The sequence below is a fragment of the Mus musculus genome, chromosome 3, assembly GCF_000001635.26.
Source record: "Mus musculus strain C57BL/6J chromosome 3, GRCm38.p6 C57BL/6J".
Taxonomy (NCBI): Eukaryota; Metazoa; Chordata; class Mammalia; order Rodentia; family Muridae; genus Mus; species Mus musculus.
In genome coordinates this window covers 143,446,470-143,518,558 of record NC_000069.6, presented here as the reverse complement: position 1 = coordinate 143,518,558, position 72,089 = coordinate 143,446,470, and the positions used below count along the sequence as shown (strand labels likewise).

General features: G+C 39.5%; 1 long non-coding RNA gene across 1 annotated transcript; it reads left to right on the top strand.

Annotated features, from left to right (window-relative positions):
* The first annotated feature begins 22,597 nt into the window (after positions 1-22,597).
* On the top strand, positions 22,598-39,534 carry Gm33604. Its single transcript, XR_376147.2, has 4 exons — positions 22,598-22,678; positions 23,147-23,244; positions 23,833-24,183; positions 39,078-39,534. It is a non-coding gene; the product is annotated as a predicted gene, 33604 (long non-coding RNA).
* The last annotated feature ends 32,555 nt before the right edge of the window (positions 39,535-72,089 follow it).

Here is a 72,089-nt window from a genome sequence, read left to right as displayed (position 1 = left end):
TACAAGACCATGTGCCATCTTTATAGATGAGTACTTGGCATTTTAGAACTAGATTTGCTTTTTATGAGTTGAGCACTTTTTCATACAGATTTTGCTTCCATGTTCTATTGTGAATTGTCTAGCCTTGGTCCATTTTTTCCATAGGAGTATGAAATAACACATACTTTTACCAGCAGGTTTCAACACACATGGGAAAAAGCTATATTCATGGACTATGCCTTTGAACCTGTATTCAAAAGAACTCAGGCAGAGGTTAGTGGTGAATAAAGCAGAGTGGCTTTTGCTTAATGGCACAGGTGGGGTAAAAATTTGTAGAATATGGTTTTTCTTGAAAATAAAATATCTGTGGCTCTCCATGAGGGCTCAGGAACAAATCTACAAATGGGCTCAGAAGTGCCTTCCGAGGCAGGGCCACCGAATGCACGGTATAAATATCTGCCTTTTGTATCACAATATCCCTCCAGAAGGGAAGAAAGAACAGCGTTTTCAAGACTAAATTTAGGAACTGATAATTCACAGGGCAGAGAAGCTAGAAACTTCAGAGACACCCTTGGCCTGCCTGGTTGCTAATAGGTTCCTGGTCATTTTTCTTGACTTCCAATGCAATAGAGCCTTCTGGATTCATCCTCTTGACACTGTATTAGGCAGAGTTATGATGCCTCACCAAGCTCTCCGCAGGATCTTCCCAGGGCCTGACATTACTCCCAATTAGTAGCTTCTCCTTGAAGTAAAGAAGACATATACTTACTAAATATAATTGTTTGCCCACCAAAGAAAATGGGCAACAAATAGGGAAGATAGGGATGATAGAAAATGCAAAAGTACTATTCAGAGTCCCTGAAAGAAAAGCTAAAACATTGCTTTATTTGCTCTCAACCTTTGCACTTAAATAAACATGCAAACCCACCCTGCTTCTGTGCAGAATCTCGGCTAATGTTTTTATTACAGATGTCTTTGTGTGTGGTCTTGTAGATCTGTTCTTGAAAATTACGAGTGCCAATCTGCCATGTAAATCACTTTGTTATTACATTTTGTTATTAAAGCAATGCCCCAGAAAACATCATTATAATTAATTTTTTTCCAAAGTTACTTTTTTCCTTTACTACTTAACATTATGTTTTTGTTTTCTTCCAAAGCAACCATGACGGAATCTGCTGCCCATCCCAGCCTCTCTCTGATGACAAGGGAGTGGCTCTTCTTGTCTTGTGGGGAGTAGAATGTACTTTTTGTCTGAATTATTTACTCCCCACGTAAGGTTTTCTTTATCTCTCTTGTTTGATTTTCTATAATTACTCATGTTGTGTCTTCCACTTTTAAAAACAGATGGGACATTTCTCCTCATTGTTTCTCAATAGTTCTTTGTACTTTTTTCTTTTCTCCTGGGACTTTAGATAATAACAGGTCTGTCCTCCACTTCACTTTGCTTTTCTGAGTAGCACTTCATCATTCTTTCCTTTGCCATCAGGGTCAGTCTGATCTTCTAATTCATTAACCATTTCATTGGCTGTGTCTGTAGAACTCTACCTTATGATCATCACTCCTTGCTACTCTTTCCTCATTACAGGTACTTTACCCACACCTGTTTCAGATAACTCATCTCTCTGTTCTAAATATATGTTCACAGAGGTATTTGCTGCCCACCGTAGTGGGTGTGTTCCATGAAGTTGATGAGTGCAACAGATGGGGGACATGTATCCTTGTCTGAGTATCTGTGTGACTGCTTGTATTCTTGTGTTAACTGTGTCCCCAAAACTGTTTTCATGAGATCATGTGTGCACATAGCTTCTGGGAGCCCACTCTCAGTTGGTCTGATTGGTAAATAAAGATGCCAGCAGACAATGGCTAGGCAGGACAGACTGAGGCAGGGCTTTTAGGGCTCCCAGGTTAGAGACAGAAATGAAGGAGGGCAAGAAGATCCACCATGCAGGGAAAGAGGGAGGAGAGGAGGCGCCAAGTTTGAGGAGGTGCAAGCCAGAGAGCATAGCCGCCATGTAGGAACTGGGAGGGCAGCCCAAGAAGACTGCCTGACTGGGTCCAGGGCAGCCAAGTTGGAAGATAGGATTTAGTAAATAGTAACTTGGGGTTATGAGTAGGAATGACAAGTGGAGGTTAGGAAGTGGCACAACTATTGAGCTAATTGATTAAAGCATATCAAAGTATAAAGGCTGTGTGTGTGTCTTTTATTCAGGAACCTGAAACATTGGATTGGGTAGCCAGGAACAGCCCCCCCCTGATTTATTTTAATAATTTAATTCTTCATATCCACCATTATGTGCTGTTGTCTGTGTAGACTAAAATCTTATTTCAGCTACACTAGTTAAGTCTAAGAAAGGAAGTATGAGCCTAGACCAGAGCTTCAAATACATATGTGATCATGGTCATGCATTATATTTTACTGCAACATCATGAAGAAAGTCCTTTCATAAAGTTTTGTCTTAGCAGCCAAGATTCCAGCATCGTAGTCGACCACTCATGGAAATGCAAATGCACAAGACTGGGTAAAATCTGCTGTGCAGGAATTTGTTCCCCTACTATTCTTTATTCCTTGAGAAATTTTACTATCTCACTTTGATCTGAGACCTCAGATCCAGATACCCAAAGTTTGTGCCAACAACTAAATGATAGGCATTTATGATTCCTACACAATGATAAAAAGAATAATGGGAATGTTCACCCAAGGTTCACGTATTCACATCCACAGCCAATCACTTCTGGTGATATCTCTTACTCTTTTTGTATCTATCCAATCATGGCCTCAGACTCCAATGTAAGACCTCCTGCGTACTTCCAGACTGCTGTGCCACCGAATTGTGATACTTTTTTGCTCCTGGAACCTGTATCCTTATTATTATCTTTTTTTTCATATTATCTCTTGGACTGATTTTGAGCAGACTGTCCAGTAGTCCTTCTTGTTTTCCATCTTGTAGAATGTGAAAACTGGAAACGTAATATGGATTTATACCCAGGCCAGATTCTCTTGAATAAATCCTTAGGTAGAGTAAGGCTGGGAAGCATCATGCCCAAGTCACTAGGTCTTGCCAAGTGGCCAGAATTATACGTTGAAATACAGATAGCGATCAGTCTTTTATACCTAATCTTGTTTGTCCAATGTGATATCTACATAAAGAGAGTGTTGTAAAAATTGAGTATGTTATTACCCAATCATACTGGAAATTTCTCAAACACAGAAACTACCTCTTTCCTATCTCTGCCTTGCTGTTTAGGATAATGTTGCTTTGGTCTTCCCAGGTTTCCTTTCAATATCTTACATATTATAGATGCCTCTCCTAATCTCTCATTCAGTCTCCCTCATATTTTGTGATTAGAGACTCTGTCTCTGTCATTGTTTTTGGCCAGGACCTTGAGACTGCACATCAATGATGGCAGAGCAAGCAAATACATTAGCAAATGCTCAACAGAGCCAAAATGAAGTCTTCAACAACAATTTTAAATGCTTCCATTCAACGTTCAGCAGCACTTGGATTACCATCTCTGTTTTCTAGAAGAGACAGCTAACATTCTAGAGGGGAGCATGCAACTTTCCCAGGGCAATGTTAGGTTATGAACACCTGTGTAGTTCCAGGGTTGAGATTTGATTACTAGGACCTAGAGTTCTGTGGGAAGACAATCTTGAGACTATTAGTAAATAAAAAGATTGTTCTTTGGAAGCTTCTATTTCTAATAGTTGAGAAATACTACCTTCGATATTCAGCTACTCAAACTAAGCCCAAAAAGCATTGAATTATACTCATTAAAAGAACTGTTTTGGAAATATTCATTTTTCTACATGTGATGTGACTTTGTGTTTATTTACCAGTCACACCTTCAACTGGCCTTTAGCTTGTATAGCTTTTTCTGTTATTTCCTGGTAAGGGACAGGATGGAGAGCTGGTACTGAAAGAAAAATAATTCTAATAAAATGTCACTTGAGGTAATGAGCTAAGTCCTGAATATGTGTTCTTTAATCTCTACTACTGCCCTAGCAAATTCTAAGTATCTAAGTAAATACCATGGTCACCAAAAATGTCTATAGTTGTATCCTGAAAGCAAATGTTGATCTGATGCTCACGTGCTCGTAGATACTTAGAAGATGCCAAACAGTATTTCAAGGTCAAGTTTACAACAGTCTCTATCATCTCTTGCATGTCGGTCCAGCTGACCAAGGAGACAGAGTAGATGACCTGTGCCACCTGATCTGTCCTGCCACCCTCCTGGTTTTACAGGCATGGAGACACAGTCCAAGGTAAATGTCACTGGTATGTATTCCTCTAAAGCTGAATAAAAACAAAGGCAGAGTTTATTGATTTTTTAAAATTAATTTCTTTCTGCCAGACTTCATTTAGGCCCATTGCCTACTTACTTTGAGACCACCTGGGCAAGCAGAAATTTCCATAGCAGATTCAGAACATGGAAAAGAAAGCAATGAAGATTTTGAAAGGGGACATGTTGATAGATCGAATGGCGAAGGGGAGAACTTAGCTACTAAAATGTCCTGAGGATACAGGGATCATGACTATACTCGGCTATCACTCTCCTGCCTGAAGCTAGAGATTCTTGGTCTAGAAGATTCTTGGTCTGATCAACAAATTTCCACCCCTATTTATGCAGTCTAATTATCCACTTCATTAAAGACATGACATTCAGGGCAGGTTGGCAAGATATATGCCGGGATTACTAAACACAAATGTTAAAATCCCATCATCTTGAAGTTTTTTGTCAAAAAAAAAGGCAATTTTAAAGAATAAATGAAATGTAATGCCCCCAAACATAGTCTTCAAAGGCTACCCAAGGTTGTAGTCCTTATAATTTTATGCAAGCATTTACTCAAGGGGTTTTGACTTCAAATAACCAAGTTTTCAGATCCAGTATGCTCTGGATCCTGAGTGTGACTCCATTTGAAAGGCAAATGTGAAGGGCTTCTCCCAGAAGAATACAGTTGTACTGGTGGGGTCACCATCTAGTCTGCTTCCTTCAGTAAACATTATAAAATTAACCTTTGAAGCCCTTCTTCTTTGCTGCAATGGACAGGATCACACACCCCCTCATTAGACACAGTGAAAACAGCTTGCAATAGGTCCAAATTGTAGGCACTTTGGGAGATGAGAAGTTGTGATTTATGTATGCTCAGGAAGGAATGACCCTGTGGATGTTCCAAGCCTTCGGACTGCTTGACCTGACCCTGAGAGCAGAGATAAACCAAATCAGATGCAACCTGATGTTCAGGACCTGGTGCTTAGGCCATGCACACTGCAGAAGTGCATGGTTTCCTTTATTCGAGCCATAGGATTTTACTTAACTGCAGCCTCTGTCTCTGTCTCTGTCTCTGTCTCTGTCTCTGTCTCTGTCTCTCTCTCTCTTTCTCTCTCTCTCAACACACACAGACACACACATATGTACACACACACACACACACACACACAGAGTTTCTAATAACTTAGAAACAAAATGCAAACTTCAAACTCATGTCACAATATGCTAAAGATGGCCCAGGTCTGGTTGCTAGGCAGACATCCCTGTTGCCTGTGCAAATGTATGGTAAGCCACAATTGTTTTGTGCAAGGGAACAGATAAATGACATGGATTGAAATTATGGTAAATTTAAATTGATGGCCTAATTAGTATTATCTCTTTTTGTATTCGTTGTAAGAAAAATTATCCAGGAGGAACTCATCTTGCATTAATGTTGATATAAAGTGTAATTCTCCGGGATTTTCATTGTAATTTGGCATTAATTAATGCGTCATTATTTTAAAGTGTTAATTAAATTGTTACAGAAAGGGACATCTGCAGTGGCTCAGAAAGGAAATCACATGAACAATTAGTTTTGTGGCGGTTGGTCTGGGGTGCAGCATCTGAGATCACATGCAGAGCTGCAGCAGAAAGGCCAGGGGATCCTTGGATGGGAAGAGCCATTCCCGGTGTGGCACAGTGAGATCTGGACATGCTGTCACCACTTCTCCTTGTTCTTTATGTCCATGCGAAGTGAGGGCAGTCTCCAGTTCATTGAATACCCACTCTGTTCTTCAGACCTGATGCATATTAGTAATACAGCTCTTGATATGACATATTTTCTCCTGGGGACTTGGCAGAAGTCAGTCACAATTCTCTGTGTCAATAAAAAAGGAATACATGAGTCCTTTTGGGTATGTGGTTAAGGTCTCATGCAGTGGCTGCTACAGACAGGCAGGTTAATATTTCTACTGGTCATAAATTCCATACAAAATGACGACAAATCAAAGAGGAGATCATCTGTGGTGAGTACTGACGCTGTGGACCATCATTATCAAAGCATCTGGAAGTCATTGAGTGCTATCATGGCTTAAGATATATAATTCCAAGGAAATTCCACCCGATTTCATAAGTCAAGGACTCAGGGCAATTAGACAGCAATGCAGACTCGTGACTCAATGGATCCTGAAATTCAGAGGCACTGGAAAAGTGGGCCCCAAATGCCCTGTCATCACAGTCCTACAGGACACAGACAGTTTGAGGATCTTATTCTGGGAGCACTATTATACTAAATCTGGCCCTGTGGTGCTCTGCTCCCCTTAATAAGGAGTCTTTGTTAATTGTCTCAAACCAAGACATCTACAGGAAGACTACAGAAAGATCCTTTTGTTCACAAACAACATCTTTCTTTTGTAGACACAAAGGGACTCTTGAATTTTTCAGGTTCTCACAGATAACTCTGTTCTCTGACTATATAAGGGAAAATTTCAAACACCAATGAGCAAATAGAAGTCCAGCCTTTCATGAGATGATAAGGTAAGTGGGAGGGAGCAGCATCTCTCTCTCTCTCTCTCTCTCTCTCTCTCTCTCTCTCTCTCTCTCTCTCTCTCTCTCTCTCTCTCTCCCTCCTCTTTTCTGGCTTTTGAGTTTCCCATATCAAAATGCAAACAACCCATCCCTGTGTTCTTGCAGCCAACTCTAAGTTTAGGGCTAGATTGACTCGGTTAATGGTTCAAAGATCTGTGAAGCTCGTAGGCAATGGCCCTCCTAAGCAAAGCTGGTCACAGAATAGTCCTAGCTTCACAATGCCATAGTATTTAGAGATGATTGACTTTCAAGACCAGTTACATTTAAAAGAATACTGACATTGAGCAACCCAGGATGCTAGCATCCATGGCTCTACAGCTCCACATAGGATGCAGCTGTAGAAACTGAGGCTCTATACCTGCCAGCCTTGGAACTGAGTCTCAAGGACATGAAAGGAGGAAGGTGTGGCGTGTGCAAAAAGTCTCTAGATCTCTATTGACAGAGATAGAAATATCTTCACAACAAAACAAGCAGAAAGGAAGATGGGGTTGGAGGAGAAAAGAAGTTAGGTAGGATGAAAACTTAGTTTATTCTGTGGCATTGTCACGTATCTCAAAGGTGCCATGAGTGAGAAGTTCTGGAAGGAAGCTGTATCTACGAAGGCGAATTGACTGACTAAAACCTTAGCGACTGCTGAGAGGCTGGGATGCTGCAGGTACCAAACTTAACTGCAGTTTCTTGGGGCTATCTTTAGCTTCCTAAACAGCCATTCCTTGACACCTCTGTGTCAGAGCTTATAGTCTGACAAACACAAGAATAACTGAACAAAACCCTATTCTCCACAAATGAAAGGACAAGATATACTCCTAGGAAACATCCGAGGCCTATAAGCTGAAGTTTCTCGGCCTGGCTGTAACCGGCCTGTGGTGGTTTGAATAGGAATGGCTGCCATAGACTCTTGTGTTTGTATGCTTGTCCATAAAGAGTGGCCTATTAGGGGGTGTGGCCTTGATGGAGTAGGTGTGGTCTTGTTAGCGGAAGTGTGTCACTGTGGGGGTGGGTTTTATGGTCATTTATGTTCAAGCTGTGCCCACTGTGGTATAGGCGCATAGTCCTCTGCTGCCTGCAGATTAGGATGTAGAACTCTCAGCTCCTCCAGCACAATATCTGCCTACACGCTACCATGCTTCCTGCCGTGATGATACTTAACTAAACCTCTCAAACTGTAAGCCAACCCCCATTAAGTGTCTGCTTTTATAAGAGTTGCCATGGTTCATGCTATCTCTTCACAGAAATAAAGCCCTAACTAGGACACTGCCTCTCTGATTACACCTTTGTTGTTTTGTTTTTGTTTTTTAATGCCTTGATTTTATTTTATTTTTTGTTTTTGTTTTTGATCTGGAACTTTGTTCTGTCCCAATAAAAGCACCACAAAACCTCTTCCTTGTTGGAACGGAACTTTGAGTAGCCTCAATATGCATCCCCACAGGCCATCATCACTCAGATTTGGCTCCAGAATAAATAATTTCTTATTCCCTTTGAGGTGAGAATGTCTGTGCACCAACAATGTTGATGGTGATGTTATTCACTCTCTTCCCTGTTTATTTACGAGTGAGGCCCAGCCTTGTATGAAAGACCTCTCTCGCTCGCTCAGCTATAAAAGGTCAGTGAGAACATGGATTGAGCAGTGCTACTCTCTTATGCCCCTGCATTCCTGATTCAACAGTAATACTGTAGTTTGTTGACACAAATGACTTATTTTGCTAAAACTGTTTATTTCAGTTTGGACTCTCAATTTGTAAAACACTTGGGGAATATGGCCAGAAGGGTGACTTTAAAAGACAGGAGAACATTATCAAGTGAGTTTAACATGGGCATGCAATTCAAGGTCACAACCCCCAGGCTGTCCCAGCGCTATCTCTGCTCCCTTCAGACATCCGGAACTTTTCTCTCTCTTCTTTTCCAAGGATGGCAATCCCCAGCCCCGGTCAGCTCCTTCACAGAACACAGTAACTGCCTCTTTGTTTTGCTTCAGCCTTCCTATCTTGCCCCAGGCCTCACACTCCGAACCACAGTGTGTCTGTCAAGTTAATTTTGCCCAACAAAAGGCTATTTAGGGTTTAGTAGGAAACAGAAGTAGCATTCAACTGTGAGTTTTAAGTAAGTTTCTATTTTCCCCCCCTCTTCCTGTTGGACTTTGTCATCTTACAGTTTCAAAGGCGATCTTGGGCTTTTTAGTGATTTTTTTTTTCTTTTTTGTTAACAGTGTTTCTGCTACTCTGCAGACGTTGTCAATTCCTTGCTGCAAATAGCATGTGTCTGGTTCCCTTTGTCAATGTTTGTGCAAGCCAAGAGTAGCTCTTCTGCCCACTTTGGGCACTAGGTAAATGCTGCTGAGAGCTAAGGCTCACAGAAATTCAGAGTCGACACGGAAGCGTTTCCAGGCCTCAGGTCTCCGTGTGGGAAAACAAATGAGCACAAGATCGGCTGCTGCCTTCCCATAAATGAGGGGACTCCTGGAACCCCAAGAAACCCGTTTTAATTTTTAAGCATCAGCTGCTCCACATCTCTTGCTCTAAATTTAGTGCTGTGATACTCAGTTTAAACCACCTTGTGTCCAATAATATACTTTCTGGCCTGCCCCGAGGCCCTCAGGAAGCATTTTATCTTTGATATAATTGCCAGGGTGAATCCCTAGTTATAACATACTCTATAGCATATAAAATAATTGTTGCAACTGAACCCATCTCATAAATATTAGTGATTGAAGAGACTGGTTGGGATAAATCAATGTGGGTGACACATTTAATAAACTTTGTATAAACATTGTTTGCAACAGCTATAAATAAAAATTGTCTTGGGGAATTTTACATATTGCACATCTCTCTATCCACAGAGAGGGCACTGGCTTGATTCTGCTGCAGGAATTGGCAAGCAAAGGGTTTTAAAAGCTGCCCAGATGAAGCAGCTGTGCCAAGACAGGGTAGGTGAGTACTGAGACCGGCACTCTCTTTTGACACTCTGTCTTTTGCCATGTGAACCAGGCTAGGTCCCATCTCTTTCTCTCTCTCTCTCCCTCTCTCTCTCTCTCTCTCTCTCTCTCTCCCACTCCCTCTCTCCTTTTTAAGAGAAAAGCCACACCATAAATAAAGCATGATAGAGTTGGCATTTTACATTCACACAGATTTTGGCATAAATAAATAAAAGAGATTTTGTTCAAATTCTGTCATCTTTATATGCCATTTTAAAATTATCTTTCCCTACTGGTTGATCATATTCAGTTATACTGTATGAGTCCTGCTGGCTCCCTCCAGTGGCTGACTGAGTTTTATGAAAGACAGGGGTATCTCTCAAGGCTAGGAGGCCTAGTGGTTCGACATAGAATCACTTACTGAGGAGAAAATAAGGTCAAATCTCTTCAGGAATTGAGCCTCACTTTTAACATGCCTCACCATTTAGGGGAAAATTTGATGTGTGTCTTGATTTGAATTAAGCAGCTTAGTCATAGTCTTTGATTCAAATTGGTCCATTCCACTGTCCCCATTTTATGGATGCAAAGCAAACCGCTTGGAGGCAGTAGAATAAGGGAGGATGCTGGGATGCCATGTGGTGCCTCGCATCTGACCCCTGTCTGGAATACTTCCACGATCGTCTCTCAGCCTGCAGCAGACCATTCCACGGTCTCTGACTTATTGTTCTTATACTCCAAAGGATGGCAAATCCTGGAATTACTTAGGCTCCCTTTCTAAAGAGGTCACACATAATACATTGTGTTTTCAACTTTAATCTTAACGAAATGCCACATACTCACTTAAAAATCCAGGTACGGGCTCTGTATCTTCCATTGTTTGAAATTTACAACCTTCACATTTATTTTTATTAGTAATATTTTAGTCCCTCAATATATTTCTCTGACATTAATGGAAAAAACATGGTATCTTCGGGCAGCAAAAGAATCTTTCTAAATTCCCATTGAGTTTAATCAAAGGCTCTGAGATTTAATGGCTAGAGTTCTGGCTATGTATTTCCGGTGTACTGGGTTCAAATTCCATTACATTGGGCTCTAATTAAAATTCATCTGAACTATTTTTTCATTGTGTAATTGTTTTTTAATTCTTAATGGCTCACATTAACCTCTCTTTTACCCAAGGGGGGAAAATAAGGAATTGAAATAAAAAGAACAGTTGAATTAGAGGCTGATACGATGCTTTTTAAGAAAATACCCTGAGAATTGGGTCTGCCATGCAAATGATCAAGAGGAGACTTAATTAGGGCTCAACTGCTCAGTTCATAGTTCTTGGGTTTTTATAAAAGCTAAAAGCAAAGCTAAATCGTGTGTAATTTGCCATTATTTTCCCAGATATCTCTTGCTGAAACGTTATTTTTTTCACTTTTTCTTTCTTTCTTTTTTTTTTTCCCCCTCTGATCCTGAGAGTGTGGTATCAGGCCTTGTATATACGGCTTGCCACTTGCCTGCTGTCAGAGAGAGAAGTGACAACACTTGTCACTACCAATCTCTTCATGTCTGGTCTCATCTGAGCGACACACACAGCCTGATTTCCAGGTGTTTGTTGAAATCCCGAGTTATGTAACATGTCGTCTCTGGCTCAGAATTGAAAATGGCAGTGACACAAGGGAAATGCATTTTTAACTTTCCCGGAAGTAAGTGTGTGTGTGAATGTATATGTGTGTGTGTGTGTGTGTGTGTGTGTGTGTGTGTGTGTATGCATTCGGAGCACCAGGTTAACCCATTCTGGATTACTTAAGGACAATTTTGGGATTGAACCCTGAGCCATCACAAACTTGCGGTGGAGTCTAACAGAAAGAGGTGGCCAAGCAGCACTGATGAACTTTTTTTTTTAAACAACCTTTTAAAAAGCAAGGCAACATGACTGCAGAGTTTGAGGAGGGAAGCAGTTGTAAAATGACCCTGTGAGAAAATAAGCAGAAAGCCTTGTCTCCTGTCTGTGCTTGCTGGTTTACAGAGCAAGGGAAGGCATCTGTTGCCACCCAACTGAACTGTGACATACCAGGTTTAAGCACCATGGATCTCTGACAAGAGTAGACTAAAAGCTTGCTCTTTACACACATAGGTGCACACACACAATCTTGGTCTCTTCCTGCAATTCTTTATACATTTTATGGTTTACCAATTTAGGATGGAGGTCATGCCTGTAATGTTGTTGCTAGACATAGGCCTGTTCTCTACAAGTAACCCATTGACTCTGCTTACATTTATTTTCTTTCAGTGTGTGTGATGAATATATGTATACATATTCCTTACTGTGTACATGTGTATGCTGTATGTGCATGTGTGCATGTGTACGGGCAACACACATACACACACACACACACACACACACACAGAAGCAGAAGTTGATATGTAGTTTCTTCCCCAGTCTCTCTGCACCTCATTATTTGAAGCAGGATCCCTTACTGAACCTACCACTCACTGAGTTGTTAGACTAGATGGACAACCAGCTTCAGGGGTCTTCTTACTTCTACCCTCCCCATCACTGGGGTCATTGGTGTGTGTCATCTGTACCCATGTTTTTATGTCTGTGTGGAGGACCAAATTCAGATCCTTGTGCCCACATGTTAACCATGCCCTAAGTGAGCCACATCCCTAAGTTCTACATCTTTTTCTAATACAACTTATTTTCTTAGTACAGCATAGAATGTCTTTTGCTTCCTTTAGTATCTAATCACTGACCCTTGTCATGAAGCACAGCTTCTCCCACTCTAGAGTGATTCTCAGACCACAATAGTCAGAATTTGTCTAAAAATCAAACAAGTAATGAATCAGGGATTTCTGGTAGTGCTCACCTGTGGGGGGTCATGAAAGTCCACCGCAGCCTTGCTTGCACATGCACTGTACCATGTGGTACACTCTGCACTGTTTATGTTGCTATGCCACAGACTGGTTACGAAGCATATTGGTTCACACCAAAGACTATTGTATGTTACAAATTATAATTATTTAACTGTACATGGCTCTTATAGAAACATAATGACTTAATTACAGAAAACAAAGACAGTATTTTTCTCCCATAATTCCTCAGCACTCAAATGATAAGTTAGTTCATATTTTGATTGTATAGTGTTGGGGCTTTTGACTCTTAAAAATTATCAATTTCCAGGGATTGGCTGCATACCTTTAATCCCAGCATTTGTGAATCAGGGACACATGGGTTGCTATGAGTTCTAGCCCAGCCTAATCTATGCAGTGAACTTCAGGTCCGCCAGGGCTACAACAGTGAGGTCATGTCAAAAATTACTGATTGAGATGTCATCTTACGTTTTATTAAAACAAATTATTATTGAATTTTGGTTTAGATTATGACAGGATTTTCAATGGTCTAATATGACCATTTTGTAATAATACATATTTATGCCAAGTGATGGTCTCATCACTGAAGATCATAAAATCAAAATATCAATCTACTCTGAAATGTGTTGAAGGAACTCTGTGCCCACAAATATTAACTATTATGCCAAGATTTAACTCTTTATCCAAAAAAAAAAAAAACCAAAAAAAAAACCAAAAAAAAAAAAAAAACAAGCACATCCAACTCACTAGTGTGAAATTTCATTCTACTTTTAACAAATGATAAGATTAAATGTATACTGAAAGATGGCCTAGTCAGCCATCACTGGAAAGAGAGGCCCATTGGACACTCAAACTTTATATGCCCCAGTACAGGGGAACGCCAGGGCCAAAAAAATGAGAATGGGTGGGTAGGGAAGTGGGGGGGAGGGTATGGGGGACTTTTGGGATAGCATTGGAAATGTCATTGAGAAAAATACGTAATAAATAAAAAAATGTATACTGAATAGAGTTATAAATCAAATTTATGACCAGTGACTCTGTAATTTGTATATAGTTTACATACCTAAAAAGAGATTACACGATTACACACACAAACACACACACACACACACACACACACACACACATCCTAAGGGATCATGAGTGGGAAAACTTTAAAATATCCGTACTCCAAAATGTTGCTCTAACTAAGTTTCCCACCCTGAGTTTCTGCCATTTTGAATGATCTCAGTAGCATAAAAGGTGACCAGCGATGTGTTCGCCATACCACCCGACTATTGTTACCTGCAGGTACTATAGTTATTTAACAAATGAACGATGGTCCTCAAACATCCATTTTCTGCCAACATCTAGAGTTAAGTACAGAAATTAGGCTAGTGTCGGATTGAAAGAGGTCGCCTCCATCTTCATATTCCTAACAACCACCTTTACGTGAAAAATTTACAGTCCCTGCCCTCTTAGTGAACCTAGGAGTTCACTCGATCATATTTGACTCACAATCACATAAGTCAAAACAATCAAATTGGCAAATCAAACAAGATCTTCAGTAACAAATCGCTGGCTGTAACATTAGCCTTGCACATAATGTTCCTTTACATTGATTTTGGTTTAGAGAAAATGCCATTACTGTTTTAGGACAGATATTACCACATGTAGAACTAGTGTGGAAAAAGCTATCAGCCACACCAGCCTATATCTAAGCCTTAATGAGTTCCAGGTCATTTTACACACCCAACTTTGTATGTGCTTGTTTGGTCTCCTTTCCTCTCACACTTTGTGTAGATGCAGAACAGGGAGTGGAGAGATTGTTAAATTCTGCGTTTATATCTTAGTGCAGTTCAGACCCTGGGATACGGAAGTAGAGAGGGATGTATTTGAACTCAATCCCTGTGATTGTCAATTTTACTGTATTTCTTTTCTTTTGTTTTTTCTTTTCTTTTCCTTTCTTTTCTATTCGTTTATTTTATTTTATTTACATTTCAAATGTTATACCCTTTCCCGGTTTCCCTCCTGCAAGCCCCCTATCATATCCCCCTTTACCCTGCTTCTATGAGGGTGCTCCCCCACCCAACTTCCCACTACTACCTCACTGCCCTAGCATTCCTCTACACTGGGGTATCGAGCCCTCACAGGACCAAGGGCCTCCCTTCCCATTGATGCCAGATAAGGCCCCTTCAGCTCCTGCAGTCTTTTCCATAACTCCTCCACTGGGGACCTTAAGCTCAGTTCGATGGTTGGCTGTTAGCCTTCCCATTTGTATTGGTCAGGATCTGGCAGAGCTTCTCAGGATACAGCTGTATCAGGCTCCTGTTAGCAAGCACTTCTTGGTGTCCACAATAGCATCTGGATTTGGTGTCTGCATGTGGGATGGATCCCCAGGTGGGGCACTCACTGGATGGCCTTTCCTTCAGTCTCTGCTCCACTCTTTGTCCCTGTATTTCCTTTAGTCAGGAGCAATTCTGGGTTAAAATTTTGGACATGGGTGGGTGGCCCCATCTCTCAACCAAGGGGCCATGCCTAAACTATGGATATGGTCTGGAAAGGTTCTCCCTCCCCTTTGTGGGGTATATCAGCTAATGTCATCCCCATGGGGTCCTGGGAGGCTCTTGCTTTCCTGGCATCTGGGACTTTCTGGTTGCTACACCCAGTTCCCCATCCCCTTATTGCTACACAGCTCTGTTCAATTTCGTGAACCTCTGTACTTCTCCTCTACCTCCTCCCATATATGATTCTTCCCTTCTTTTTCCTCCTTCCCCTATTCTCTTCCTCCCAAATCCCTTCCACCCTCTACTTCCCTTGATTACTTTGTTCTCCCTTCTAAGTAGGACTGAAGCATCCACTCCTTGGTTTTCCTCTTGAGCTTCATGTGGTCTGTGAGTTGTATCATGGGTATTCCAGATTCTTTGACTAATACCCACTTATCAGTGAGTACATATCATGTCTGTTCTTTTGTGACTGAGTTACCTCACTCTGGGTGATATTTTCTAGATCTTGCCATTTGCCTGCAAATTTCAGGAAGTCATTTTTTTTTTAAATAGCTGAGTAGTACTCCACTGTGTAAATATACCACGTTTTCTGTATCCATTTCTCTGTTGAGGGACATCTGGGTTGTTTCCAGCTTTGGCTATTATAAAAATGGCTGCTATGAACATAGTGGAGCATGTGTCCTTATTACATGTTGGAGCATCTTCTGGGTATATGCTTAGGAGTGGTATAGCTGGGTCCTCAGGTAATGCTATGTCCAATTTTCTGAGGAACTGCCAGATTGATTTCCAGAGTGGTTGTACCAGCTTGCAATCCCACCAGCAATGGAGGAGTGCTCCTCTTTCTCCATACCCTTGAAATGCTCTCATTATTAAAGAAAGTTAACTTGTCTGAGATTTGGTGTAACCGTCAACAATGAGATAAATGTTATCTTAACACATAACTAATAAATGCATGGTGGCGTGTAATTTATATTGCACATGTATTTAAAAAAATCTCAATAGGTACTTTTTTTCCCAAGTAGGATCAAAATGAACAAACAAAAACTAAACCTAAAGCAAATGTTACCAAACAAGATTACAGGGGCACCTCAGGGTTGGGGATGCAAAGTCTTTCTATCATTCTCCCCTAACCTTTAGAAATAAAGCGATCAGTAATATTGCCATCACTTAGGTCCTAGAAAGATAAAATGCATGCTAAGTGTCTGTATACAAAAGCATGACAACATTTCCTCCCCCATACAAAGTCTGACAATATGGGATGTTCATCAAAATGCATGAATAATGCACCCACCCAAAACCTGCTATCATATTTTGACTCAAGATTTCATAGATTCAAAACAATCAACTTGGCAATTTAAACAAGATCTTCAGCAGCAAATCTGTGGCTATTACAACGTAGGATCACTGTCCTGGGTCTAACCTCCTCTCCCTCAACTTCATGGTTTTGGCACAAATGTCTTTGTTCTTGTGGTATCCTCCTTCTATGATTTTTGGCAGGCATATTACATCCCTTCTAAGGCAAAATTATATAACACAAGGATTTAAAATAGTTCACTTTTCCTACTAAGTCTTTAATATTTTTTTCTGGAATTCTATATTCAGATTCTTCTAAATAAATGGCAAGTGAATAAACAGTACATTAAGGAATCTGCTAGGAAAACCTCAGATGATTTTTTTAGTTTTGCTGATTGTCCTGGAAATTTTTATTTCCCAGCATCGTTCTAGAATGTACAAGAGCCACTTAATTCATTAATGTGCTCCAATCCTTCATTGTTCTCTATGTAAATTGCTAAAAGCAACATTTTGTACGTGACATACGAATGTGTTGATTCATAACAGCATATCGCCCCTGTCACACCAGGGATGATTTATTCCCTCATAATCCAACCAAAGAGAGCAGAGCCAAACAATCTGCAAAGTCCAAGTTTATTTATACTGTAGAGCCGTCAATTTCCTGTTGGGTTTGGTATTCTTTTCTCTGAATGATGGGCAGAGAGTGAAATGTGCTATATATATATATGGAAGAGAGTCATCAGTTTGGGAATGAGTTTCCTTTGAAATTATGCCCAAATGAATCATGACCTTAGTCCATTTGGTCTTCTGAAGTTTCCTGTTGAGCATCAGTGGCCATAAAAATCTTTCACTGTCAATAGGATTCGTCACTTGCCAATGGAGCCCCTGTTCTTAAAATACAAAAATCTAAGAAAGATTCACATTGGGTGGCAAGCAAGGTCAGCTGAGTCATCAGTAAAGTGCCACAAAGGGCCACGTGTTTCAGCTCCTTTATGAATCTCTCCACTTCTCCCTAGGATAACAATGGAGCCCTTTGAATAGGTGTCATGCTGAGTAGAGGAATCCTCCTGAATTCACAGAAAATGCCAGGTCTTTGCTTCCCAACTCCTCACCTAATACAAGGATTCATTTTATGATTTTTGGAGTCAATAAATGACTGACTATTATCCCAAGTCAGGGATCTGTATTCTCCTTTTTAGCATGCCACTATGACAATAGCAACTTCGAACCTGACTATCTGTCTATCCTGGACATTGTACACGTTCCCTTTCATAGGATGCTAAATGTAACATCTTTCATTTCTGTGGTTTTAACTTTCCATTCTTTGTCAACAGTTACTACAGAATTAGCAGACAATAGGTCTGAAATTGAGCTGGAGTAAAAGAGCTTAACTTAAACAACTACATCTAGAAAAATTCATTATTTATTCACAAATTTTTCAACAGGGAAGCCCATTAGAGAACTACCTCTCCTTGTTCTATGACTCACAGAAAGCTACGGGAAAGTGACAGTAGTTGTAATTTATTGTGAACTGTTTATAGATTAAGTTTGCCAGTGACCTATCACTAGAGTCAGGCAACCTTCACTGAACTTACTGGATTTCTTTGTCTCTTTCTTGAACCAGACTGAGAGCATCATCACAATAGATGCAGAAGAGCCTACAGAATCATCATGGTTTAGAAGAAAGAATGTGTACTCTCACTTTCTGTACAAACTGAGAGGAACTAAGATTGGTCTACAAAGGGGCACTGGGAGGGACAGAAAATTAGAAAGTCCAGTAACCAATTTGATTGTAGACTTGTTTGTCCAAAGGATGTAGAGTGCTGATCCAGGAGCTGCTGGGTGGCTTCCACAGTGGATAACAGCAAGACAGGCCATGAGAATGAGAAAATGGCTTCTAGGAGAAAGAGGGCTGAGAAACTGGAGGGGTAATGAGGTAATGAGGTAATTTGTGTATTGAGAGATCTCTACCTGTTGTTATTTGGAGCAAGATCATTCCTATGTATTTAGAGAGTAAGTAGTGGGGTTCTCTCCAGTTAGTATCTTTCAGTAGGAAGGAAAAAAAATACAACTTGCTACTTAGCACTCAATCTCCAGACTTGCCTCTACTTTGACGATAATAGGATCTTTAGGAGGTAGGGAAGTAAGTGACTAGAGCCTGGCTAGCCACTTCCAGATCTACCAGTCCTATGAAGAGTTATCATGCATTTTCTCTCTGAACTCTATTATGCCTTCCTAGTCATGACTGACAGAGCCATCAGAAAGCATGGACTCAAATCAACCCTTTGTACCCTTAAGTTCTCCTGTCAGATATTTTGGTCACAAATATGCAAAAGAAATTAATATACCCTCAACTGGTGGCCTCTGCCCACCTGAGTTGTTTAAGTTCTATGAAACCATCAGTATTGCCCAGGAGGCTCTGTTTGCAGACAGCTTCTATTCTATAATTAGGGTCTGTGCACAGGTAGAACAAACCTAAAGAGCGATACCTAGCACTATCTATTAGAACAATGACAAAACTGACAGCTTGTTTCACTGCAGAATCTCTACTATGTCAGCAGTGACAGGCTTGTCTTAGGTAGCCTTGGGAGAGGGCGACATAGGGGTGGTGAGGGGGCAGAAAGAGGCTTCTGGGCAACTCAAAGGGACAGCCAGACATGTAAGCATAAAAGAAGCTCTCATTAGGGTTTTGGAATTTTGGTGGCATCGTTTTAAACAAAATGTGTAAATACTAGAGTCTGACCTCTCTTGTTCTGTTAGTCAATTCCTGCACTCTAATTGGTGTACTGCAGCCTCCCTAATCTCTGAATTCAAGTTTCCGCAGAGTGCTGTAGGCATAATGTTTTGCTGGAATAGATAAGAGGGGTAAGCAAAGCCATACAGAATCCTATATTCAGTTTAGGATAGATGGTATTTAGCAAATGGGATTCCTTTCCTCTATTCTTGGACATGTTCCCACAGGGAAACCAAAGGGTCTTGGCTCAAATTCAAAGCATGCTTTTGTATAGCCTCACCATGTTCAGGTACAGTTTCAGAAAACAGATTTCCCAGCCCTCAGGCACAGCAAAGATTCTTTGTGGAGATGGCACCTGACTAGTAAGGTGTTGAGCATCATGCAGAAGTTCTGGAATTGAAAGCATGCCTGGCCTTGTGAGAGGAGACAGAGAATTCTCTCTCTCAATAGCCTGTCAAGTTGGATATCAGTGCCTCTTAGTGTTGCTTACTCTCTTCATGCTGAACAAGGCCATCTCATGGTGTCAGGGTATCTTCCAGGCAATGGTGACCCAGTGTGTGCTGAGACTATGGGTCCAGGGAGTCAGGATGGGCCTTGCTAGGGACATGAGCTTCCTTCCTAAGGATAACTCTCTTGAGCAATAACAGACGTTGCTGCAAGAACAAAACAAAAACAACTTTAAATAAAGTGTTTGCTCACATACCAATAATTTTCTTAAATCTACACGGAAAATTAGCACCAATTTGGAGACAGATGAAAGATCTAAAATAATAACTTCTCAAGGAATGTTTCTCCCTCATTTCCTCTAATTTCAAAATTTAAAATGATTACCATTTTAAAATCTTGTTCTGTGTGTACATATGCAAGCGAGTGTGCTTCAGGGTGTCTGTATGTGTGTATGTGTTGCCTATAGTGTGTGTATCAGCAGGTCTCTCCAAAGGAAAACAGATTGGAGAGACAAAATTCTCGGCTGACAATATATAGTTTTGTAGATACAACATGGAACAATACAAGCATTTACCAACAGGCGTTAGCTGCAACAATATGAATTCCGCGGCTGAGCATTATAAAACATATTTATAGCGCTGCTTTACAGTCTGCTTCTCATATCACAGGGTCATGTTTATTGACATGTACACAGCAAAACCCAAGGAGCCGATCCTGTGTGAAAGAGGCTTCTAAATTGACTTCTCCAAATTTTCAATGCTTTTATGTAATAAAAACCTAACACTCTGGACTCTACACCAAATCTCTATCAAAATGGATTGTTAGCCTGAGATCTAGTCAAAAACATCAGCCTGGGAAAAGAATTCAACAGTTCTGTTTTTTTTTTTTTTTTGTTCTGGTGATAGGTTCTTTTTCTCTCCCCCCACCCTTTCTTATTTTCTGTAGAGTTCTGTTTGTTTTCTGTTCTCCTTGCTATTGATACATCAGGCATCCAATCATGGAAAACAATGTCCATGTCACTAAAATGGCCTCCAGGCATCCAGTATATGTACATCGGGGTTAACCATCTGTGTGGGGATGTGACAGCACACCCTATAAAAGGTATTATTGAGTAATATAGACTTTCTGTAATAACCAAACAGTAAAGAATATAGCTTTTTAAAGGTCTCCCTGTGGCTGATCTCATGACTCAAAGATAAGACACTGTGCTGCAAGCTAAGTAATAAAATCTGGTGGGTACTCGAGGCTAGCTTGTGACAAATCATATCAAAGTATTATTAAAGAAAGAACTTGAGACCCAAGACTATTATTGATTCTTGACAGAATTTCTTATAAATAAAGTGTTGCAATCAGGCCCTGGACTTGCCAAGGTCCTGGTAGAATTCTTCCTATTATAGGGGAGACTTCAAAATAGTAACGCTCCATTAGCGTGAGCCAAAAAGCTTCTGTGCACAGCGCTACAAGGATGGGTCATGGTCAACAGGCAGCCAATAAGAACACAATTTCCAAAGGCCTTTAAAGATGCTCCTTGCCAATCCTCTTTTGAAATGGGTAAAGCTGTGTGCTAGCTTCCTCGAGGTCTGATGTGTGTCCTGGCTGTGTTCAAGAATGAATCTGTGTCCCTCCAGGGCACTGAGGACACACCTCCATTAGTGTCCAGAATCTTCCAGTGAAGAGCCTGATACAGTCAACTGAAATGACAGGGTGATAAATATAAAACCACTCTCATCAATAAGAGTGGGATGTAAAAGCACTTAGTTTCAGCCTGAGTAACTCATGGAAAGTTGGGTTTCAAGAACCAGCGTGTCATCCATCACAACTCTAGCTTCTGTTGACAAAGTAATTGTAAGATATCTAGAATGGAGGCTCAATGTGAGCTGACATTTCTGAAAGGGGGAATTGTGTGCCGTACTTACTCATTAAATGTATTTTTCCTCTACTAAAGATGTTTCCTTTTTTAGTTTATGTATGAATAACTTTAACTAAAGTTCCCTTGACATGCTGACTTTGCTCTGAATAGCACCTATGTTCATTAACATAAAACCTGAAAGAAAATAATTTTAATGTAGTTTTTTTTAACACTTCAAAAGCCTCTAACGAATTGATCGAGCACAATTATGCATTCTGAGGGGAATTATAAAGAGATCACAGAAGGTTGAAAAGTTCTAGTTAAAAAAAAAAGAAAACTTTGGTGTAAAAAAGAAAATAGGCAGTTAATGTGAAACTTTGATAGACACTGAATAAAAGTAAACTTCTAATGTTGAGTTGTTGTTGTTTTGTTTTTTGTTTTTTGGTTTGTTTGATTTTTCGATGAATTCACTATTCACAGAGAAGAACAGGAATGTGCAATATCAGGAGGCTTGGCCATTTCTCAAATGAGACACACTTTACACAAAGTATTAACTTTAGAATCAACTCACAATTTGAATTTCTGCCCCCACCCCCTGCTACCACCTTCACAGTGATGGCCATGATACTTTTTCTGAGACTCAGTTTCCCCTTTTCTTTCAGTGTCATTAATAGTCAATATGAGGGTTACAGAATACAATAGCTTTTATATTGAAACAGGTCACCTTAATGTTGTCCACACTGGCTTCTGAAGTCACAATCTTCTTCCCTGGCCCCGAGTGTAGGCAATGCAGATGGAAGTTACCACCCAGGTACCATATGCAATTTTTGAAACCACAAACTACACTCCATCTCATATTATGAGAGCCTCTGCCCTGCATTTCTTAAATTCCTCAGAGATATTTTAGGGGTGGGGTGAACTGCCCCATTAATGTTTCTGGGTTGAAATTAGAGTGCTTTCTCCTAAGGTGGCTGGATCAACTCAGGATTGATTTGGTTCACCAGCAAATGAAGAATTCTTGCACTGTCTTGGCTTCATGTGTTCTCCCAGGGGCCACTGAACAGACTTCTGTTTGGAGTACCACTCTTTGCTGCTATATCATTTGCCTTCATTTCCATCAACTGTGAATTTCTACAAGGTAACAGCCGTCTCCTGTTTGCCCTCTTAGCACCCAGCGCTTCCTGGTCTTGACTGATGAAGAATGTTCAAGAAACAACAAAAACAAACAAACAAATAATCTCCAGAAAACATCTGTCAGCTTGATGTCATAAAACCAAGTTAAGGTACAGAGTCCAAAGACTTAAAGTAAAATTCCACAGCATCTGAATCATGACCTCAATCCCTTCTACATTTTTGCAAATTTAGTCATTGTGATTGTCCTGCAGAGTCTCTGTAATTCAGGCAGTCAATCAAAGCCATTTACTGAGCCCCAAAGAGTTGTAAGCAGAAGTGCAAGCAAAGTAAAAAGCCTGAACACCAACCTCTGAGAGACTCGCTGTCTCACTAAGAAAATATACATGAGGGGGACTGCGAAAACCATACCACCACCATATGTAGGTTATAAATCTCAGACTACCAGGCAATAAACCTCAGCGGATGTGTTCCCAGTTGCCCTAAGCCATTGTATTTAAGTTATAGCACAAAGCGTGTATCAGTAAAACTATATTGGACCTGTTGCTCCACATGAGGCTAGATTTATACTCATGTAGCAAGAACAAGAGGCCAGAACAAATGTCCTTTCTTTGTTTCAGGTTCAGCCTTTCCTAGTGAAGGATGTTGTGACTTCTGAAGACTTCAGCCTGCCTCAGCCCATCAGTGGTCGGTGTTCATCTACCTGTTAGAATCTTAGGTGAGTCATTTGCAACTTTTCACATCTTACTCATCTCTAAAGTGGGGGTAAACAAAATATCTTTCCTCATAGCATTTTGAGAGATGAGCAATTAAAAGAGGAATCAAGCCTTTAGAACAATGCCCAGGGTGCAGTGGGTACTGAATCTGCACTGGTCATCATCATGGTGGCTTGCAACTAGCCCATCTGATGAAACATCAATTATTGTAACTTTTAACTCCATGACAAAATTAATCTGCTCAAAGTGATTCATTCACTCCTTCCTTCTCAGCAGGGAGGATGGGCCACAGTGTGGGCAACCGCAGACCTCCAGCTTATAAAGCCTATCTAATATTTCCCACCCAAATTCTCATGCAGGCATACTTCCAAAACTTTTGCCATAGGTTTTAGAAGCTCAGGTTGGTATTCAGAAAATGGAGGCTGAGTGGTTGTAAGAGAGATTGTACAGGATGAGAGCTTCAGTATTAGATTTGACTTCACTCTCAACTTCTTTGAAGACCACCTTCTAATTAGAAGAGTCCTCAAAAGAAGGAGAATACTGCCTTGCCAAGAGTCAGATATACAGCCTGCTTTTCTCTCTGCACACAGATTTGAGCCACCAGGGAACTAGGGAGCAACTGGATTTATCCAGATCCAGCCTATACCAACAAGAAAACCTCTGACAACTCGCCTTGAAACTTTCTCTGCTCCAGTGCAAACTCTAAGAGACAAAAATCAAACATTCCTTTGCTGCTGAGATGCCCTGCTGCTGAGATGCCCCGCTGCTGGCCGGCCTTCTACAGTGGTACTTGTTTCCCTGGAGCACCTGAACCCATTTATTCTCCATCTGTTTCTTGCCTTCCTAAAGCAATTTTATTGCACCCCAGAAGGTTTCGCTTCTCTCAATTAGAGAGGGGAGAAGCACTCAAAGACATCCAGAAGACACCAGAGACTTTGCAGGTAGGTGGGGAGGATAAACAGGTTCATGAACCCTGCAACACGATATCTGATCCTTCGGCACTTAGACACGCATTGGCCTGGTTGATATTAGCCTGGGAGATTACAATTCAAGGAGACCTGTGTCAAGGAGCCTGCTCTGGGAGGGAGGAGGAGTCGGACTGAGTTTGCTCAGTGTGAGCACAGGTGAGGCTGCTATGATGGGGAGAGCAAACATTGAAGGATGTTGGAAGGCCATGCTTTGATATGTGCCAAGCAGGATTTGGACCACAGGTTGCTCAGAGTCCTTGGCAACCCCCCTGTCTCTCTAAAAATGTTCTCAGGTTTGCCTCTATGAAGTAAGCGCATTTGAAAATCCGTGGTTTTATGTCAACAACATAGATGTTGGCTGCTTCTGGGGAGAGACTCCCCTGTAAGAAGGAAAAAGGCCTCGGAGGTATGCCAGGCTCCTTTTGGGAAGTAATTAGGACAGGTTGGGGAAATCAAAATTGGAAAGCATGGACTCCGCAGGGGCAGAGATGCCGCAGAGGGCAGAAGGGACTCGGTTCATAGCTTTTCAGGTATTTGGAAACGGTACCCACTTATAGAATCCTTTCACCCCTCTAGGTAAGAGTTCCAATTACTCTACCTATTAAGGTTTTAATGTGAGACCAATAAGTCAAAACCAGTTTAACAACTACAAATTATAGTTGATATAAAATGTTTGATTTGGGGCTAGTAACATATACTAAGTTATAGACAGATGAGATTTCAAATGACTAAGGTAAGAAATTGGGTTCATAATGGACACATTAATAGGATACTAAACTGACTTTAAAGACTCTGGCAGACACAGTCAAGAAACCAAATATATATAACAACTCCATCCATCTTGCACTTCCTAATCATGTCACATAATAGCACTGTTAACACTCTGATAAATGGTTATTATATATTACCCATGCATGTTCCTTTGCAATTAGAAGAAAGAGCAAGCATCTGCTGCTCTGTTGTATTGGGTCAACTCTCTCCTTTTTGATGCTGAACCACTGAGTTCCATGCCCACAGACTGGTTGAACAGCCATGTTCACCATGTTCCTAACTCTCGTTGGTGTTGGAGATAACCTTTCCCAGGGAACGTATTCAAAAGAGCCTGACCTCTGAATGCTATTTGCAGCAGCTTCTCTGGGGTAAAACTGGCCAATATCCTAGAGGACAAGATATATTCTGCATTGCCACGTCTGTTAAGCCAAGAACAAGGTTGCTATTTTGATGGAAGGTTTTTCTTTGTTTATTGTTGTAGTGTGTGTGTGTGTGTGTGTGTGTGTGTGTGTGTGTGTGTGTATGTGTCTGATTGTTTATTGTCAACATGTATTGGATCACCAAATACTCTTTGAAGCAACTCCTCTAACTCAGGCTAATTATCAAGAGTATAGTAGGTAACAACAACAATAAAAATTCATGACTTTTTGGACTCTTAGGACTTCATGGCCTGTGTAAGATATGCCTATTATGGTGAATTGAATGAGAATATCCTCCATAGGATCATATATTTGAATGCTTGATTCATAGTTAGGGGAACTGTTTGGGAAGAATTAGTAGGTGTGGTCTTGTTGGAGCAGGTGTGGTACTGGGTGGGGACTTTAAAAGAATAGTCCCATATAACAGGCCCTGTCTGTCTGTCTCTCTCTCTGTGTCTCTCTGTCTCTCTGTCTCTCTGTCTCTGTCTCTGTCTCTGTCTCTCTGTGTTACTCTCTATACAAGATACTAAGATAGGTAGCAAACAAAAAAGCAAAGAAAAATATAATTACAAATATATTTACCATATGAGATTTATAGCTCAGTCAATAAACTGACATACAAACATGAGGGCCTATGTTCAGTCCCCAGAATCCACATGAAAAAGCCAGTCTTGGGGCATGTACTTGTAATTACAGCTCTAACTTGCCTAGCTTAACTGGTGAGTTCCAGGCAATAAAAGACTCTGTGACAAGAAACAAACTAACTAAGGCGTAAGACACCCGAGGAGCAACACCCGAGATTGACCTCTGGTTTCTACATGGCCAACCAGTACACACACACACACACACACACACACACACACACACACACACACACGACACAAAAACATTTAAAGAAAAATCCTCCATCAAAATAGTATACCTGTTCCTCCCTTAAACATGACGGTCTTTATTTTATCTTTCAGCACTTACAAAGCCATAAAATAGTGAAATTAACTGTGCAGAAACAAGTGACTCCTCAGAAGAGGCAGGACTTCTCCATCAGAATGTAGAAAAGAAATGAGAATTTATCATTCACAATGTGCAAAATCCCATGTGGAAAATGATGACTTTCTAGTATCTGGACCAGATTTGTCTAAAAAGGATGGTCACCTTGATATTCTTTCTGTGCTCTGACCTATTAGTGAAAGTTTCTATCACTGCTTTGATTTTTGTCGTCTTTTTTTTTTTATTCCTTTTTGGGGCATACCTTCCCTACCTTGTGTGTTATTTGGCTACTTATTATTAATAATAAATTAGAGTTTCAGAAGTTGCAATTATATATGTGAGAAATGGCACCCTCAAGTTAGGGGAGAATTTCTCAAAGGTCAGTAAATAGGCATCCTGATTGGATTGTTGAAAACTGATTTCTAAAGAAAGCCCTATATTTATATCAGACGGTCCTTAAGGAGACTTTGGGACTGGGGAGAAGAGGCCAGATGTAAAGACAGGGCTAAACTCACATGAGAGTAAGCATGGAATAGGTTCAGGTGACACAGGAACAGACAGCTGTAGGCTGGCACAACAATGAGACAATATGACACTAAAGACAGAGTAAATGCCCATTGATGGGTTGTGATGGAAGTTCTGAACCTGCCTGCCTGTTCCCTACCTACTCACTTAATAGAGACGGATGGGTGAGTATTGGAAGCATAACCTACAATAAGAGAGGGGTCCTTTGGTAAATCAAGTGCAGGATTGATGATGAAGCCTTGTTACCAACAAGGCTCCCCATGTTTCCATGGGAGAGGGAAATAGAATAGATTTTGAGGTGGAAGGCAGGCTGGTGTAGATGGGAGTGAGAAGGATCAGGTGTACAGAGAGATGGGGTGGAAGGAGAAAGTGCAAGGAGAGATGACTGGAATTGGGAGGCCTTCCTACGACAGTGTGGAAATATAAGGCAACGGGGGATAAGTCTTAGCTGTTCATCTACTGGAGACATAATGCTTTAAATGGGTTCCACATGGGTCACAGTTCAATGAGTTGGCTGAGGTAGGTCCTATGGAGATCTCAGACAACCCAGATTGATGCTAGGAGAGAGGGTTATTCTCTGCAAACTGACCTTGAAGCCCAGTTTCGAAGGACACAGCTTATTGAATGAAAAAGTTAAGCTAGTGTATGAATGGAGCCTTCATCCTATGTTCAAGCTTCTTTGGTATGCAAAAGAACTTTGCAGGCTACCAAAAGGCAAAATGGATACCAACCCAGCCACAAAACCTTCGACCTACCTTCGAGGTGCTCAAGGGCAGTGGTGGAACAGAACATGTGCCAGTGGCCAACCAATGTGTCCGACTTAGCTTGAGGCCTTCTCCCGGAGAGGGAGACCATGCCCAACACTGCTTGGATGACCAAGAACCAGAGTCTAGATAATCTGAAGACCTAGATTAGAAAGAGACCCAACTGGTAAAAACAAAAACAAAAAACAATGAAATGATTCCCAATGATATGCTGCTCTACTCAAAGATCAAAGCCTTGACCAGTCATCAGCAGAGAAGCTCATTCTACAGCAGATGGGAGGAAGTGCAGAGACAGTCAGACATTATGAGGAGAGAGGGTCTAATTTGAAAATTTCCATTGCGTCCCTTCCCTCAGAGCTTAGAAGAGAATGCAGAAGGCATCTAAGAGTCTGATGGAGGACACCAGAGGAACATGGTTCACTGAATCACCTAAGCAGGTCCCAAATGGGCTCCTAGACAGAAGCAGCAAACCCAGAGGCCTGCTTGGTTCTGTACCAGGGCTTGTGAGCCTCTGTCGTAGCTGTTAGTTTGGTGTTTTTGTGGGACTCTTAGCTGTGGGAGTTGGTGTGTCTCTGACTCTTTGCCTGCTACTGGAATTCTTTTCCTCCTATTACATTGTCTTCTCCAGCTTTGGTGTGAGGATTCTTGCCTTATTGTATTTTGATTTGTTCTATTTCGTTGTTGCCTCTTTGAAGCCTGCTCTTTTCATGTGGGAGACAGAAGGTAGGTGGCAGGGAGCTCTGAAGAGTGGAGGAAGGAAAAGTGTGGCTGGGATGTATGAGAAATAATCTATTTTCAATAATATATAAACAATTAAATGTATACACAGATACAATTATATATGTATGTCTATCTATATCTAAATCTTTATTTATTTATCTGCCTACCTACCTACCTATCTACCTACCTACCTACCTACCTACCTACCTACCTACCTACCTACCTACCTATCTATCCAGAGAGAGAGACAGAGAATGCTTATGTAAGATCACCAGCAGAAATAGTTGCTTGACTACAGGTTTAGCAGTGCCTGCTGTTTTTGCTCCTGATTTAAGAAAAGATGAAGCTACACTGATTTTTGATTCGTAGTAGATGATTTCTTTCCAGGATTTCTGCTTTCTTATTGCTCCTAAATTGAAGATATGTCTAGTCTATCAGTTTCTATAATCAGTTATGCTTTTACACTAAATAAATTTTCTTCCTTTGTTTCTTTGGTCCTATTTCGCAACTTTCCTAAAGAACCGTAATGGACTCTAATGGACTATTTTAGCTGATTGTAGACGATACGTTAATGAAGACTTGTCAGATCGTTCAAGCTCATTTGCAGCTTCACTCATTTACTCCTCAGTTCTTTTCTTCATCATGTTTTCCTTTAAGAAACCTTGATTTCAGAAAATATCTGCCTGATTTTCTGATTACTCCTCTTTTAGAGAGAGATCTAATTGTGTTTAGAGGTGTTACATATTATTTTTGAATCTCTCCTGGATAGAGTTAGAGTTTCTGGGTTTAGGTTCTCCTTTGCCACATCCTTACTCCATTGTCCTGGAGCTCTGTTTGGATATTTTCATGCTGCTGGCTAGGTAACAATTAACATAAGCCAACGAAGACCCTATGATTAGCATACGTAGATTGGTTATCATTTACTTAATGGCTAATATCAATTTATATGTGAATACATAACATATTTGTCTTTCTAAGTCTGGGTTACCTCACTCATTATTATTTTTTTTCTAGTTTTATCCATTTGCCTGGAAATTTCATGATAACTTTGTTTTTAATATCTGAATAGTATTCCATTGTATATATGTATCACATTTTGTTTATTAATTCTTGTGTTCAGGGACATTGAGGTTGTACCCAATTTCTGGCTGTTATGAATAAGGCCATCATGAACATAGTTAAGCAAATGGCCTTGTGGTAGGATGGAGTGTCCTTTGGGTGTAACTGTATCTTGAAGTCCATTCATTCCCAATTTTGTAGGAACGGCCATGTTGTGTTCCATAGTAGCTGTACAAGTTTGTATTTCCACCAGCAATGAAAGAGTGTTTTCTTGCTCCAATTCCTTGCCACCATGAGCTGTCACATGTGTTATTGATATTAGACATTGTGACAGGTGTAAGATGGAATCTCAGAGTAGTTTTGATTTGCATTTCCCTGAAGGCTAAGTATGTTGAACATTTTTTTAAGTGTTTCTCAGACATTTGAGATTCCTTTGTTGAAAATTCTCTGTTTAGATCAGTACCCCATTTTTTAATTGGATTGTTTGGTTCAATGATGTCTGGTTTCTTCAGTTCTTTATACATTTTGTATATTAGCACTCACATATGAAATTATAAAATCTTTTCCCATTCTGTAGGCTACCACTTTGACCTATTGATGGTGTCCTTTGCCTTATAGAAGCTTTTAAATTTCATGAGGGTCATTTATTAATTGTTGATCTTTGCTCCTGCTCTATCAGTGTTCTGTTCAGGAAGTTGTCTCTTGTGCTGATGTATTCAAGGCTATTCCCCAATTTCCCTTCTGTCAGATTCAGTGTGTCTAGTATTATGTTGAAGTCTGTGATACATGTAGACTTAAGTTTTGTACAAATTAACAAGTATATACCTATTCACATTATTCTTCATACAGACATCTGGTTTGACAAGAAAAATTTTTGCTGTTATCTTTGAGGGTGTATTTCTGGCTTCTTTATCAAAAAATTAGGTGTCCATAGGTGTGTGAATATATGTCTGGGTCTTCAATTTAATTCCATTTATCAGTGTATCTGTTTTTATGCCAATACCATGTGGTTTTATTACTGTAGCTTTGTAGGAAAATCTGGAATCAAGAATGATGAGACCTCCAGAAGTTCTTTTAATGTACAAGATTATTTTAGCTCTCCTGTGTTTTATGTTCTTCCATATGAAGTTGAGAACTGTCCTTTCAAGGTGTTTAAAGATCTGTGTTAGAATTTTGATGGGAATTGCATTGAATATGAAAATTGCTTTTGGTAGGAAGGCCATTTTTACTCTGTTAATCCTACCAATCCATGAGCATGGGAGATCTTTCTATATTCTCATATCTTCTTTAATCTCTTCCTTTGAAGAGTTTACCATTTCATTATATAAATGTTATACCTGCTTGATTATAGATACCCCCAAGATACTTTATATTATTTGAGGCTATTGTGAAGAGTGTTGTTTCCCTGATATATTTCTCAGTTTGGTTGGCTTTTGTATGTAGGAGGAATACTGATTTTGTTTTAGTTTTTAAGTTATTTTTGTATTCAGCCACTTTGCTAAACGTGTTTATCAGCTATAGGAGTTTCCTTGTGGAAAATTTCAGGTCACTCTTCCTTTCCAATTTGTATCCCCTTGATCTCCTTTAGTTGTTTTACTGCTATGGCTAAAAGTTCAAGAACTATATTGAATAGCTATGGAGACAGTAGAATGCCTTGCCTTGTTGCTGATTTTAATGGATTTACTTTCTGTTTCTATTTATTAAGCTTGAGCTTGACTCCAGGCTTGCTGTAAACTGCTTTTATTAAGTTTAGGTATGTTCCTTGTATCCCTAATCTTTCCAAAAGATTTATCATGAAGGGGGTGGGGTGTAAGTTTTTTTTTTTAAGGTCTTTCATGAATCTAATGAAATGATCATGTGATCATAGTATTTGACTTTCTTTCTTTCTTTCTTTCTTTCTTTCTTTCTTTCTTTCTTTCTTCCTTCCTTCCTTCCTTCCTTCCTTCCTTTCTTTCTTCCTTTCTTTCTTTCTTCTATCTGTTTATAAGATGGAATATATTCACTAATTTTCATATATTGAACCATCCCTGAAACTCTGGGATGAAGCTTACTTGATCATGGTGGATCATCTTTTTGATGTATTTTTTAATCCTATTTGCAAGTATTTTATTGATTATTTTTGCATCTATGTTCATAAGGGAAATTGGTCTGTAAATTATCTTTCACTGTTCACTCTTTTTTATTGGATATTTTCTTTATTTACTTTTCAAATGTTATTCCTTTTCCTGGTTTCCCTCCCTTCCTCCCAGAAACACCCTATCATATCCTTCCTCCACCTGCTTCTATGAGGGTGTTCCTCCACCCACCCACCTACTACCATCTCCCCACGCTCAATTACCCTATACTGGGGCATCTATCAAGCCTTCATAGGACCAAGGATCTCTCCTCCCGTTGATGCCAAGACTATCCTCTGCTACATATGCAGCTGGAACCATGTGCACTCCTTTGTTGATGGCTCAGTGCCTGGGAGTTCTGGGGGGGTCTGGTTGGTTGATATTGTTGTTCTTCCTATGGGGTTGCAAATCCCTTCAATTCCTTCAGTCCTTTCTCTAACTCCTCTACTGGGGACCCCACACTCAGTCCAATGGCTGGCTGCAAACATCCGCCTCTATATTTCTAAGGTTCTGGCAAGGCCTCTCGAGTGGCAGCCATATCAGGCTCCTTTCAGCATGCACTTCTTGGCATCCAGAATAGTGTCTGGGTTTGGTAACTGTATATGGGATGAATCCCCAGGTGGGACAGTCTCTGTGTGACTTTTCCTTCAGTCTCTGCTCAACACTTTATCTCAATATTTGCTCCTGTGAATATTTTGTTCTCCTTCTAAGAATGACTGAAACACTAACAGTTTGGTCTTCCATCTTATTGAGTTTCATGTGGTCTGTGAATTGTATCCTGGTTCTTTGGAGTTTTGGGGCTAATATCCACTTATCAGTGAGTGCTCACTATTCATTCTTTATGTAGTTTTGGTATCAGGGTGACTGTCATCATGAATTTGGCAATGTTTCTTCTGTTCCTATTTTGTGAAATAATTTAAGGAATATTAAATTATCATTAGTTCTTCTTTGAAAGACTTGTATAATTCTGTGCCAATACTCTATTTCCCTGTGTTTTTGTTTGTTTGTTTTGTTTTGTTTTTATTTGTTTTGTTTTTTATTTTGGGGGGTGAGAGACTTATTAACTGCTTCTCTGTCCCTGTCTCCTTTGGCATTATAGGTCTAATTAAATTGTCTGATCTAGCCTTAACTCTTTTAAGTGGTACCTATCAAGAAAATTATCCATTTCTTTTAGAATTTCAATTGGTAGAGTATACGTGATTTCCTCAGTGTCTGTAGTATGTCCTCCTTTTTAATCTCTGGTTTTGTTAATTGGGATCTTCTCTCTGTGTTTTTTTAGTTAGTTTGGATAAGGGCTTTCCATCTTGTTCATTTTATCAAGAACTGAGTCTTTGTTTTATTGACTATTTGTATTGTTCTATTTTTTTTTTTATTTCAGCACTCAATTTGATTATTTCTTGCCATCTACTTCTCTTGGGTGTCATTAGTTCTTTTAGTTCTTTAATGTATTATGTTAAGTTGCTAGTATGAGACCTTTCTTTTTTAAATGTGGGCATCTAGTGCTATGAATTTCCCTCTTTGCACCACTTTCATAAGTTTGGGTATTCTATATATTCATTTTCACTGAATTGTAGAAGGTCTTTAATTTCTTTCTGTCTTGACACATTCTTCATTCAGTAGAGACTTATTCAGTTTCTATGAGTTTGTAACCTTTCCGTTGTTTCTGATGTTGTTCATGTCCAGCTTTAATCCATGGTGGGTCTGATAGGACACAGGGAGTTATTTCACTTTTCCTAGAATTAACTGTTGAGACTTGTAGTACGTCCTGGTATGTGGTCAGTTCCATGAGGTACTGACCTCATACTAGAATAGAAGGTATAGTCTTTGAATTTAGAAAAATATTCTGTAAACATCTGCTCAGTTGTTTTGTTTATAATGTCTGTTGGGCCCAGTATTTCTCTTTTTAGTTGTTAGTTTTTTCTGGATTCCCTGGCCATTTAAGAGAGTGGGCCATTAAAGTCTCCTGCTATCAGTGTATGAGGGTCAATACATGATTTAAGCTGTGATACTGTTTATTTTACAAAAGTACATGCCCTTGTGTTAAGAAATTAAAGAACTTCTACAATTCAGTGAAAATGAATATATAGAATACCCAAACTTATGAAAGTGGTGCAAAGAGGGAAATTCATAGCACTAGATGCCCACATTTAAAAAAGAAAGGTCTCATACTAGCAACTTAACATAATACATTAAAGAACTAAAAGAACTAATGACACCCAAGAGAAGTAGATGGCAAGAAATAATCAAATTGAGTGCTGAAATCAATAAAATAGATGGTAAGAAGTTGAAATGTCATCTTGGTAGATATTTCCTTTGGTGAGTATATAGTGTCCTTCCACATCTCTTTTGATCAGTTTTATTTTGAAGTCTATTTTGTTAGATTTTAAAATAGCTACACTAGCTTGCTTCTTAGCTTCATTTTCTTGGGATATCTTTTCTCCAACCTTTTCCCCTGAGATAATGTCTATCCTTGATGTTGAGGTGGGTTTTTTAGATTCAGCAAAATGAACCCTGTGTTTGCATCCATTGTGTTAATCTGTGACTTTTTATTAGGAAATTGGACCACTGATAAGGAGAGATATAAATAACCAATTATTGTTCATTCCTGTTATTTTCTTCTTATTGTTGTTGGTGGTGGAGGCAGTGGTGATAGTGATAATAGTTGTAATAGTGGTGGTGGTTGTGGTAGTGGTGGAGATGCTGGTGGTAGTGGTGGTGGTAACACGTCCCTTTGTAGTTCCTGTTCACATTCCTAAATTTTTCAGTTTTGAAATTCCCTCAGTTTGTGTGTGTGTGTGTGTTTCATTGCTTCTATTTCCATTCTCAGGTCTTGAAGAGTTTTTTATATTCACTCTTTCCACTGTTTGTATTTTCCTTAAGAGATTCTTCATTTTCTCTTTAAGGACCTCTATCATCATTATATAGCTAGTTTTAAGGTTGATTTCTTGTGTTTTGGCTATGTTATACTATCCAGGGCATGCTACAGTAGGATAGTTGGGTTGTGGTGGAGGCAAGTTTTCCTGGCTGTTTGATCCTGTTATTATTGTGGCATCTAGACATCTTGGTTTGTGCTGATAACAGGTCTAGGTGTTAAATTTCGGGTTTGACTTTGGTGTGCGTGTGTTTTGATCCTGGTTTCTGTTTCCTCTCTGGAATTTCAGACTGTGAACTTTGTGTGTTGCCTGCTTTACTGACCTGTTTAGCTAGTGTGTTCAAAGGGATTTCCTGCTGCTATTGGAGGCTGGGACACAGAGACAAGTGAAGGAGAGAAGTCAGGAGGGGATGATCCTGGGTTCCACAGGAGACATGGGCATGGGAGAAGGGAGGCAACAGCTGATAATCTGCTTCACTGCTAGTGCGAAGTCTCAGGGGTTGAGTCCAGGAGAACAGAGACAGTGGAGAAAGCAGTCAGCCTATCTGGTTTTCTGGTAGGCATGACCTACAGTTGAGCAGGGACAACTGCTTGAGTTGGAGGGTTGGATATAGCAAAGAGTTGGAGCAGGGAAGTTAGGAGGGGTTTGTGTGTGGGATCCACAGGAGATACGAGGAAAGGGTAGGGAGGCTGCAGCTAGTGTTCCTTACTTGGGAACAGAGAGAGCTGATAAAGTTTGCTGGTAACTTACCTAGTCTTCTGTATAATAATTCTTTGGAAAAAGTAACAAATAAATTGTTTCAGGATGCATTCTAGCAAAATGAAACAAGAGTCCTTTAAAGTATAAGAGAATTTAAGCACAATGTAGTATCATAGAGCAATGTAAAAAGAAGGTGATTATGAGATAGGCTTAATAATTAAAATTAATGAGTGCAATGTAAAGAATTTCCTTAGTAAGCAAATCAATTCTATATTGTAAATTGCATAATTCTGACATTGAAAGTTCTTTGTGGTAATATAGAGCCTTGTTCAATAAGAAAATAAAGGCATTTAACATAAAGTCATGCAGTGGGCACTAGAAACAAACTCACTGTAAAGAAGAGAATAAAGCAGAACTTGGCACACAGGTCCTCTTCACTCTCAGGTATGTCTGACCTAAGGCCTGAGGGCCAGTGAAGCTGTGGACAGATGTGAATGTAACCTTAAAGGAAATGGTCAACAATGCAATATGAAGGGTTTGGTGAGTTTTTGAAACTCTATTATATGTTTCTTTAATGATAATTTTATAGGTGGCAATGCCATACAGCTATGACAAAAGGTTGCATGTGCCTGCAAAATGCTTGGACTTGACATTGTCTTTCAAGAGGGAGCAATTCAATAACACAGGCGTTATCTGCTTCCTTGTGGATAAAACCACTTCATTCTGTTAAAAACATATTTTATACAATGATAGTATGTGAGTTTATTTATATTCAATTTGTAACAGCTTATAGAGAAAGGGGAGAAGACAATTATAATTACAGAGCATTAAAAACTTAACAATATAGTTAATAGGATTTTGGAACCTGGTAAAAGATATACAAAAGTAGAAAAAAAAGTAGCTTTGTTAATTTTCACACTTATCTCCTTACATCTCAATAAAGTTCATGAGTAATTTATTAAATATCTAATGACAACACACTGATGAGACAGAGGGCCCAAGAAACGAGACAATCAAAAATCTATTAAAATGTTCTATATAATGGACAAAAAATAAGTCGAAATCCAGATGTATTGTTTAGTTATTAATGTGGCTGCTAGAAATAGTAATGGCATAACTAATGAAACTGAGAAATAATGTGCTGTTAAAATACTAATATTCTTATTGTTTGGCATAACTAGATATAATCTAGTCAATTAATTGACAAATAGACACATGAATATATTATTTTGAATTTATGTAACAGGATGTGGTGTTGAACTCATTACACATCCTTTCATCAGATAGTCAGGAAACCAGTTCTCAGGCATCAGTGATAAAGGGCGCAACTGTCATTCAAGTCGGATTCTAATTCTCAACAAGGAGAGTGCGTCCATATTTGTATGTGAACAGTTAGCTCACTCTAAAGTCCCTGCAGAATAAAAGGCCACCAGACTATCTAGTTCTTAAGAAATGAAGTTAAATAATTACATACATGCTTAACAAAGGTAAATGCAGAATTTCTCTAAGAAGCTGGATAACCTGGGCCATTCTCGAAGCTGTGAAGACAGTGTATTTGATGTTTTGTGTTTTAGGGGTGTGGTGAGGCTACACACAGGGAGTGCTCATGAATTTGTATATGCATGTGTATGTGTGTGTGTGTGGAGGTCAGAGGACCACTTTTGGTGTCATTGTTTAGTAGCCATCACTTTTTAAAAAAATTCTGTGTTTTTATTTTATATGTATATACACTTCGTTTCATATATGTATGTGTACTGTGTGTGTGTGTGTGTGTGTGTGTGTGTGTGTGTGTGTGTGTGTGTGTGAAACCTTTGGAGTATTGGTTCTCCTGGACATGGATTTACAGATGAATGTGAGAACTACCACACATGCTAGGAACCAAACCTGTGTCCTCTGCAAGGGCAGCAAGTATTTTTACCCACTGAAGCAGCTCTTCAGAACTTACACCTTACTTTTTGAGACAAGGTCTCTTACTGATGCCTGGGGCCCTCTAATTAGGCTAAGATGACTGGCCAGCATGTCCTAATGCTTGGGCCACAAGCACGTATCTTAACTTCTGGCTCTATGTGGGTGCTAAAGACCAAACTTGGGGCCTCATGACTGTAGGCCAGCAGTTAACTGTAGACATATGTCTTAGGATTTCTATTCCTGCACAAACATCATGACCAAGAAGCAAGTTGGGGAGGAAAGGGTTTATTCAGCTTACACTTCCATGTTGCTGTTCATCACCAAAGGAAGTCAGGACTGGAACTCAAGCAGGTCAGGAAGCAGTAGCTGATGTAGAGGCCATGGAGGGATATGACTTACTGGCTTGCTTCCCCTGGTTTGCTCAGCTTGCTTTCTTATAGAACCTAAGTCACCACCTACAATGGGTCCTCCCACTCTTGATCACTAATTGAGAAAATGCCTTCCAGCTGGATCTCATGGAGGCGTTTCCTCAACTGAAGCTCATTTCTCTGTGACAACTCCAGCTTGTGTCAAGTTGACACACAAAACTAGCTAGGACACCTAGGACACATAGCAGTGTGAAAATGGTAAATGGAAAATTCCAGCACTATGTAATTTATAAGTTCTACATTGCACAGAATTCTGAGTGGTATAGCGATTGTATTAGTCAGGGTTTTCTAGAGTCACTTATGGATAGTCTCTATATAGTAAAGGAATTTGTTGATGACTTAGAGTCTGCAGTCCAACTCCCAACAGTGGTCAGCAGCAGCTATGAATGGAAGTCCAAGGATATAGCAGCTGCTTAGTCCCACCAGGCAAGCAGGCAAAGGAGAGAAAGAGTATAAATCTTCCTTCTTCCAATGTCTTTATATAGGTCTCCAGGAGAAGGTGTAGCCCAGATTAAAGGTGTGTGCCACCATGCCTTTAGTCCCAGATGACCTTGAACTCAGAGGTCTCCCTGTCTTAATCTTTTGGAATTCATAGCCACTATGCCTCAAGATCTCCATGCCAGGATCCAAGTCTGAAACTTCTATCTCCCAGCCTCCAGATTAGGATCACTGGTGTGCCTCCAATTCTGGATTATAGTTCATTCCAGACATAGTCAAGTTGACAACCAGGAAGAGCCACTACACTATCACACAGCCTTCTTCTGGTCATGCTTCTTTACAGTGAGCTCTGACTATAGCAAAGTGAGAAGATTGGCCAGCCCCTTTCAAAGCTCAGACACACTTCTTGTGCTTTGGAGACTTGCCTTTGGCTAGTCTGTCTTCTATCCAGATATATTCAGCTCATTTTGAAAATGATATTATTGTGGACTATGAGTTATATGCAGTCAAACTCTTTTCTGATCCACTAGGTAGCAAACCACATCTCCTATGAGGGCACTATCTTAATATTTATTGAAGAAATGACTAAGAAATGAAATGTAAAGCATTTTGTCCTGGGGACCTCAGGAAATATGCACCAGAAATAGCCTACTAACAGCCAAACCTTCTTGACACCACCGTCACATTGTATACATCATGGTGTACAAAACATAGCATTGGAAGAACAGAGGACTCTTTATATTTTCTTAATAACGGCATAGCACTTCACAATTGCTTCCCTCCACATATTATTATGCCTGTGGAAAGAGTGAAGATCATTAGACTTAGTCCATCTGCCTCATGAATGTTCAATGTCACTAAAGATCCCTGTTAAAGGTCCCTTGTAGATATCAAGTGTTAGCGTTATGTCCATTGCTCTATTGAAGGACAGATATTCATCACAGCGACTTGACTTGGCCTCTCGTTGCCTCACTCCTGGCACTGACTACAGTGTGAAAGGCATGTCAGAAGGTTGTTCTCCCTCACTGGTTTTTCTGTTCCCATTTCTGCTCAAGAGGCACTTGAGGTTCAAATAAGTGAGATGGAATTTGGAATTGTCGAGGTGGGTTACTTCCACTATCAGACTTATTGAATAGTTCCTTCCTCCATACTTCTTTTCCAGGTCCTTCATCTCCAGTCTTTCTCCACATCACGTTCTACAGTCATTGGCATCAGCTCTTATCTGTCTTTGGTTGCTTGAGTCTCTGCTCCTTTGTCACACACCTGTCCTCATGCAATAGCAATAAGTCAACACAAGGTGCTGAACAAATTGCTAGGATCTGCCTCATGTGAAGCATTTGAGGTGTCAGTGATTAGTTTACCTGAGCAAAACCATCTTTAGAGCTTATGAAAAAGAGGATGCAATGTCACCTTTTTATAGGGAAATTTCCAATAAAATTAAAAATGCTTCTGCAAACATGTATTTCTTCTTATTATCCATTTGAGACCATGAATGCCATAACATGATTTTTGTGTGTCTTTTCTAATAAATAAGTGAATTAAAAATGAAAATAAAATAGCAAGTTAGTGACCTATTATTTTCACAATAATTTAGAAGGCTAATTGAAAAGCAATCTATGAACCCCAATCATTCCTTGAATTGGTTCTTTTTTATACAATTTATTTTTAAAAATAATCTATAGAGCATAAGAAGGTAATTTCTTTTATTTTTTTAAACAGCTTGTAATAATTTTAATCTATCTATTACAATAAATTTATTATGTAAAATCATTTTTATGGAACTGGGACTATTCAGTGGGCAAGAGTGCTTGCTTTTCAAGCATGAGAATCTGAGGTCAAATTTCCAGCACCCACTTAAGAAAGTAGGCATAGATGTGCCTGCCTGTAACACCAGAAGTACAAGACAGGAAGCATCCAGGACCTCACTAGTCAGTAGGGCAGGAAAAATTACCAGTTCAGTGAGAGACCTTATTTCAAATGAATAAAGAAGAATCTGATACAGAAAGATGAGGGGTGTTCTTCTCTGGCCTCCAAATAGATCTGCACAGAGCCCATCCAAACATCCAAATGCATGTGTGTACCACAGGCAACACACACACACACACACACACACACACACACACACACACACACGGACACGGACACGGACACACACTGGGAGGAGGGATCTGGGACATAGTCTATAGCTGTGTTCTTCACCTATACCCGCTTCTCTGTGATCCCATCCATCCCCCAAGCCATAAACGTGACCTTCACACTCTGGATCTCTTCCTTTTATTGCTTCTCCCCCCAGTTTACAACCTTACGTTCACTAAACCCACTAAGTTTTATACACAGGTGCTTAAGCCAATCTTACCGTTTAAAAATAAACTGAACTCTGCCAACTGCTCCTCTCAACTTATTCCTCTTATCTGTATGTCATTTGGCTAATTCTCAGCTGTGGGTCATATTTCCAACACATATTCCTGTGCTGAAGTTGTGGACCACCCACTATCAGAGGCTGAGCAGCAAAAAGGTAGAGACCATGAAAACTGTTTAACAAGATTGGAGCAAGGCACTGCCAGTGCTGTGAGGCCTGAGTACAGGAAAGGAAATCAGTGGTTCTCAACCTTTCTTATGATTCGAACCTTTCATAAAATTCCTCATGTTATAGTCTCAATCATATGTATGTCCCAACTATAAAATTATTTCTTGCTACTTCATAACTGTAGTTTTGTTACTGTTAAGAATTGTAATGTAAATATTTGAAATGTGACCCCTGTGAAAGTGCTGTTGGACTCCCAAGAACATTGAGACCCACAGGTTGAAGACTACTGAATTAAGATAAGGCAGAGAAGTGAGTGTTCTGAGCACACTTAAAAGTATCAAGTGGAAACATCAGAGACACAGAATATTGAAGGCTATAAAGGAAGAAAGAAAAAAGTAAAGAGAGGGAGAGAAAGAGAAAGAGGGGAAAAAGGAGAGACTGAATTAAAGTAAGAAAAATGAAAGACAAAAAGAAGAGAAGAATGAAAGAAACAAAGAAAGATAAGGACAAGGAGGAAGGAAGAAAGGAGGGGAAAGAGAGGGGGAAGGAGGGAATGAGGGATGAAGAAAAATTATGCCTGATACTGGAAGTCAAGTGGACCACGAGGGCCAGGGATGTCATAGTTTTTAGATGAAAGGCTACTACAGAATGGGTTTTCACTCTTGAATCATCTAATTTCACAACAACTCTCCCAAGTGATCAACATTATATAATTAACATCTATAGAGTACAATTTATGAAGCATCAGTATTTTATTGTTTAAAGCAATAGTTGGGTAGAAATAGAATATTCATTACAAATAAAGTAATAAATACAATATTCAAAAAAAGCCCTAAACAATGCCTGTACTGCTTTGTCTTACAGGACAGTGAACTGCAGAGTTCGCTCTGTTTTTAAAAAGGAAAGATTATTGGGAACAATCCATTTGACTTCTCAATGGGTAAATTATATGAAATATCAACTGTTTCATATCCATTGAATTATTTTTGAAGGCGAAAGTTTGCATGATCAGAGGAGACTCATATGTGACATCTTTTCCTAATACTGATGGTTTTGACAAACATCTGACTTGGTCTTTGGATGACAGTATCTCATCTAAATATTAATGGTAAAACAATCTGTCTTAAATCATCACTTTTATTTCTTGTGTGTGTGAAATTAAACTTGTAATCTCTACACATGGGTGGGAGGCTGAGACAGGAGGGTCACCTAAGTTTGAAACCTTTGCGCGATAGGAATAGAAAAGCTAAAGAAGAACAAATCGGCAGAAGATTCCCACATAAAGGTGAGAGCTGAGGCTTAGCCAGTGACCTCCTTTGCTTATACTTAAGAGTAATATGTGTTTTCTGACTCTGTCTGGTACTATGTCAACAACAATCCCAGCGAAGTCTCTGGTAAGAAGGTACAGATGTCTTTAGTCTGCCTGGGGTTTTGAACAGGGCAATGCATGACCTCATTTAGGACAGATATCTATATGCAAGCAGAAGCCACAGGTGTGATGATTTCTTTGAGTTGCCTTGGCCGTGGTGTTTTAGCTTGTCAGTAGATAAGTAACTCAGAAACATGGTGCCTTTTTACATTCAGGATCTCTTTGTGGAAGTTCATCTTAAGATGCTGATTTATCCTGGCTGATCTCTTCTTCTTCCCATTTCCCAGTCTGTTCATCAGCACGTGCTGTCAGATGCACATTTAAATAATTTTTTTTCCAAATTGGATTATTTCTCACCCCATCTGGATATTTCAATTCAACCCAGTCACTATCACCTCCACTTGACAGTAGCAATGGCTTCCTAACATTTCTGGTGTCCGTTCCTACCACACAGTCAACATGGAAATGGCTAAATCTCTAATAGTCACCAGAATGATGCTTTTCCAAAAGCTTACTGAGTTATACCGGCTAAAGTTCAGGACCTTTGTCAAGGCCTCCAAGGTTCTGTGTGAACTAGTAACTGTCCACTTCTCTTTTCTACTCTACCACCTACGCCTATCTCTCATGCCCACTTAAATCACACTGGCTCTCTTGCCTAACCAGAAGTGGTAAACTCAGGGTTAAGTAGGAGCCTCTGCCTCAGTAAATAAAGTAGATAAAGGTACCTAGTGTTAACTTCAAGCTTCTACATGGACATGAGTGTGTTTGTATCCACATGTATACATGTGCATATAAAATCATGTAAACAACTACACAAATGCAAATACCACACACACACACACACACACCATGCCAAAATGCATCTTACATAAATGTGAGAATGCCTACTTTTCATCTCTTATGTCAACGCTTAGCTTGCCCATGTGCCTTACCATCATTTACTTTGAGGCTATACAACTGACATGTGAAAATCAGAAGATGTAAATCTGCTGACATTGCCTCAATGTCTATTTCAAAAGTTCATGGTTACTTTAAAGGCTGTGCCCCGAACCGCTAATTTAACCGACACGGTTACAGAAAGTATGTTTACAAATCACTCTGTGAAACAGGGCTTTTCACTTGGATCAAAGGGCTCTTGTTTAAACTGCCTTGCTTTCATTCCAAGTTGCATTTTGTTTTTGTTTTATACATGCATGAAAAGTCCACAGTTCTCAACAATGATGTTAGTTTCTTATATATGCCAGGTAGAAAATCAGTTCACTCTCATGATGATTTGATTTTATCAATCAATTCATTGACTCAACAGAAATCATTCGAAGTTTACTGTGTTAAAAAAGATGAAACATTTGAAATTATTGTGAAGGCTATTGTAAATGGAGGAGTAAAACATCAAGCCACATTTGTTTGCTATGTTTATAAAATTCAGAGGAACACAATATCCTGGTTAAAATATAGCTATTGTTGTACTAAAACTTTGATGAAATAAACATGTAACTGGAATGTGTGTGATGTACTTAGAAATTGTAAAGATGTCCAAAACCCTTGGGATTTTCAATCAAGGAAAATAGATGCTATAAGTCTATACATACACCACACATTTGTGTACACCACACACATATGTGCACACACACCTGCACAACCACACATACACAGACAAACCACACAAACATAACCCACATCCACAATACATATACAACAACCACACACACACCAAACATATATCCAAACAAAACATGAGAATACTGATGTTGAAAACATTAGGAAAAAAATTCATCATGAGAATTTAAACTTTTTTCTGTGCTTTCCATCACCAAATGATTTATTTAGAAACATCTAAATCCTTGAAGGACTGCTTTTGAATCAATCTTCTTGTCCCATGACAATACTATGCATTTTCATGTATGACCAATTTTTTGACTATATCTTTGTCAAATTTCTTAAAAATCTTGAATTAAATTATAAAACAAATGGAACCCAACAGAACTTGGGTTTTGAATCTTTCTGGAAATCGCAATTGGGAGTTCAAAGTTTCTGAATAAGATGAGGACATGTATTCCTGCGAAGCAAAGGAGGAGATGAACTGATACAGTTCAAAAGTCGGTTTTATCAATTGGGATTGCTCAAATATGGTTGAAGATTGACTTTGAGATTTTACAACTGGACTCTAGAACAAGAATGGGCAAACCCTATGGTAAGTTTCCTTTTTGCAACTTATATTATTACACTGGAATTCAATGAAGTTAAAACAGTTGATTTATAAGTGTCTATATCCTCCAAACAATGCATATAAACTCACTTGAAGAGTATTATCTTGAAAAATATTTGTCAAAGAAAGACATTAAAACATGGTACATGTGAAAATAGTTGGCTTAAATATTTATATACTCCTATATAAAAATAAATTTGAGAGTTTTTTTTTTTTTTAGATTTTACAGAAAATGCTCTGAGGTTACTGATTGCCAACACTTATGCACAAAACACACCCCCTCCCAACTCTAAATATTATGTTACATAGAGAAAATGTGACTGGAAATGTAAAGTATTTAAAATTCATTAACCTAAACATACAACTTGAAAATAGAATACAAGAAAGTTTATGAGAAAAATAAAAATACAATTCATATTGCAAAGAGCCATTCTTCACAGAGGAAAACCTTATAACATAGTAAAATAAAACTGGCTTAAAACTAATTAAAGCATGTGAATATAATTATAATATTTGATATCTATTATTTTAAATGGTCAGATTATTAATACTATATTTTTATTTTGCTCATGATATCTTTACTACTTGAACAATTAGTGGCAATGCATTATTTCTCTAAGGTTTTATCTCCTCCAGTTGATTATATTACAGTTTGGGATACAATTTTTATTACTTGCAAGGGAATGAATCCTGACACCACATTATTAGGGCTATTTTGAAGAAATAGGGACATGATGGCAAAGCACTTAATGGTATATGCATCATAATTTTTTATAAAGGTGGTACTTATTACTATGAATTTTAAAAAACAACCAGTTTGGATATGTCCTATAATACTTGTTGTCTAAAGTAGCAAGTCCCTAGCAGGATATATTCAGAACAATGCTGATAAAGATAATCACACTCTTCCTCATTCAGCTTTTTTCCCTGTAATTAGCAACATTATCCAATTACCATTTATCCAGTTCCACTAATATCAATGATTAATATTCATGGAAAAGTTTGAAACAGCAGACCAAAGGAATAGGCAATATTTAATTATCATTGTCCCATAATTTAAGATATATATTGGACAACTGTTAGTCAAATACATGTTATGAATCAAATGTGAGTATATGTGAATGTGCATTTGACTTGAATTTCTACTCACCATGAATTTTGACTCCTCTAGCCTTCCTTATCTGTGTATACATGTAAACACATGGAAAGAGAACTATCAACTCAACAATCTTTCATCTACCTGCCAGTCACTGTATAGTTACAGCATGTGCATGAATCTAAAAATGAAATTTCTAACTTGTATGACCTTTATCATCTACATAATGGAAACCAGAAATAATATTTTCAAAGTCAATTAGATAGTATGCTTAAAGGGTGTACAATGTATGTTGAGGGGCATATATGTTATGAGTAAAGATCCTGACATAGGGAGGAGATGTAGCATGGCTGCCCAGAAGCAGAACACACAAGAAGCCGAATAGAGATGATAACATCCCAAGAACATTTGCTTTGATTTTGAATGAAATGGATTGATTTATAAATGTGTTTTCTTCCTGGCAATAAAGTGCCCTTTGCTCAGGAGGGAGCTGGAAGCCTGGGTTATCCATGTCAGCTTTATGTAAGGGGGAGGCAATATTTGATAGTAAAGGATGAGAGCAAAAACTCGCGGCTGTCTCTATGAACACTTTCATGTGTGAAATATGTTTAAGTAACGTGGCCTGGAACAAAGCAAAGGGACCATAGCTAAGGAAAGAAAAGTGGCAGTTCTTAATAAGCAACTGACAGAACATCAAACCTGGGACTCTTTCACCTGACAGAAGAAACCTCAGTCCATTTCCATGGTAGCCTTTGTAAAAGTGATTGATTCTCATCACTTTAAGCTGCTGAACTCTACAGTGCCAGGAGATGATGGACAGGAAGACCGGATGCAACTTATACTCAATCTGGAGTCCCTGGACCACCACCTCAGCATCACCCGAGGATACTCATGAAAATGCAGATGCTCAGCCCCTACCATGCCATACTGGATTGTGCCATCCAGGTAACCTTATGCTCCTAACACCCAAGGAGACTTAACAGAAAGATAGCTTCTTCAGAGTCCTCTGGTTTCCAAGCCAGGACTCCCAAATAGCCAGTGTTTAATTTATGAGTTTTCAGGGATTTATTAGTGTTTTGTTTTGCTTTGCTTGGTTTGTTTTTCCCAATTGCTATGGTAGGGTGCCAGAAAAACCTTCCTAGAGAATGAAAGGTTTATTGTGTCTCCTGGTTAGGATGGTGCAGTCTCTCAATGCATGAGAGGCATTCCAGCAGAGTGGCTTTGAAGCTGGTGTGACACAGAGAGAGAGGGACTGGTAGTTACATCAGTTAACAATTTCAAACCCAAAGGGCAGACTTGGGGTGGAACTCAGACAGAAAGACAGTCTTCAGGAAGTCCTCGCATCCAAACGATTCTACAGACTTTCTAAACAACTTCATCAGCTGGGAACTAACCATTTAAACATGTGAGCCTGTATGCGACATTTCACATTTAAGTTGCAAGGAAGGATATCAATTGTTGGATTAAGTCAAGAGGAAGAGTTGAGGACTAGGGAGGACAAGGCGCTTTAAATAGGATTTAAACACATTTCTCATTTCTTTGCTACCCAAATATTAAGTGTTATGAACAGTCATCAGGTGGAGGTTCCCATGTACAGCTATGTTGTGAATCGATGCTATATTATATCCTGTGAGTGTGCATGCTATTGATTTTGATAATTTGGGCTGAGTAGAAGTAATGATAGCTAAATATCTAAGATCTATTACCTTGTTAGCTGTAGTAACAGCCAAAGACAACATAATCTGAAGAGATTTACTGTTTGGCTTTAGAAGAAGTCTCAAGTTAAATTATAATTAAAATGTTCATTATCCTGCCAAGTTGAAAAAAGTGGGTTGGGACTTGTCCTGTGAGAAGAGCTGCAACACCTCATTTCCTATTTTGTCTCACGCCCACCTTGTCCATGGAGTACCCCCAGCCACCCCACTGGAAAGGGAGAAATGGGCTCACTACTTTTTCTTAATTTGTAGTTGGAGATCCAAAAAGACACAAGGAAAATCCTTTGTTGCAAAACCCTGTGATTATTGAAATTCCGTAATTACCTTGTCTCAGACTTTCCTTCATACTGACTGAGATCATGCAAACCATTCTTGATTTTTTTTAAAGGTCAAATTACCTTGCTTCAGCATCTTCTAGTGATTGTCCAAATGAGACTAGCTTAATTTAATATGTCTCTGCTACTTTCCTTTCAATCCAAGGGGGCATCCATCATGGGCTTCTCATTCAGGCTGATATTGATCAGGTAATTGCCCTCAGCTTGTCAGACTATCATGATTTTTAAAGAATGACTCTTTTCTAGAAGAAAGTAGAGCTAGAGAACAAGAAAAAGACAAGGATTTCGATTAGATATTTGCCCCAAAGCAAGTCAAAGTAAAGGGAAAGTTTGGGGAGAAAAGAGAAGAGCCAAGGGAGGGGAATGGTGCACTGTGTTCAAGAGTGAAAACCTCTCGGGAGAGCACTAATTATCCACTTGGTGTGGTTCAGAAAACATTCCAGGCTAGATCACCCTTCAATTTAGAATAATATAGTTTTAAGAGCAACCAAATGTGTGGCTGTTCAAAGCAGTTGTTCAAAACATATTAGTTTCTTTAGTGTGATTAAACAGGAGGTATCAAGGAAGGAGGTACTCATTTGGGCTTACCATTCAAGGGGATACAGTCCTCACTGTGGATTTGGCAGAAGCCTGAATCCAGCTGGTCACAATGCATCTGCAGCTAGCAAGCAGAGTCAATAGGTAGTAGAGCTGGATTATAGCACAGTCACCAAGGCCCACACCCCATCAGTGACCCACTTCCCTCATGGAGACCCCACCACCTCAAGGTTCCATAACCTTCCTAACAGCACCCCCATCTGGGGGACTGCGTTCAAACATGCGAACTTCTATATAAAGTTTACAGTTCAAAATGGTGTCTAGCTTAGCCTTTGGTCTCAGAATGAGACTGGATCTCTTTATGTAACCAAGGAAGAGAATTTACTCTCTTTATTTGCCTAGCATAGATAATAAGCCCAACCATTCATTTTATCCTAGATTATTAAATTAAAATGAAACCCAAAGTGAGAAGAAAAGCACCTTCCAGGAAAGGGTTTGCCACAGGAGATGGTCAAATGCTACTGTAAAGAACATCTTCCTAACTTGCCTCTTCAGCTGGGGGTGGGCATCAGAGACGCATCTCAGGGAGTGGGGTATTGAGCTGGATAGGAGTGGGGTTGAGTGATGGGAAGGAGATGCATTTTCATCAAGACATGCTAGAGAAAACCTCAGTAAGACTTCTTGCAAAAGTAGAACAGGCTTGCAATAGTCCCACTGAAGAGTCTACAAAGTCCAAGTGTGAGCATGCATAGTATATCATTATCATTGATGGGGCTTAAGGGAGAACACGGTGTCCAGCTGTTTGGGCCCAGCATGGAGAGTGGGCCTGTTGCAAGGACTTCATCTAATCACAGAGCATCACCAGCTTGATGCCTTCAGTGGAAAGTGTCCCTTGTCACCTTGAGAGAAATCCTCAGGATGTAATCCTTTAAATGTCAATAGCTTTGATAAAGGTACTTTGTTAAAACAGTTGACTTTTTACCCTGGATTATGCCATATCTGAATTTAAAGTCTCTGAGACCGCCCCACAAGGTAACACTGTTTAAAAGCACACACGTGGCCGACATGAAACCTAATATTACTATATAGTTTTGAAATGATATTTGCAAATTTTCCTTTGAAATAATTTGCTTCCAAGTGACTGGCTTGGTTCACAATTTGTTATGAGCTCTCAGAAATCATAAAGGTGGAGAGGTGAAAATTTTACAAAGTGAGAAAACTCAAAACTCACACATTATTTTCAAACAGGGAAGTTCTAATGAATATTAAATTTAACAATTAGGTTGACATAATATAGCATGAAAGAATTTTGTAGAACATTTACTAACATCTGTACTACAGTTGTCGTTTTGGCATTTTTGAAGTCTGCTTTCTTTTTAAGCAGAAAGCTTCATCTTAGCTCACACCTTAGCAGCCTATTCCACCAGAAGTTAGCTTTTCACAACATGACTATGACATGAAGTATAAAGCTTGTTTAATCCTCCTGGTAGATACATTGTAGAGCTGTTTTCAAGTTTCCCTAATTAGGTCATCTCTTCCTGGGACCCAGAAATATCAGGGAAATCCAAGGAACTTAGAGCGATATACAGAATAAAGTAGCAGTGTCCTGAATAGGAAAGTGTGACCCACAGACAGTGGTGCTGGGATCTACATTAAACTCCTTTTCTATCTGTTCCCAAGATAAAGATCATCATAAATCAGAGTACCCAAGAACAACAAAAGAAATGGAAGAAAAAGAAACAAAAGAAGTTTTTGTTTGCTTCCGTTTGTATTTTGAGATCTCAGATACATTGGCATCTTTCCCACATAGTATTTTCCTATCCATGTCTCAAGAGAATAACAACAGTATGCTGAGCTAACCTACAAACACCCTGGTAGATGGGTGTAGGGAAATCAGTATTCTCTTGTGGGCCCCTACTCCCCCTGAGTGACAGGGGACACTGTTATCTTTACATCAAGCTCACTACCGTGCTTGCTCTTTCTTTCTGGCACCTGGCCTCAAAACCTCTGGGGTGACTAAACAAATGGCGCATCAACTTATTATTGTGGATGTTCTTTGTTGAACATTCTCTGTAATGCCAGACAAAAGCTACTTCTCAGGCTAAACGCTATTATTTTATTTTGCTATATTTTCTTGTTCTTATATAACACTATAAACCCTTTTCTCATGTGCCATAATGTATAATATCTATATTGTATGTCTATATGCATGCATACGTATAGCCATAGTGTATATTATCTATATTGTATGTCTATATGCATGCATACGTATAGTTTGTTTGCATTTACCACTGTCCATTCAATTCACCCTATCTAGCCTTTCACATTTTCAGAATTAGCCATATTTGTGAAAAGGATAAAGCTTCAATTTTACAGAGCCATTTTCTTTCTTAAACCGTGTATAGAATATGCCTTTGGCTGTTCCCTGTGTAAATAAAGTGTAAAATAATCAAAGCACCATCATGACCTGACAGCTCAGGCCTTTGATGAATAGGGTTTTATGTGGGATTATCATATGACATTTCCAGACTAAATTATATTTATGAGTCATATAGAGTACTATTGCATTATTATCCCTCAGTGTAGAGCCTTAATGTTCTTCAAGGACCGGAAGAAAAGCAAGGAACTAGGGATTAGATGCCCTTTGTTTTTCAACATGAAACTTAAGAATTACAAATACAAGGAGTCAGGAGAGAAGCCATCTCCCCATCTATTAGTGACATTCCCGACTATTCATCTGAGATTCTTGCACTTCTTCAGGGAGTTCTGGGTCTTGGATTGTTCCTTGGGTGCTATTACTTTATAGAATTAAAGGGAGCATGTTCAGAAACTCTTGGAGATGAATTATTCCACCTCCCTCTCTCTAAAGAGGGAACTAACAGAGTGGAAACAGAGTTCAAATCTCCCAACTTTTGTGCAGTGCTTTCTCCCTAATTATAAAGCTTGCCCAGATAATAAGATAAACATATGTAGATCAAATTACCAAAACCGCAACATATAAGCCAGGCAAAAATCTCCAGTTTCCAAAAAGATTCCTTTATAGTCAAGCATTTTTTAAAATATTGTGGCAGTTCACGTTGGTGTAAAATTTAGACGATGTTTCTCCCTTTGACATTTATCTTACATAACTTTTTCACCATCTGTAAGACAGAAAGATGAGTATTATTCTTTAGTGTGTCTTTTGTAAGTCAGACTCCACAGAAGAGGTCGATGTGGGCCCTTGAGGACCCCCCATCATAGATATTCTCCTGTGGTCTGTAACTTATTTGGACACAATCCCAGCTCCAACCCTGGTTTATGCTCTTGAGGGTATAGTTAAAAAAATTAAGAATTTATCATTACCTCAAGGAGTGTAGAGGTTTATGGTAAGATGTGTGCATTAAGTATGTTATATATCATGACCCATTTTAAAGGTTCTTTTATGACTGTATTCTAGTTGTAAGCTCTTCAGGACCATTGTTCTGTAAACAAAACACCATCTGATGAACTCTGCCTCTGAGATTGTCACTGGTTCAACAGATGAGATGGCTATATCATAGAACAGAGTAAAATGTAGTTGTCACGGCTGCTTCCTAGCAAAACCTTACAACTTACTTATAAACCCAGGAACCATTGGGGAAATATAATACACTGAAGAAATACTGTGATAAGATGCAGAATAAAATCCCCTACCCAAACCCTCTTTAGACAATCATGTAGTTCAAATGTTCCTATAGTCAACACATATGGAATGGTCTATGTAGTTGACACAAAATAACTTGCCCTGAAATAAAATAAATTATAGCATAGAAAGATGGTCTACTCCAATAGAAAGAAGGGTCTGTGAGGATAATTAGAGTCTTTCTGTAAAATAATTTCTGAAAATTTTCAGTTATTTAACAGGAATCCCTAGGACTCTCATGGTACAACCCTCTAGTTCCCTCAGTGTTGGCTCATATCCCATAAACTTAAATATTGACAAAACCTTGTCATAACTTCTGTTTTCAAAACATCATTAGTATCAGCCTTGCAGTTCTGCATTCCCAATATTCTTCTCTGTACTCAAATCCCTTCACTACAAATAGTATAAATACCAAACTGGAAATCCATCACAGAATGAGCAAACTCATATTACTCCGAAGGATAAACCAGGAACCCTACCAACGAGGAGAAGGAAAAGCAAGCAAATCAGACTGGCTTTGGACCTAGACTTGCTTTTCTTAAATATGTGAATCAGTCAATCATGGCAGTTGTTTCTCCATTACACTAGTATTAAGCAATACAATATGGCTACATGATGGGGATCCCATCGACTCAGATTTAATGTTAATGCCTTGGATAATGTAGATGAGTAGTGGAACGAAACAGGGAAATCATATGCATTCTGTTGACATGGCAAAGGTTCTGACTTACCAAATGCCGAATTCTTCCTTGAAGAAATTTACAACACTCATGTTTATTTGGATAAACTCTCTGTTCACCATTAATTATTTTTAGAAAATTTAAAAAAAAAATTAGTTGACAGAATTGGGGCTCTCTTCACAGTGCTCTTTAAAAGTAATGCAATTTAAAAATATCTGGCATGGAACTTTACCAAGCAGAAAACCCTCTTGTGTTCCTAATCATATGCAGACGCAGCTATCACTCACTGTAATGAAATAATGATACCTTATTTTCTGGCATTTCATTGACAAGTAATAAGAAAGATGTCTAAATGGGTGTGGCAGGGTGAGGGTTAAATCTGATTGTAATTAGATTGCAGTATGCATGGCCATGTGGTTAATAGTAAATTTCCCTTGATTAACTAGCCCTGTTTGTTAAGAGCTCCTATTAACATTAGAGCTATTCGTGTTGGCTGTGGAGACACACCATGGACCAGTGCAAAATTAATGAAGGCAGGTACGCATGCTGATTAGAATGTGGCAGTTTAATAAACTCTTCCGACATTAAATTATTTAATGCATTCATACTCATGCAGGCTATTCGATGGTCAGCTTGACCACCTATGTGTTAATATTGGGAATTGAAATGCAGAGAGTGGAAGAGATATAGTGGTGTATGAGGTAATTAGCTCTCATGTCTGATAAATGGGGCAATACCTATGTGTGCGCATGTTTTAGCACGCCACGAATGGTGCTTTCATTAGTGGGAATCTTCTGCAGAAGACTTTATAAATGTTTAGTTTGATTTTTACACCATAAACAGTGGGTCTGCACCGTCAGTTGAATATTTGAGGCAAATTTCAAGTCAGCGATAAGGTGTGCTGTCTTGTTAAAATAAATGGGTGACAAGAATTAGATAGGAAGCTTATCAATAAACATCTCCAATCTGGGCATAATCTCTATCATATAGGAAAGATATCATATAAGTATAAATGACTTCAGTATGTGAGTGCAAATACCTATTAGGTTTCGAGCAAAATAATAAACTGTTACATTTGTATGGTGCTGTATAGCACACTTGATGTGGGCACATCTTTTATTTTATTTAATTGTAATCATAGACATTTTAGGCAGGTAGTGCTTTAATAAGTGACCATCTTGAATCTGAAAATCACAGTTCTTATACCTCAAAGACTAGTGCTCTTAACATAATTCGTCAGCTTCCCACAAACACTGTGTGCAACGGTGTTACTTACAAAAGGAATTTTTATTTTATTTTTCTATGAACAGGGTGCTACTTTCATTCAGTGGTAGCTAAAAAGAGGACATTTCTATATTTGAAAAATACTCAAATATAAACAGGCATTTTAAATGATTTCCATTTTGTCCAGATGCTAGGTTATTTTCCGACTGTGTTTCCAGAATCCATAGGAACTTTCATGAGGTTTGCTTTGCCAGGCCAGAACAATCCAGATTTGGGACTTTGGGTACAGCACGGAAAGCCTGAACAAGGTAAAATGTAGGTCTGCCGAATCTCATGACCACCCACTATGAAAGTGCATTCTGGGAGGACAGAACCCTTCAAAGGAGATTTCATTCAGGAGCAGTGTTTCTCAACCTGTGGTTCTTAACCTCTCTGGGGACAGACAACACTTTCACAGAGATTGCATGTCAGTTATCCTGCATATACGATAGGTACATTATGATCAATAGCAGTCACAAATTTACAGTTAAGAAGTAACAATGAAAAGAGTTTTATGGTTGGGGCATCATCAGAACATTGGGAACTCTTAGAGAAGGATTCTTTGGCCCCTACCACCTGGGTTTTCTCTCCCATCCTTAAAGATTCATGTGAAGTAATAAGGAGAGATGGTTCCTAATCTAATGAGATGAGAGACTAGCAATAATGTCTGTGAAGATGAATCTAGAGGATACCAGGAAAACCTGTCTATGTTCTAGCCCTGGATTTCCTTATGAAGAGACAGGCAGAGTGAGCAACCAGTTAGCTTGCCTCAGCTTTTACCTGCTCATGTTTAACTTGGAGAATTTGGTGAAACAAAATGGCAGAGCTGCTCATATCTCTACCAGGACATTTCCATTGCTTCTCCTTAGGAGAAAAGACTTTGATCATCCTTTTTGATCATCAAGCTGAGGACTAAAAGGAGCCCCAGATTTCTAGGCAGACAGAAAGTTCCACCATGGAATAGCATACTCTACAACTTCCTTTCTCTGTAGGCCTTAGAGGTGATGCATGGCTTTGGGGCCTCAGATATCTTTATGGGTCTCAGCCAGCCTGGATGGTCTAAGTTCCTACTGTCCTCCACTCTCTTGGCTAGCTCCAAAGGATGCTGTCATAGATTAATATTTTCCCCTTGGGTAGCAATTATAAGGTAGGTTGCAGTATCATTGATTCTTTTGCTCTTATTGCTGCCTTTGAACTATGGAGACTATTATTGATGCCTGGCCCTTCTGAGAGGTGCATGGCAGCTATGTGAGCATTGTAACTTATAATAGACTTCCCATGACATTGTATCATGCAGAGGGCCTAGGTTAGACCCATACAGACTCTCTGACCTCTGTGAGCCCACTTGAGTCCTGATCAGTTGAGTCTGTGGACTATCTTCTTGTGGTGGCCTTATTCCCTCTGGCTCCTGCAATCCTCCCTTCCCCTCCTCCACAGGACTCTCCGAACTCTGACTAGTAGATGGCTGTAGGACTCTGCATCTACTCCCATCAGTTGTTGTATGAAGTCTCTCTGTTCTCTCTGATGATGAGGATTATGCTAGGCTCTGGTCCCAGCACATTGCTCTAGGCCCAGCACATCATAGATTCGTGACAATCCGCAGGTGGGAGGTTTTGTGGCCTGGTTGGTGTAGCAATCCCTCTGCTCAAAGCCTTATCGAGAATGGCCTGTTCAGACTCCATGTCTCCCATTATGTGGAGGAATCTTCACTAGTATCACCCTAACAGGTTCTACAGAGTTCCCATTAGGTTTCTACCTCAGTCCCCAAATGCCATAAGTTCTAGTTCTCTCTCCAGTATTCTATCCCTCTATCTTTGTTATAGAACTTACAGTCTTATTTGTTTCACATATTCCCCACATAAAATAACTTCACTTGTTATTCTCATTTGAAGGAAAGGTGGAATATGACAAACCAAATGTTTCCAGGATCAGCCATCTTCCTTTAGGTTTCATGTTTAGAACTTGATGTAGGACTCCAAGTAACTGTCTATAAATATTAATTATAAAATCAAATTAGCTGATTTATTAAACTTTCTATTGAACTTTTCTGATTTACCGTAATTTACCAAGAAGTAATCTATCAGAGGTTGGGAATTCTTTCCAAGCCCTCATCTGGGATGTGTGGCTGCACAGTCACGCTGAAGTCTTTAGGAATGAGCATTATTTATTGTCTATCATTTTTGCAGAAGACCCACGCAGAGGGAAAGCTCTTGGAGAATGTGGTGTTGGGAAGGAGATATTTTGGTTTCATATGACTAGTGAGATTGTGTCTACTGAAGAAGCAATGAATTCTTCAGGAAATGTAGCAAAACAACTAATTTCATGCACAATTGTACAAATTATCTGAGGACAAGTATTACCAACTCTGATTTGTGTACATTATTTTTCAAACAGTAGCATCCCTCAGAGGAGGGGGGGGAGGCAGATAAAGTTAAGTTTTCTATATGAGTTGCTGGCTGACCTAATGTACCTTCTAAATAGATGAGTAAGACAGCAGGTACCATGAGCTAGATTCATGGGGCAATGTTTCAAATTACAGTGGAAGCCCACAACAAATAGAGTGTTTACTAATTATACACTTGAATATTTATCTTTTCATGATGGGGAGATGACACGTGGGAAATAAAACAATAAAACACGTGGGCTATAAATGGTAATAGACACAGGCCAGAATTAATTAAATATATTAGACTTGAGTATAGCTCATGATGGTAGTTGTTAAAGACTGAGAAGGGCAGACACGTCAAGACCTCACTTAGAGATTTCAGTGAGATTGAGAGGCAGGTGCACACTGTTTTCTTAAATAATGAATCAAATAGAGAAATCCAACATTAAAAAAAAAAAAGCAAAAACAACAATGTTGGGTTTTTTTCTTCTTCTTTTTTAGTCCTCACCTCTAGCTCTAAAACAGCTGAATTCTAAAACCAAATTTGGCAGGCACTTGACGGCATGCTTTTAGCATGATGTTTTAAAGATTCAACTATGAGCAATCTTTAGACATTAATGGGGGTCACATGGCAGATTCCACTCACACAGCTGAGTTGTCAGCCCATCTCTCCAAATACGTGTCTGAAGCTCTAGGCTGGATGGATACAAAGAGACATTCTTATTCTCCCTCCTCTTCTTGGAGTTCTAAGAACATCTTTTAACTGCTCCAGCTACACAGCTAATTCCTCTCTAATATATTTTACTGGCTTTGGTGCTCAACCTAATTTAAATCAGTAGACTAAGCCAAGTGGATCTAGGTCGTTGTAATGTTCCATTAGGAAGCTCTGATCCATTTGTAGCTGAGGTATACCCAAATTCATTAACATTTACTCAATAGGCTTCCAGCAGGTGACTCCAAGAGAGGAAACAGATGCATCTGAATGTCACCTTAGCACACATGTGATGATTATAGACTTTTTCTGTCTATATAACACTGCTACATCCAGTCTAAGGAAAGTGAATAATGACATCAGTTTAATTTCATTTTCAATACAACAAATTATACAGAAATGTTCTCTGAGAGGCTTTGACAGCTAGCTGAATCCAAACTTCACACAGGTCCAAATGGGATGACCCCCACAGCTTTCTAAGGGCTCATTACTGAAACTGAATGAAGTCTGACTCAAAACACTAAACCACAGAGTGGGTACTCAGAGGTTGTAGGTTCTAATCCCTGTATCAGTCAGTAACCTGAGGCAAGTCTTCTCTAGGACTGAGAAACCATGGCAAGAAACTTGGGAGCTGTGATCTCAACCATGGGCTCTATAGTTCTGGAAGAAATCCACCCTGCTTACTCAAAGCACCTTTAGTAGTTGAGCTAGGGAGGTTAAACAAGCCATAAATAATTTATGAATGAAAGAATGCTAGGCATTACTAAAAGAGGTCAGAGAGAATTCCAGAATCTCAGAGAGAGGAGAGCCTCCAGGAGACACCATGATGGAGCAGAAAGAGTAACAGAGAGCTGTGGAATGTGGCATATCTCCTAGGACAGCCAGCTCAATCCATGCATTTCAACCTTTATCATATAGGATCCAGGACTCCTGGTTCATAACTATTCAAAATTGCAAGTAAACAAATAAAGCCACAGATAGGAAAACGTTCTAGATGCTACAGAGATCAGAAGTGAGTTCTTGAGTTGTTTGGTTAAAGTAAAACAAAATCTCTCTAAAACATGGTCATTTAAAACAGAATCTGAGCTTCATTTCATGTCTGTAAGGGAATGACTAGCTGCCTTAATTGAAATGGAAAGACCCACCCCAAATGTGGGGGTGCCATTCCATGACTTGTTTTGGTCTGAATAAAAAAGAAAAAAATTGAGCCCCAGCATTTTTCTCCTTCTACTTTTTACTGTTAACACAATGTGTCCATATATGTCATGTACATGCCCCTGTGCCTTTCCCATAAAAACAAACAAACAAACAAACAAACAAACCCCATATCTGAAAAGGGTGTGGTGGCTGAGTCCTGTAGTGCCAACCTTCAGGAGACTGAGGCAAGAGAGTCATCAGCCAGCCCAAGCTACATGGTGATTTCCAGCCTACCCTGGCATTCAGAATGAAGCTGTGGCAAAAAAAGAATGTGAGACAGCAGAGCTTATCTCAGCATGGGTATCTCTGGTGGAATAGAGGCCTCTGTGGAGAACACTATGGGCCATGGTAGGCAGAGGGTTCAGGGGTCTGTGTCTACAGAGTGCTTCCGGTCTGCCAGGAAAATGATTAGCATGCACCTCCACCCATAACGAATATGAAAGCTTCCTGCTAAAGGGTAAGAGAAAGAAGACGAAAGAGGGAATAAAAGACAGAAGAGGAGAGTAGGAAGAGAGTGGGAGTGGGAGGAGGAGACTTGAAACGTGGACTTTAGTTCCTGAGTAATGTCAGAGGGAGCTGCTGAACTCAGCGGTCCCATGTGCACGAGCTGGGAGAGCATATGCACACACAGACTAGTGTGTCCTCCTTTCCCTTCATTTTCCATTCCTCCCATCCCTCATCCATCTCTTCATGTGCCAACATTGGGGAAAGGGAATTCGAAGAGTCCACTTCCAGTAGATAGACAGGGCCTTAAGTGGAGGGACAGGGTTAGTAACCCACAGTCAAAACTCCTGACCCAGAATTGTTCCTGTCTATAAGAGCTGCAGAGACAAAAATGGGGAAGAGACTGAAGAAAAGGAGGTCCAATGAGTGGCCCAACTGGGATCCATCTCATCGGGGGTAGGGGGTGCACCAAGGCCTGACACTACTATGCTATGATGTGCTTACATATGGGAGCTTGGCATGGCTGTCCTCTGTGAGCTCCTACCAGCAGCTGACTGAGACAGAAGCAGATACTTACACCTACTCATTGGACTGAAGTCGGGAACCCCTATGGTTGAATTAGGGGAAGGATTGAAGAAGTTTCAAGAGAGAGCGACCCCACAGGAAGACCAGCAGTCTCAACTAACCCAAACCCCAGAGAGCTCCCAGAGAATGAACCTCTAACAAGGAGTATACCTGGGCTGGTCTGAGGCTCCTGGCACATACATATTAGAGTTCTCCCTTGTCTGGCCTCAGTGGGAGAAGATATGCTTAATCTTTGAGAGACTTGAGGCCCTAGGGAAGGGGGAGACCTGGTAGAGTAGGGGGAGCACCCTCTCTGAGGTAAGGGGGAGGAGGAACAGGATGAGGAACAGTGAGAAAGGGGACGGGGGGAGGGGGGAATGACTGGAATGTAAATAAAATAATTAAAAAAATAGATTTGCAATAATAGAAAAGAAACTTCTGAATTTATAATGCTAGAATTTGGAGTATGTATTAAGTGATTGCACTTTCCTTAAAATGTAGGGATTCATTTGCTACCATTCATAGACTGAACTGACAGGAGCAGTCATCTCTCCCAGGAACTCTAACAAGTAGATATCCCTATATCCCTCTCCGAAAGAATAGTGCCTCTAGCCACATCTCTGTCTATTAGAGCCCTGTCTTTGCCATCACACCTTAATAATACACATGATTTCAACATCTGTGATATGTGTTATCACCATAAGTACACTGGAAATAACTAGCCCAGGCAAATCAGTAAGTCTCATATTAGGTTTTACTTCCTATGTAAAAAATAAAGGAAGTGGACTTCCTACTTCATCCTTAGCACTTGCTGCAATGTGTTACTTGGACTGGGAGAATGTTTGTGAGTCTGCTGATAAGCAGCTACTTATACGTATTTTAAAACAAGAGTTGATTATCAAGAAAGATCATGTAGGTTTCTTCCCTTCTATCCAGGTAAAAAATAGGCACAGTCTTTCCTATGCACATCCCCTGCATCCCTCTGTAACTGTCAGCAGCGATGCCACAGAGAATCCAGTTTCAGCTATTCTAACTCTCTATGTTAGTATCTTCCATATTTTAAAACTTGATTCAACAATCATTGCATACCAAGGGAGATACCATGACTTTTGAAATGTTCAGTGCCTTTCAATAAAAATAGATGAAATAATTTTACATAAGCAAGTTTAAAATGTCAGGAGAACAGAATGGATCTATTTGAAATCATTCCTGAAACAAAATTTGATTTATGTCAATTGTGCATGAAGAACAATGAAATAGCCAGGGAAACATTTTTGATATTACATGGTCCTTTGAAGGGAGGACGGTCAGTCTTAGACTTCTGAGACTTGGCATCCTAAAATAATATCAGTTTGTTACAATATGTTATAATATTTTCTGAAAGTTTGCTTTAAGATAAATCAAAAATGGAATACCTTGAAAACAAAACATGGTGAATTTCTGCAGTGTATGAAATTTTACTGATACATTTCCTGGTGAGTTAGGTTGATTATTTTATAATCACCACAATTTTTAAAAAAATGTCCTGCAAAAGATTTTGATGACTTCTTCAGTGTGAAGCAACTGAGTCTGAGTCTACAAATTTTTAAGCAAAGCTGTTCTGAAGGCATGTGTTTCTTCTAGTCAATACATGCAGGTGATTTTATTAATGCATCCTGGTTTTAAAAACAGACTGAAAATAATACATTTTGCTTGTTTTTGAGACATTCAGAAGTGGCATATACCATTCAAGGAGGGGGAGGAACATAATAGAGATATAGCCAGTTGTGAGGAGAGCATACTTTGTTTTTTAATGTACTTTTCTTGCTCTGGACGAATCATTGAGCAATCACCAGAATGCTGTTTTTGTTGGTATTTGTTCTGAACTGTGACTAGATTCTGAACTTTAAAAAAAAATGTATTCTCATTGTAAGCTGAGGAAAATCTCCATACTTAAAGGAGATGCCCCTTTAACATTGCAATAATTTGTAATTAGACTAATATGACCCCAAGAGCCAGACAATCAGCATCTTTTAAAGTGACTCTTACTTTAGCATTCTCAAGGAGGATATCTCAAACCCCTGACATCATCAGAGTTTTAATATTTCAGTATTTCTAAGAATGACATGGTATGTAAAGAGCCCAGAAGTATGATTGAAGCATAGTTCTCAATGACACTTGTAAAAACTCAATGTCTTTCTCAGCAGTGCTACAAGCTAACTGATCTATTTCCTTATTATGAGTTGGAGAAAGTAGCCCAGACCAAGGAGCAAGATATGCTCACAACATAGAGATGAGGGCTATCTTCCTGAAAGTGAATTGAAATAGGATCCCATATTATGATTCTAAAGAGTTAATTTCTTCAGGAGACAGTGGGTCAGTTTAACCTTTAGTTCCTATACTACTACCTCACTGATGAGTGTTAGGTAGATACTTCCTCTCTATTTTACGGTACTCTTAGCATCCCTCCTGTATGTTGTATGCTTGGGGTGGATGAAGCGCACTTTACCAATGCCACCCTTGTCTTCTCTCTTTCTTCTTGCCATGACCCAAGGTTTTGTTCCATACAATCCCAGAAGGAATGGGTGAAATGGAAATGTTTTCCTTCCTGGCCATAATTCTGCCATTTCTCTGGGCCCACTTCAAACATTCCTTCATTTGGAGTTCATTTGGTAATAATATCTTGAAAAATGCTTCTTGTGTGATAGACATATTTCCAAGTTAATTTATATCACTGATCATTTGCACCACTAACAAGCCACTTAACTATGACAGTTGCCTAAATGTCACATCTTCCCAAATAGATTGAAGAGGAATAGAAGGTGTATTTCACTCTGGTATATCTCCAGGTACATGGAGAGATTTTCATATGCTAATAATTCAAAGACAATTTGACTTTATAAACTCAACAGATATTTCTAATAAAAGTAGCTCAAGGATAATGTCAGAAGATATGAAGATTTTATCAAAATATTTCTTGCATTTTATAGCACCTTCACACTTGAGGAAATAACAATGTAAAACTAAATAAATGTCAACTATAGATCCTAATGGTCTACAAAAGTAGACATGGAATATAGAATCATATTAAAGTCTCCAGTTCAATAAGCATTGCTTCAAGTCTTTTGAATGGGAAATTCTGGAAGGATATTAAAAAACCACACATGTAAATGGGGAACAGATTAGTATGTGATGAGTTTTGGGCTGGGAGCAAGACTAGATCAGTGTGGGAGTGCTTGTCTAACATGCATTAGGTCCTGGGATTGATTCCAGACTCTATAGAATCAAAACAAGGGTTCATATTTGCCTGCAATAAAAGTTATTTTTCTCACTTTAGGGACTTGGATGGAAAAATGAAAGTTAAGTTTAATGCAGTAAAAATTAATCCCTTTAATTCATTTCTTGTAGATAGGTAGCCCAAAACATGTTCCATGTCTTACCTAATGGGCAGGCCACTATCACTGTCCTGTTCAGTCTACAGATGCATGGAGAAAGGGAAATTCCATTGTATAAACCATTAGTAACCTGACCACCAGAATACTGGATGCCCCAGACCCCTGACTCTCTTACTGTGCCACATTCTTCACTGCTTATATGGCAATAAGTTATGAAAAACATAATTTTTAAAGAACTAGTAATCTCCAAATGTGACAATTTCTTAAAACTCCCTCCTATACCCATTGTCATTGAAGTCTCGACTAGTGACCAATAGATGATTGACACCATGGCCTTGTTACCATTGACAGTGTACCACCACCTGACTCTTGCTTAATTCAAGCACCCTTACTACTGCCCTATATGACATCCCAACTCACCAGCTCAAGCTACTCCAAGGCTTATTGCAATGGCCACGACATTGTTGGAAACTCTGTTCCTATCCTAACTAGCTACTTTTAATCTTTCTACCATTAATATGAAAAATACTTTTAATTTCATTATTAGATTAATCTTGACTTATCAGATATATCTTAAATGTCTGAAGGCTCAAACTAGATGTTCAGTAAACATGAGCTAACTGATTAAATAGTCTAGAATGTGTTTAAAAGTACAGTTAGGTCCTAGTGAGTCAATGCTTGTCTTGCTAAGCAGCCTGCCCTGTTTCCATCCATCCTTCTGTGTAAATATGCATAAGTTCAATAGTTCTAAAGGGAAAATATACACAGAGGCACTTTTGCCGTCTTTTTCCATGAAAACCGCATTGTTCTGAAACATTCCCTGAAGAGATTTGTCTCAGACAGAATTCTACAGGCACTTCCATATTTAGAGGTGTTAAATTTATTTTGAATACCAAAAACTTAAGACCAAAGTGCCCAAGTGTGTTTGCTTTTTTATAAGTCTTTCAGCAGGTCAGACCCGACAGCTGGATGTCTCAGGGTGACTAATGAATGCATAATATACCACATGAGAATTTTAAGACAATCTGTAAGAAAAGGGGGGGGGGCTTCACATTTTGCCTATTACACAATAAAGAACCGATATCTATTCCCCTGACTGTTGAAAGTGCTGTGACTGACTCCCAGTAGTTCCCAGTACAGTTGTGTGGGAGTTATCAGCCCACAGAGCCAAGTTCTCACATGCTCTCAGTATGTGTCCATGGGACAGGTCTTTAAAACTTTGCATTTCCCTGGTTAATTTTCAATCTTCAGTGGACAAACAGGCATACATCTGACAACAGATTGCTTTCTGCCCATCTCTGAAATGCTTGGCTTCTATGTAACTGGGTACAATTAAATCCTCCAAGAGCTGCAGTTGAGTTACCCAGGGATAACTTCCTTGAGGTTGGTCACATGCTCTCTCTGCACACAGCAAGGTACCCAGCTTTTTATTTGTTTTGTTTTTGTTGCTTTTCAGTTAATTATCATGGGATCACTTCTAAGGTTAAGGGAAAAAAAAAAACGGGAAAAAATCGACAGTTGTTACTAGGCTAACCTTCACTGGTATAAAGGCCTGGTTAGCTACTGCAGCTTCATGACCAAAATTCACCATGGCACAGGCAGACAACTGACATTTTGCCTCTGCCTGTATCTGTGGCCAGTGATAATTAACCTGAAGGTAAAGAACACTCATGTTCTTAATACAACAAGGCACCTCTTTCAAAGTTGGGGCTCTTCCTGTTTTAATAATCAAAAGGAAAAGACCTTTGGTACTTAATATTTAAACAAAATGTTTAATATTTACACAGTAAAGTTCTTCTTCTGATATTAAACCAGCATTAAAGCAGGGATGGAAATTGGTTTATAATCTCTGACACCGGGCCTGGAACCTTGTAGTGTTGTAAACAATGTCACTCCTCAGATGGGCACCACCTGCAATGGGTTCAGAAATGTCAACTGTAATTAAACATTTTATTTCAAGGATAATTCATAGGTTATGTGCATGAAGGCCTGCTTTTACGCCATGAGAAATTTCAAAGTACTGGGCTGTGTAAATAAGAAGCAGGTCTGCTTTATTATTATTTCGTGTTTCAAAAAAAAACATGCAAACGGGCTGAGTCATAATTATTATTGTTCTTAAACATATGCTTCATATTTTGCAAAGATTTTTAAAGTCAACCTCATGAAGTCTGAAAGGCAATACCTCATCTCCCCCTAACCAACTCTAGCTAGAAGCGAGGATACAGAAGACCGAGAAGGCCTGCAATACCCTAAGCTTCTGTGGTAAGGCATGGCGAGGTTAGAATTCAGTCTCACCAGCCCCCGAGATTGTCTCTGAAGCATTACTTTATTTAAAAATTCTAGTGTTAATGAAAACTCGAAGACAATTTACTATTACAAAAGAAATGAGAATTAGAGGCTGCTTGAAGGTATGAGAGTCACCTAATGCCATAACCACATATTTTACACTAAGTATCATCTACAAAAGGAAACATCTTCTGCACACAAGTAAGTTTTAGAACTGATCAAGGACATCCGACCAAAGAACAGGGATCGCCTTTCACAGATGGGCACCCAAAGGAGGGAAGCCTCACACTTGGCAAATGAAGTCACAAACATTGGGATATTCTTTTAAGGATCAAATGTTTATTCTATAACATGTTTTTTAAAGAGTGGATTTTAGTGTTAAAAACACAACCGACTGGAAGGCCTCCCATCAATACTACAAAATGCATAGAACATGGCCAGGTGTCCATTCCCTTAGAACCCTGTTCTTTTAGAAATCTCATAGCTATAAACTCTGTGGGAAAAATTCCGAGAGACAAATGACATACTCAAAGTTCTATAACAATGTATATACTGAGCCGGATGTGGTGGCACAAGCCTTTAATCCCAGTACTTGGGAGGCAGAGGCAGGATCAGTGGATTTCTGAGTTCAAGGTCAGCCTGGTCTACAGAATGAGTTCCAGGACAGCCAGGACTACACAGAGAAACCCTGTCTCGAGAAACAAAACAAAACAAACCCAAACAAACAAACAAACAAAAAACAATGTATATACTGATCAGAATAGCATCAATTTTAAAAAGCTGCTGTTAGGGAAAGACATTGGAAGAAACATGCAAGTATGGATCGGGAAGTGAATGGTTATAATGTTCGTTTTCCAAGTTCCCACAATGAGATCGTGACTATATTAAAAGCCCATGTCCAGCAGGAAAACAGCCACTTAGGGGAATTAAAAAGCCCTCAGGACGCTTGTTCACTGAACCACACAAGACATGAGGTGGAGCAGACATTTGATGGAAGCCTGCTTCCAACACTATTTGAATGTCTATATCTCCACATAGCATAGTCAGCATAGATAGGAGAGTCTACAAAGAACAGTCACAAAACAGGATAGGGAGGGAGAAGGTAGTATTGGAGCAGGCTGGTTTGAAATAGAGGTTTCTATTAGATTAATTTTTATGCTGAACTAATTAGACCATCCCTTTACCTTCCTGCTAAGATGGTACTATATGGCTGGAAGGAAGAAAGAAGTTCCTAGGCCCAGCTGTTTTCAGCTCTGGCTAGGAAGGCAATAAAGGTGATGTCCTAGGTTATGTGTGTAGCTTTCACAAAATAGGATTAGAGCATGCCCTATGCACTGCAGCTACATGGATGCCACTAATATAGACCAGATACATACAGTAAATTTTCAAATCATATTTTTTTTCAACTCCGGAGAAAGCATGTGCCTCAGGCTAGAGAGCTAGTAAATGACGAAACTGGTAAGGTGGCACACATGGTCACATTGACTCTTCTACCAATCAAGATGCAGATATAGATAAACCTGATGACAGATACTGGTTCTTTGTCTCCCACCATCAATCAATATCTGGTAGCTGCTTCACATGTGACTTAGAAAGGCCTCTCGCTTTCCCTTTTAGCCTGATTTGATTCTCCACTGCAGCTTCCAATTCTAATCTCCTCTGAAAAAAAAAAAAAAAAAAAAAGAATCCATCAGTGCAATGGACCTGCCACAGTGGCAGTGCCCAGGGCGTCCACCAGAAACCCCCAGCAGCCGCAATGCTCAGGGCATCCACGGGGAACTCCTAGTAGCTCCTTTTCTCGTCTTAGCTGTACAGAGGCTCGGGCTCCTGCTGGGGCCTTTGCACAAAAACCAGAGAAATGGATGTCACAGTCCCTGAAGAGACTTCTAGAAAAGATTCTTCCCTTCAGAGCTGGAACAGCCCAGGAGAAAGAATTCTCAAGGCCTACACCTGACCAGATAAGAAGAAACTCATTTGGAGCAAAGACAACAGTCAAAGCTATTGTTTTTCACCACAGAAATTAATTGATTAACTTTTCCCTCTGCAAATATATTACTGAAAGTTTCTCCCTGCACAAACCCTCCAAACAAAATTAATGGTTTTGTTTTGAAAATTAATTTAGATATTAAAAAATTATGTTTTCCACCAAGATCTCAGTGACTCAGATTAAATATTAACCAAAAGCTGTCTTCTGCTTAAATGGAATTTAGCCTTTGAAGTGTTTTTATTAATCTTTTCTGATGGAGGTGCTTGAAATTCCAAGAGAGTGGTACTGCCACCGTTCCTGCATCACTTACTGTAATTTATTTTCAGAACATAATTCTATTTATAAATGAAAATCCTATTAAAAGAAGACAAGAAAAATTAGTCCTAGACTTTGCATTGGTAGAGTAGAAACAAAATGATCGGCCTAACCTGAAGTGACATTTACAAATTACCTGTTAATTTAAACCGGGTTGAGGGATGACAGGATTTAGTCAGACTGACAGAAAGTACCAAAGCAATGACAGTTGAGTCTGGAGTGGTCATAAAGCTCTCCCTGCTACCACATTTATCTGCGTTCTTCTACTAGCCCAACGCTTCCCCCCAAAAGCTCCCTGCCTTGTAAATAATATATTTCTAAAAATATTTACACTTTTGGCAGGTGAAGGAGAAAAAGCGGTACCCAGGCAGGGGATTTACTCCTTCGTTTCAGTGTTTGAAGTCATTTACTGAAAGTGGCTTCTGGCATTAGTCATGTGAGTGTCCAGCTTACATAATTCCTAATAGCAATTGTCTTCTTCTAAGGTTTCTTCAGTTAAATATAAAGACTCCAAAAGATGGTAGGTGTGAACAGTGCACCACCTGCATGTAAGACGTTGACCTTCTCTGTCTTCCATCCTGGATTACATGTGTTGAACAAGTGCTTCCTGTTTTTTTTTAAAGAATTCTACTAGGTTTACAAATTGGAACATTCAAAAACATCTACAGATAATCACAGAACAATAATTCCTTTAAAAATGTCTTAGAGAGAAATAGGATTGCTTTGGACATGGATTGCGTCAGTCCAATCGAAATCACTTCTAGCAGTAATAACTAGCTGAGTACATTTACGATATCAGATACTCTGACTAAGTATCTCAATAGATTTAGAAATGAATCTTTTTCCAAAAGCTGCTGGTCTCCCTTCAATTCACATGAGGATGTATGTTTTTCTCTGGTGAGCCATGTTCTTGGGAGCACTAATAAGAGGTATATATTTTAAATATAGTAGACACACAACACACAAGAAATGTACATACTCATGACACATAACACACCATACGAATACTGCACATATATCCACAATGCACAAATGCATAAACACACTTGGGTCTTCTCTGACCTCTATTTTTCTTAAAAGGCGGGATTTCTGTTTTTCCTTTAAAAAAATCAAAGCTTGTCTTTATTTATTTTTATTTTTAAGGCATCCTTACATTTGCAATACATTGACAATAAACAGATTAAGTAAAAATGGAGTACATACAAACTTAAAATTTAGTTGAGGAAAGGAGACATATTTGTCTTAACTCTGCAGTGAGGCCTGCTGGTGCATCACTTGTCTGCATCCCAACAGGGCTCCTGTGCATTCCCTCTTTACCTGAGTTTCTCTGTCTCCCAACTCAGCATACTTCAAAGAGCTGTTACATTCTCTCATTCTGTTGACACACTCTCAAATTCTACTGAGGGCACAAGGATAATTCTGCAGCATAACAATAATTACTGTGAGTTTGCACCTGTCTCCACAATCTCCACACAGCACAGAGTAGCTACTAGAGAGTTATCAGGAACAGGTCAACTTCTCTGAATAATGTCTCTTCATATTTGTGGTAAAGATGCTCAACAGAGTCAACAAGCCATTAGTGCATTGTTTTATAAAAAGAAATATTAATTGTAAAAGTCACTTACCTTCAAATTTTGATTCAATATTTCTGATTCTGTGTGGGGAGCGGGTGAGGCTGTAGTCCCAAGATGGCGCCCGGGACTGCAGCCAAGTCTTTTGACTTCCACCTGACTTCCTCATACACCTGAAAATAAGCCACCATGACGCAAGATCAGGCCATTTGACGAAGACCAATGAACTGAGATTACACGGACTGGGCTGGTGGGGCGTGGTTGAGGGGTTATATAAGGGATTGCAACTGGGGGCTAGAGAGAGATTCCTGCTTGCATGTTGACAGATTCCTGCTTGCATGTTGAGAGATTCCTGTTTGTGTGCTGAAAGGTTCCTGAATAAACTGCTTTGAGAAGAACGCTGTGTTGTCACTCTTTTCTGCTGGTCGGAGACAGAAGCAACAATTCTGAATTATTTGTTATCTGGCCATATGGACCAACTTAAACCCCTCAACATCCACTTAATCAAAATAACCTCATGAATAACTAGTACTTCTCAATGAGAGTCTAGTTTTTAGTTTTTTGGTTAAGAAGAAAATTTGCAGACTGGGAAGTGGCTGGGTCCCACACTGTAGTTCAGGCTGTCCTAAAAGTTACTGTGTGCCCTAGCTGACCTCAAATTTACACTCTTCCTGCTTCTATTTCCCACAGGTAGAATTATAGTTTTCTGTCAGCACACTTAGCTTCAGTATTGATGCCATTCTGAATTCATTTAAATAGAAAGGTTGGAATCTAGCACTAGCTTAAAGATGGCATATTGGACAAGGGATCTTCTGGTCTGACAGCTCCTCAGCCATGCTGAATGTTAGCCGGGCCCATCCTGCTTCATGCCTTCTATTAGCAAGTAATTGAAAAATAGCATAAAATCCAAACCACTCTTTAGAAAGGGAACGGCTTCCACTTCTGTGTTTGCTAGGCCCCGGCATAGTCTCACAAGAGACAGCCATATCTGGGTCCTTTCAGCAAAATCTTGCTAGTGTATGCAATGGTGTCAGCGTTTGGAGGCTGATTATGAGATGGATCCCCGGGTATGGCAGTCTCTAGATGGTCCATCCTTTCGTCTCAGCTCCAAACTTTGTCTCTGTAACTCCTTCCGTGGATGCTCACAGTCAGCTATTGGATGGATCACAGGGCCCCCAATGGAGGAGCTAGAGAAAGCACACAAGGAGCTAAAAGGATCTGCAACCCTATAGGTGGAACAACAATATGAACTAACCTGTACCCAGGAGCTCTTGACTCTAGCTACATATGTATCAAAAGATGGCCTAGTCAGCCATCACTGGAAAGAGAGGCCCATTGGACTTGCAAACTTTATCTGCCCCAGTACAGGGGAACACCAGGGCCAAGAAGTGGGAGTGGGTGGGTAGGGGAGTGGGAGGGAGGGTCAGGGGGACTTTTGGGATAGCATTTGAAATGTAAATGAAGAAAATACCTAATTGAAAAAACAAAAAAGATGTTTAGGGAGTAAGGAAAAAAAAAGAAAGGGAATGGCTAAAAGGAAAAAAAAATCATCTCTTCCTCCTTCTATCCCAAAAGTTTCTTCAAAAATCATTGAAAATGGGGTGCTCCTATGAGTTTTGTGACAAACACTTTTTATACTAAATGCAACTTTTGACTTTTTCTTCAGTCTAGGCTTAGAGATAAATTATAAATGATCTGTGTCTTGGGCTCCTCTGTCACTTTGCTGTCAAGAAGTATATGCTGGTTTGGACAATCCCAGTTATTTCTCTAAGATTTATGAAATGTTATTCTGCTAGAAGATTGATATCCATGTCCTTATTCAGTATATCAAGGGCATATGATAATGATAACGATCAATGTTATTTTAACACTGCACAAAGGCCGGTGTCAAGGCCATCACTTCATTAGACAACAAGACTATTGATTATTAACTAGAGACTAGCTGAAATAGAAATGCCCTAACAATTTCTCTACACCAAAGAAAAAAGCATTATGACTGGGTGGGTAGATTACATAATCTGTCAACCACTCTGAAAACCTTACCAAAGCAGTCAGAGGAGGTAGACAGAGCATTTCAAAAGCTACTTCTCAGTAAGTGGTCTCTCTGTGATGTCCTCTGGCCCTCTGCTGTCCCAGCTCCTACAGTTCAAGTCGATTCAGACTTACAACACTGCTCAAGTTTTGTTCCTCAGATGGAAACTCTGATCAGAAATTGCTATGAGTGGGACTGCATGTGAAGATTTGAGTGGGTGTGGGCCAAAGTAAATGAGGAAATAAACACGAAAGGCAAGAACTGAAGATTGCTGATACCCTAACCTGCCTTGTATCTCTAATTCTATTATTTTAAAAAGCAGATGTTTTCCAAATATCACAGGTCTAGAGAAAAATCTACACCATTTCCCCTTCCCTCCAAGATACGTATTATTGTTTAGCTGTCCCTAATCACTTTTACATGCAAATTTATCAGCCTTCCATTTTCTTTGCCCTCAGCTATACGCTCTGAAATTTGTACACTCTTTATGCAGGTGTTACAGAGGCCCTCTATCCTGCAGGTATATATTTGGACTCTAAAGCAATTTCCCCATCATGTCTGACTTAATTGGACCATGCTTCCTAATCAACATAATTTCCCCCTTGACCAGCCCTCTATGCACAGGCACTTAGGAAAAAAGAAGTGGGTTAAATGGAGGGCAGTGAGAGAGAGAAAAGCCGGCCAGCACAGAGCAGCCATTTGAGCTCTAGGAACTCATCCTAATAAAGCAAATGGCAAGAGGCACGTGGAAAACTGATTAGTGAGGACCAAAGCAGACGTTTAGTGCCCAGAGGTAGAAAGTCCACTAATCTTTCCTGTTAAACCTGTCTTCATTTCCTTCTCAACTAACTTCACTATGAACCCAAATTCATCACCTGTCTTTAGTCTGAGACTGTTGCTGAAACAAAGAGCTCAAAGGGGCAGTTACTAGACGACCTAGGGACTCGGTCTCCCTGCTTCCTCCTCGAGTTCCCACGCTCATTCTCAAGTGTTGACATATAGGGGACTTGGCCCCTTATATCTTCCAATAAATTGTTCCTTTTTTAGAAGGAGCCATATGAAGCCTGCTATCAAAGTTCTGAGGCCACCATTCCTGGTTTTGAGGGGGGATATGAGCTTGACTAGAGTGACTTATTAAGCATGAAGAGGAAAATCTATGACCTCTGTGACTGGAGTGTTTGAGGTGATGGCACAAAGTCCCTAGCCAGAGTTGATAGTGTTATGCTAATGGGACAGAGTTCATTTTGATAAGAGAGTGGTCCTGTAAAGAGAAGTCTTAAGATAAAAGCAACCAAACTTGAATATTTTGAGCTACAACAACCAAAATTATAATATCCCAAAATGCAAGATAAATATGTGAGTTTATAATAATAAACAGATGAAAGAAAAATAATAAGAGAAAGTCTTCCCTGCAGAGGAATTCAAAATAATTTTTGGAAAAGGTCTCCTCTCCAGGAGATGGTCCTTGGTACTCCTTACTAGTCTTCAGTGCCCTTGAGCTCAGGATCTATTTAGTGACTTGTTTGCCAAGAGGAGAATATATTAGGCACACAGAGAAATGAAAAGAGAAATCTGTTGAACATTACTTGGAATTGGAAATCAAGATCAAAACCTTTAGTGATGAGTCACACTGATTATAGTCCCTGAAAATTTATAACAGGAAGGGTAGCCTCGTCAAACGTACAAACACTGATCTCACAGAAAAAAGGTATAAAATCCCAAAGGGAGAGGTACTCTACAGAAAAACTGGTTAGTACTCTTTAAAACTGTCACTGTCAGGATGATAAAGAAGACCTGAAAAACCATTACTGATCAGAAAAAAAGATGATGTTTCTCTGCAATGGTCTTCCTGCATAGAATGAAAATATTAGTGAAATCAAAAAAACAAACAAACCTGAGGAGTTTTAGCAGTAGTAT